The sequence below is a fragment of the Mustelus asterias genome, unplaced genomic scaffold (genome assembly GCF_964213995.1).
Source record: "Mustelus asterias unplaced genomic scaffold, sMusAst1.hap1.1 HAP1_SCAFFOLD_656, whole genome shotgun sequence".
Taxonomy (NCBI): domain Eukaryota; kingdom Metazoa; phylum Chordata; class Chondrichthyes; order Carcharhiniformes; family Triakidae; genus Mustelus; species Mustelus asterias.
In genome coordinates, this window is record NW_027590605.1 from 3021 (window position 1) to 65000 (window position 61980).

The 61980-nt window shown below is 52.9% G+C and overlaps 2 protein-coding genes across 5 annotated transcripts; one reads left to right on the forward strand and one right to left on the reverse strand.

Annotated features, from left to right (window-relative positions):
* Positions 1–4384: 4384 nt before the first annotated feature.
* Positions 4385–23910, reverse strand: fbl (fibrillarin). 2 transcript variants are annotated; one of them, XM_078205300.1, is made up of 9 exons: positions 23591–23910; positions 19949–20110; positions 13307–13441; positions 12751–12845; positions 10440–10610; positions 10152–10284; positions 9106–9218; positions 8172–8317; positions 4385–5439 (listed from the first exon to the last, which is right to left on the reverse strand). In XM_078205300.1, exons 1-9 carry the CDS (start codon positions 23598–23600, stop codon positions 5412–5414), a joined length of 993 nt encoding a protein of 330 aa, XP_078061426.1. In that variant the 5' UTR covers positions 23601–23910; the 3' UTR covers positions 4385–5411. The 2 variants fall into 2 exon arrangements, with proteins under 2 accessions (XP_078061426.1, XP_078061427.1); XM_078205301.1 differs by having other exon boundaries at positions 19967–20110; positions 23591–23724.
* Positions 23911–44006: 20096 nt separating this feature from the next.
* LOC144487232 (complement C1q tumor necrosis factor-related protein 3-like) lies at positions 44007–59437 on the forward strand. Of its 3 annotated transcripts, XR_013496379.1 has the most exons (5): positions 44007–44070; positions 44999–45076; positions 46720–46825; positions 52682–53218; positions 59333–59437. XR_013496379.1 is itself a non-coding variant. In XM_078205305.1 (4 exons), exons 1-4 carry the CDS (start codon positions 44062–44064, stop codon positions 53083–53085), a joined length of 597 nt encoding a protein of 198 aa, XP_078061431.1. In that variant the 5' UTR covers positions 44007–44061; the 3' UTR covers positions 53086–53421. The 3 variants fall into 3 exon arrangements, 2 of the variants coding, with proteins under 2 accessions (XP_078061431.1, XP_078061432.1); XM_078205305.1 differs by lacking the exon at positions 59333–59437 and having other exon boundaries at positions 52682–53421; XM_078205306.1 differs by lacking the exons at positions 44999–45076; positions 59333–59437 and having other exon boundaries at positions 44021–44070; positions 52682–53426.
* The last annotated feature ends 2543 nt before the right edge of the window (positions 59438–61980 follow it).

The following is a 61980-nucleotide window of genomic DNA, read 5'->3' on the forward strand; positions in this document are numbered from 1 at the left end:
TTCTCAGAAGACTAAGGAAATTTGGCGTGTCAGCTACGACTCTCACCAACCTTTACAGATGCACCATAGAAAGCATCCTTTCTAGTTGGAACACAGCTTGGTATGGCTCCTGATCTGCTCAAGACCACAAGGAACTACAAAAGGTCATGAATGTAGCCCAATCCTTCAGGCAAACCAGCCTCCCATCCATTGACTCTGTCTACACTTCCCGCTGCCTCGGAAAAGCAGCCAGCATAATAAAGGACCCCACGCACCCCGGCCATTCTCTCTTCCACCTTCTTCCGTCGGGAAAACGATACAGAAGTCTGAGGTCAGGTACCAACCGACTCAAGAACAGCTTCTTCCCTGCTGCTGTCAGTCTTTTGAATGGACCTACCTTGCATTAAGTTGATCTTTCTCTACACCCTAGCTATGACTGTAACACTACATTCTGCACTCTCTCCTTCTCTATGAACAGTATGTTTTGTCTGCATAGCATTGTCACGTCTATTAGTATACAGTGAGAAGTATTGTTTCTTGCGCTATCCAGATAAAGCATACCGTTCATAGAAAGGAGAGAGTGCAGAATGTAGTGTTACAGTTTGTTTCTTTTTCAGTGTCACAAGTAGGCTTACATTAACACCAATGCAGTTACTGTGAAAATCCCCTACTGCACCTGTTCGGGTACACTGAGAGAAAATTTAGCATAGCCAATGCACCTAAACAGCACCTCTTTCGGACTGGGAGGAAACGGGAAAAAACCCACACACAGATTCTGCACAGACAGGGATCCGGGTGTACAGGTACACAGGTCACTGAAAGTGGCAATGCAGGTGGAGAATGTAGTCAAGAAGGCATATGGCATGCTTGCCTTCATCGGCCGGGGCATTGAGTTTAAAAATTGGCAAGTCATGTTGCAGCTTTATAGAACCTTAGTTAGGCCGCACTTGGAATATAGTGTTCAATTCTGGTTGCCACGCTACCAGAAGGATGTGGAGGCTTTGGAGAGGGTACAGAAAAGATTTACCAGGATGTTGCCTGGTATGGAGGGCATTAGCTATGAGGAGAGGTTGGAGAAACTTGATTTGTTCTCACTGCAACGACAGAGGTTGAGGGGGCGACCTGATAGAAATTTACAAGATTATGAGAGGCATGGACAGAGTGGATAGTCAGAAGCTTTTTCCCAGGGTGGAAGAGTCAATTACTAGGGGGCACAGGTTTAAGGTGCAAGAGGCAAGGTTTAAAGAAGATGTACGAGGCAGATTTTTTACACAGAGAGCAGTGGGTGCCTGGAACTCGCTGTCGGGGGAGGTAGTGGAAGCGGATACGGTAGTGACTTTTAAGGGGCGTTTTGACAAATACATGAATAGGATGGGAACAAAGGGATATGGTCCCTGGAAGGGTAGGGGGTTTTAGTTCAGTCGGGCAGCATGGCCGGTGCAAGCTTGGAGGGCCGAAGGGCCTGTTCCTGTGCTGTAATTTTCTTTGTTATTTGACAGTGACTTAAGCCAGGTCCCTGGCGCTTAGAGTTGGCAGTAGTAACCACAGTGCTGACCACATGTATTGGGATACAGTAAAAAGTATTGTTTCTTGTGTTATACAAAGCATACCTTTCATAGAGAGGGAGTGCAGAATGTAGTGTTACAGTCATAGCTAGGGTGTAGAGAAAGGTCAGCTTAATGCGAGGTAGGTCCATTCAAAAGTCTGACAGCAGCAGGGAAGAAGCTGTTCTTGAGTCGGTTGGTACGTGACCTCAGACTTTTGTATCTTTTTCCTGAAGGAAGAAGGTGGAAGAGAGAATGTCCGGGGTGCGTGGGGTCCTTAATTATGCTGGCTGCTTTTTTGAGGCAGCGGGAAGTGTAGACAGAGTCAATGGAGGGGAGGCTGGTTTGCGTGATGGGTTGGGCTACATTCACGACCTTTTGTAGTTCCTTCCGGTCTTGGGCAGAGCAGGAGCCATACCAAGCTGTGATACAACCAGAAAGAATGCATTCTATGGTGCATCTGTAAAAGTTGGCGAGAGTTGTAGCTGACATGCCAAATTTCCTTAAGTATCCTGAGAAAGTCGAGGCATTGGTGGGCTTTCTGAACTATAGCATTGGCATTGGAGGGACCAGGACACGTTGATGATCTGGGCACCTAAAAACTTGAAGCTCGCGACCATTGTTACTTAGTCCCCATTGATGCAGTCAAAATGTCTATTTTTTAAGTTTAACAAACATCGTTTGAATTTTCCCACACTTGCATCACAACATGGTGGCCGTAAACCATCCCCCTCCCCAGGGAGAGGCCATTGAAATAATAATTTTGCTCATACTTAACATATTCAGACCCCTAATGACCACAACTCAGTCAGATTTGCATTTATGTTTAATTTCAAGTTTTTATTTTAATCTGACAAACTTGGTTTGGATTTTCCCGCCTAACATGGTGACCACAAAGAAACAGCCTCCTGATTCTTTTACGTATGTTTGGTGACCCCGTACTGTTCAATCGGTGAGAGTGTCAGTGCAAAAAATTGAAAATGAGATTTCAGCAGCTTTGAATTCCCCAGGCTTTTCTACAAAGGGTGGCACAGCAGTTAGCACTGCTGCTGTCTCAGCGCCAGGGACCTAGGTTCAATTCCCAGCTTGGGTCACTCACTGTCTGTGTGGAGTCTGCACGTTCTCCCGTGTTGGTTTCCTCCCATAGTTCGAGGTTAGGTGCATTGGCTAAGCTAAATCCTCCCTCTGTACCCGAACAGGCGCCGGAGTGTGGCGACTAGGGGATTTTCACAGTAAATTCATTGCAGTGTTAATGTAAGCCTACTTGTGACACTAATAAATAAACTTTAAACCTCCTTGCATTCTTTTCTACTGTTGTGGGAAAAGTACCACTGGGTCAGGCTTGAAGGTTTCACGAATACGGTTTTATTTTAACGTAGCTTCGTGGAGAAAAGGCACTAACAAGCAGCAAACCTTCTCTCAATGAGACAATAGGAGCGGTCCATCTTTATACCCTTTACACAATAGATGGACCGGACATCTGGCCATTATCACATCGTTGTAATCAAGTAAGTGATTGATCGTTAACACATCGTTATAGACAAATACAGACATGAACATGTTAACATCGCATTGTCTTATGGATACATTTCCTACGTCAGTGGCTATCAATGGTTTTTAGTTTCAGCCTATTCGTATAGTAATTTACAGTAATTGGTTTTCCTGCAGTTATGTATTCCTGATCCCACCTGTAGCTAATCTCATTATCTACCCCTATTGTCCTTATCCTTAAGCCCTGGCTGGCTTCCTGTAGGATTTGATTCCTGCATGTTTAACTTTGAATAGCTGTCTGTCCTTTATGTTTTAATCTCAGGTGGCTGTCTGTACTGAAAGTCAGTGCCCATTTAATGTCTCTTTCCCAGGTGACTGTTTGTGTGCCAGGTAACCATCTGCACCCATCTGTATATTTTTCCCACTTCACTACCAACAACCCCGATCAGCATCTATCTTCACTTTACTAATTGCTCTTTAATCAAATAGTGGTGATGGGAGCGATGCCGGAGCCTTCACTTGCTGGTGTTGTGCCAACACTCTGGCCAAGCTGTGCAACTATCCCATCTCATTTATCAAGATAACATTTCCATTCTCATTTTTGTCTCCAGAAGGTTGAGTAACAAGTGTTGTGGAGCACATGAGGAAGGTTTGACTTTTGCTGGGATCGTAGGATTCATGATGTGGAGATGCCGGTAAACACAGTAAGAAGTCTAACAACACCAGGTTAAAGTCCCAACAGATTTGGTAGCAAAAGCCACTAGCTTTCGGAACGCTGTTCCTTCGTCAGGTGGGTGGGAGTTCTAATCACAAACAGGGCACAAAGACACAAACTCAATTTACATGAATAATGATTGTGAGTCTATTGTCCACAGCAAACTACCCAGCCTTCAGGAGAACAGTGACCACAACACAACCCTGCCACAGCAACCTCTGCAAGACGTGCTGGATCATCCAGTGCCTAATGCTCTCTCCACTCACATTGTCTGTACCTTTAAGACTTGATTAGCTGTAAAGACTCACATTCCAATCATTATTCATGTAAATTGAGTTTGTGTTTGTGCCCTGTTTGTGATCAGCACTCCCACCCATCTGACGAAGGAACAGCGTTCCGAAAGCTAGTAGCTTTTGCTACCAAATAAACATGTTGGACTTTAACCTGGTGTTGTTAGACTTATAGTATTCAGCCAGGGCAAAGCAGTGTCAATTCAGCCAGTCCATGCAAGAGCGTTGGACAATTCCAGTCTCCCACTGTTGAGGGTTGTCAAGAGGAGTCACAAATCCAGACTTGGTCCTCCTCTTGTTCGCTACAACAAAAACGCTCGACAGGAGGCCCCAGAACAGAACAATCACACCACACCTAGTTTGTTCATTTGGTTGATTTTTTTAATAATATAGTAACATATTGAAAATTCATTAGCAACTCAGTACACAACATTGTCCCCTGGGCCAGCTACTATTGGCTAGACGCAGGAAAAAAACTTCAGACCGACTTGCCCAGAGCCTTTCAAATTGGGCGAAACTTAATGGAGGACGCATGGGACCTGATCTGAGGAAGTATAAGGATCAGTGTGCTTATAAAGTACCTCAAACACAAGAGCCTAATCTTATCCTTCAGCGAGATGCACAAAGCGCACAAGAAGCTACGCAACAAAGGACATAACTGATCCCTCCTGGAGTTTAGAAGGACAAGAGGCAATCTCACTTAAACATAAAATTCTCAAGAGGATGTGACAGGGTCGATGATGAGAGGCTGTTCCTTTCGGGGCCAGAGATTCCAGGACTCTGCGGGTAAGGAGTGGCCATTTTGGACTGAGATGAGGAGACACCTCTTTGCTCGAGAGGGTTGTGAATCTTTGGAATTCTCCACCCTAAAGAGGGCTGCAGCTGCTCCACCAGAGGAAATTCCAGTCTGCAAGACCAATGGATTTTTGGCCACTCAAGGGATTGGGAGGGAAAGTGGAGTCGAGATGAAAGATTAACCTTGATTTCATTGGATGGTAGAAGCAGGCTCGAGCGGCCAAATAGCCTCACCCTGTTCCTCCTATTCCTCGTGTTCTCTGAGACCCATAACTCAAACCCTAACCCTAACCCCCCTCCCCCCGAAAACTCCAGGTAAATCTACAGGCTTGTCCTATCCTCTCCCCACCCTGTCCATCCAGAACCCCTGAACAGACAGAAATATGTTACAAAATGGGAAGAGTTTGGGAACTGGAGAGCTTTTGGACAGCAATAGGGAAAGTAAAACCACATGCCCACTTAAAAAACAAGCCAGTAAATAGATGGGAGTTTCAAACTCTCTCAATCCATCTGTTCAGAAAAGTTTTGTACAATCGGGTCCCAGACAGCGTAATGGCAAGATTTCTTTCTCATCCGTCCTTGGGTTCAGATCTGAGGCTAAAATTTCTTCTGCTTAGCTGGTGGCCTGCAAGGAAAGAGACAAATGTCACAGAGTACTGCCCGAATCAGCCTACTGTCACCCAAAACACACACAGCACAGCCTCCTCGGCAAGGTATTATTTAATACACACACCTTCCTCAGCAAGATATTATTCAATATACACTGCCTCCTTGGTAAGATATTATTCAATACATACGCCCTCTGATTAGATGCAGATTCAGAGAAATGGCGGCATGGTAGCATAGTGGTTAGCACTGCTGCTTCACAGCGCCAGGGACCTGGGTTCGATTCCCAGCTTGGGTCACTGCCTGTGTGGCGTCTGCATGTTCTCCCCATGTCTGCGTGGGTTTCCTTTGGGTGCTCCGGTTTCCTCCCACATTCTAAAAGACGTGCTGGTTAGGTGCATTGACCCAAACAGGCGCCGGACTCTGGCGACTAGGGGAATTTCACAGTAACTTCATTGCAATGTTAATGTAAGACTAACTTGTGACTAATAAATAAACTTTTCACTTTAGGTATTGGTTTTAGAACAGGTACGGTGAGAGTGGTTTAATTTCCATAAGCAAATCAGGCATCTTCTCCAAAGACGCCACAGCAGAGATGAACATGGCTATTCCTGTCCTGTACCAAGGGCAAGGCACCAGCCCAGAAGCAGCAGCCAAGTCCGGGGTGGTTCAATTCCAGCGAGTCAATAGTATCTGCCTCCTCTTCCAATTTGTCTCGCTCCTTCGGCACTGAAGGCAGCAATTAGTGTTGGATTTGACAGGACTCATGTGCATCCGCATACCACCTAGATTGCTCGACTGGCACCCTATCCACCATGTTAAACATTGAGCAGCAATACCTGGGAACACCACCACCTACAAGTTCCAAAGAACAAAGAAAATTACAGCACAGGAAAGGTCCTTCGGCCCTCCAAGTCTGCACCAACCATGCTGCCTGACTTAACTAAAACCCCCTACCCTTCCTGGGACCATATCCCTCTATTCCCATCCTATTCATGTATTTGTCAAGACGCCCCTGAAAAGCCACTATCGTATCCGCTTCCACTACCTCCCCCGGCAGCGAGTTCCAGGCACCCACTGCTCTCTGTGTAAAGAATCTGCCTCGTACATCTCCTTTAAACCTTGCCTCTTGCACCTTAAACCTGTGCCCCCTAGTAATTGACTCTTCCTCCCTGGGAAAAAGCTTCTGACTATCCACTCTGTCCATGCCCCTCATAATCTTGTAGACTTCTATCAGGTCTCCCCTCAACCTCTGTTGTTCTGTGAGAACAAATCAAGTTTCTCCAACCTCTCCTCATAACTGATGCCCTCCATACCAGGCAACATCCTGGTAAATCTTTTCTGTACCCTCTCCAAAGCCTCCACATCCTTCTGGTAGTGTGGCGACCAGAATTGAACACTATATTCCAAGTGCGGCGTAACTAAGGTTCTATAAAGCTGCAACATGACTTGCCAATTTTTAAAGTCAATGCCCCAGCCACTGAAGGCAAGCATGCTGTATGCCTTCTTGACTACCTTCTCCACCTGCGTTGCCACTTTCAGTGACCTGTGTCCCCAGATCCCTCTGCCTATCAATACTCTTAAGGGTTCTGCCATTTACTGTATATTTCCTATCAGTATTAGTCCTTCCAGAATGCATTACCTCACATTTGTCCGGATTAAACTCCATCTGCCATCTCTCCGCCCCAGTGTCCAACTGATCTATATCCTGCTGTATCCTCTGATGGTCCTCATCGCTATCCGCAAATCCACCAACCTTTGTGTCATCCGCAAACTTACTAATCAAACCAGTTACATTTTTCTCCAAATCATTTTTATATATATATAATATATATATATATTACAAACAACAAAGGTCCCAGCACTGATCCCTGAGGAACGCCACTTGTCACAGCCCTCCATTCAGAAACGCACCCTTCCACTGCTACCCTCTGTCTTCTTTGACCGAGCCAGTTTTGTATCCACCTTGCCAGCTCACCTCTGATCCTATGCGACTTCACCTTCTGCACCAGTCTGCCATGAGGGACCTTGTCAAAGGCCCGAAGTCCATGTAGACAACATCCACTGCCCTACCATCATCAACCACGTTCGTCACTTTTTCGAAAAACTCAATCAAGTTAGTGAGACACGACCTCCCCTTAAGACACTTCATCTTGACTTGGAAATACATCAGCCGTTCCTTCAGTCGCTGGGTCAAAATCCTGGACACTGGGAGGATGGTCAGTCTGCAGATTTCTCTCCTCCCAGACAAGTGGGGGAGGGGGGGGGGGGGGAAAGCTGTGGGTCATTGAATATATTCAAGGCTGAGTCAGATTTCTGACGCAAGGGAATCGAGGGTAATGAGAGGTAGGAGACAGCTGGCGAAGTGATGTTAAGACCCCCACAACCGGATCAGCCATGATCTTATTGACTGGTGCGGCAGGCTCAAAGGGCTGAGTATCCAACTCCAATGCCCAGGCAGGAAGCTGCTACACCCAACACTCAACACAAACTCAGATTGTAGCGATAGTGCATTGGGTACATCCTCTCAACACAACCCTCTTCACTCCTGAAAGAAAGACCGACCCAGCCCACGTAGTTCTTTAGGGTCTTTCACTACTGTACAGCCATCGTGAGGCATGAATGTACCAAACACAGTCCTGTTTGGCAGGAGATACCAGGATATCTACGCTCCACACCTCTACCCCACCAGGAGCCCAGAGTTGTCAGTCAACAGACATGGGCAGGAATTATTCAATGACAGACACACACCTGTATGTTCCTACAACAACAGCATGATCTCTCTCGTAGGGTTCCAACGTTAACTGTTCCTGGGGTTTCATGTTCTCCTGTTGCATCTTCTTCACCTCCGCTGCAAACACTGCCTCAGGGGCTGCGGTGGAGTCGATACAGTTTGCCTGCAGGATAAATACACAGACATTAGCCCAACCGTGAGGCCAGTGCACTACCCCAGGCTTCCTGGAGACACACTAACAGACAAATCCTCTCTGCAGGCATGATCAGATACCACACCGGGCTAAGCTAGTCTGCTGAAATATCCACACATTGCCCCGACTCAATTTACAAACAGATCTGAGATGGAATGGGAACCTCATCAAATCAGTTCCAAACGTATTACTGTGCTTATATCGACCTGCTTGTGGCTCTACTCACCCATTTAATCCCCCTCCCACATCCCCATCACATTCTTTCCAGAGAGAAGGGTTCAGGTCTCCCTGCAGAGACTGGTATGTAGTCTAGCGTGACTATTCAGTGCTGTCACGAGGGAGTTTAGCAACGGCAGAGGTGCCTATCCTTGGATGAGGCCCCAGATCTGACTGATCCTAAGGAACTGTTGAAAGAGCAGGGAGACTCCCGGGAAGGACAGGACAATCAATTCTCCCTCAGCCAAAACATCCGGGACCACGAAAACCTTTGCGTCGTTTCTTGCAAGGCAACTGTGGAGCTTTCCTACAGAACACTACTGCTAAGAGAAAAGCAATCCACCAGCAAACCACCGTGGAACGTTCCAGAGACACGTGACATTTCAGCAGACACACGACCCAACACAGACCCTTAATGGGATTGAGGGAGGTGGGATGGAGAGAAGGAACGCGTCTCCCTCACACACCTCAGGGAAAGGCACCATCGATCAAACTCAGCAACGTTTACAGACACGGATAAGCTGGGCGCCCGGCCCACTCACCTTAATGGAGATGACAAAGTGACCACCCACTCTGAGAAAATGGTGTGCGTTCAGTGCCACGATCCTGCACTGGTCTGGCTGTGCTACATCGGCAAAGATAACGTCCACCATTCCTGTGGAGAAAACAGGATCAGGGTAACCGGGCAGCACACCTTCAGAAGCACATTCTGCCATTCAATATTAACAGCGACCGATAGGGAGAAACTATTGATCCTCTTCTCACTGTTTCGGGAGTCTAGGACTAGGAGTGAAATTAGAAAACACTCCTACACGCGCACCAGCAGGTGCCCGCGCACAAGTACACACAGGCTGGCAGAAGTTTGGAAATCTCTTGGCTCTATCCGCTATATTCTGAAAATACATTGAGGTCGAGGGCTGGGGTTGGGGCGATGCCAGGGGAATTCTAGCCAGTTGCTGCATCGAGTTAGAGAATTTTAGAGCACAGAAACAGGCCATTGGAGGAGATAGTGGCGCAGTGATTGTGTCCCTGGTCTGGTAATCCAGAGGCCCAGGCTAATGCTCCATGGGCACGGGTTCAAATCCCAACACGGCAGCTGCTGGAATTTAAATTCAATCAATAAAATCTGGAATATAAAGCTAGTCTCAGTGACGGCGACGACAAAAACCATTGTCGATTGTGGTAAAAACCCATCCGGTTCACGACTGTCCTTTAGGGAACCCTGTCTGGCCTACATGTGATTCCAGAGCCACAGCAACGTAGTTGCCCCCACTTGTGAAATGACCGAGTGAGACATTCAGTTCAAGGGCAATTAGAGATGGGCAAAGACCAGACTGCCCACATCCCAGAGGGAGAGATTCTGCTTCATATTCCTGCTCCACTCCAGCCTCCTTTACCCCCTCTTCATCTCCACCCCAATTGCAACATCTTTCTATTCCTTTCTCCATCACGTGTTTATCTAGCGTCCTTAAATACATTGATACTATTCACCTCAAACAATCCCCGTGGCAGCGGGTCCCAGTTTCCCCGCCTCCCACCCCCACAGCCTCATTCCATTCTGACCACCCCCCCCCCTCTCCCAACTTACCCAGGAGCATGCGGTACTTGTGTGGGTGTCTGGCATCTTCAATGATGGGGATGATGTTTGTCCGTTTCTTGGCTACGTTGAGGAGATCACGGCCGGATCGGTGAGAGAACTCAACCGCGTAAACCAAGCCCTCCTGTCGCAGGAGAGAGAGAGAGAGAGATCAGGCTCTGAAAACCCCCAGAAATCAGACCTCAAAACCCTACGCGCACCCTCCCCCAGCCGGACATCCTTGGGATGGGCAGCTCCCGACTTGTGGAAGGTCCAGTGCCAATTCTCCTGCTCACTTACGGGTCCCACAATATCCGACACATGGGAAACGGTGGTGCCAGACGCTGCTCCCAAATACAGCACTTTGGCTCCTGGTTTGATGTGAATCTGGTCGATACCACCAAGGATTGCTGCCGCAAGCTTCGACCGGAATGGGTTCCAAGCTCTGTACTCGATCTTTGTCTCTGCTTCCTGCAAAATTAAAAACAAAACCACCGTCAATTCTACACGGAAAACCACACGCATCCAGCCTGCCGGGGTATCACCCTCCGTGACCTCGGCCTCCCACACTGCTGGGAGCAGCACCCAGCTGGAACATCGAGCTTAGCCACTGGATCCTCCATTGGAACCCGGCACTCGAGATCAGCTTCAGTCTGTGCCACGGACTCCACTGGGAAGCAAGGCAAGGGCCGATGATCTGGGATTACCCACCTTGCTTCCACCCCAGGACATGGCAAGAACCAGGAGAGTTAAGTCCAGTTGGATGATGCATGGCCGACCCTAGTCAAAGAATCCCTACAATGCAGAAGGAGGCCATTCAGCCCATCGAGTCTGCACTGACCACAATCCCACCCAGGCCCTATTCCCATAACCCCTCATATTTACCCTGCTAATCCCCCTGACACTAGGGTTAATTTAGCACAGCCAATCCACCTAACCAGCACGTCTTTCAGATTGTGGGAGGAAACCGGAGCACCCGGAGGAAACCCTCGCAGACACGGGGAGAATGTGCAAACTCCACACAGACAGTGACCCAAGCCGGGAATTGAACCTGGTCCCTAAAGCTGTGAGGCAGCAGTGTTAACCACTGTGCCACCCCCAAGTGTGAGGTTATCCATTTCAGATCAAAAAAGGATAGATCAGGATTCTTTTTTAAGAAATCACAAAGTTAAATTCAGCGGCTGGGCAATGAGATTTGGGGGTTCAGGTGCATTGCTCCTTAAAATGCTACAAAGAGTTGTAGAGGATAGTCAAGGCGGGCACAAGGCCAATGGAATCTGCCTTCATATCGAAAGGGCTGCAGTGTAGGGATGCAGATGTTATGTTGCAGTTGTACAAAACCCGAGTTAGACCCACTCAGAATACTGTGAGCAGGTACGGACACCACACTTTAGGATGTTTCGGCCCTGGGGGGAGTTCACTGCAGGTTTACAAGAACGATACCTGGACTTCAGGGGTTAAGTTATGAGGAGAGATTAGATAAATTAGGCCTTTATTCTCTCGAATTCAGAAGGTTGAAGGGTGATCTGATAAAGTCTACAAAATATCTACAGGGAAGGACAAGGTGGATAACGAGAAACTGTTTCCACTGGTTGAAGGCTCTAGAATCAGGGCCCATGATCGAAAGATCAAGTCCAAGCCATTCAGGAGAGATGCTGGAAACACTTCTACAAACAGAGTGCGGGAGGGTTGGAACTCCCTTCCTCAAACGCCGGTGGATGCTGCTTCAATTGTTAGGCTTAAGTCCGAGATAGAGCGGGGGTCTCAGGGGATTTGGGCCTAGGGCAGGTACATGGAGTTAGGCCACAGATCATCTTATTGAATGGCGGAGCAAGCTCGAGGGGCTGAATGGCCCTACATTACTATAATATGAAATAAAAGATTACAATTCTAAAGGGGGTGCAGGAGCTGTCTCGGTGTATGTGTACATAAATCATAGAAGGTGGCAGGACAGGTGGAGAGAGCAGTTAAATAAAGCAAACAGAATCCGAGACTTTATTAAACAGGGCATAGGGTACAAGAGCAAGGAGATTATGAAAGTCCGTATAAAACACTGTCTCAGCACCATTTCTGGATTCCACGCTTTAGGAAGGATATGAAGATATTGGGAGACAGAGAGAGAGCAGAAAAGTTTCACCAGAACCGTTCCCGGGTGAGGAACTTCAGTTCTGTGAATGGATTGGAGAGGTTGGGAATGTTCTGGGATTTGATTGAGGAGTTCAAAATCACAAGGGGGTGTCCAGGACAGAGTCAAAAGGGAAAAACTCTTCCAGTCGGGAACTGGCGGGGACAGATCAAAGGTGATTGATTGGTGATGGCGGGGGGAGACTCGAGGAGAAATGTTTTCACCTAGCGAGTGGTTAGGACGGGGAACACACTGCCCAAGAGTGTGGGGGAGGCAGATTCAATTCAGCCTTTCCTAAAGGGAACCAGATCAGAATCGGAGTTGCTCTTGCAAAGGGCTAGCATGGAGATGACAGACCAAATGACCTCCTTCACTATAGCTATTCTATGAATGCAGCATTAGCAGTATTTTGCTGTCGGTACAGTATCTCAATAGTCAAACCCCTCAGTATGGGGACGGCAGACAGTACAATAAAGGGAGTCTCACCTCCACGCCAATCCTCTTCTCCCCGTACACAGACTCTCCTGGAACCATGTTCTTTGTCACCAAGGCGTCCTCCTTGCCACGGCATATAAACACCCCTGAACAGAGAACGGAAACGGTCAGCACGCTGATCCCAACGCACCCCAGCACTGCCTCAGAATGTCAGCAAGCAGCCAAAGAGGTACCTTCCTCAACGGCAGCTCTCACCCGTAACGCAGGAAACTCGATCGCCAATCCACGCACAGCAAGATCCCACAAACACCAACACAACTGTCAGCCCACGATCAGGACCATCGCTCCCACTCTGTTGTACACGTCCCACAGATCTATCTTCCGTTTGTTCCTGTCATTACTGAATCCCCCCCCTTTACACCATTACCCCCCCCCACCCGCCCGTGGTGTATCAGTTAAAACCCACACTGGTGGTCCTCGACCTGAAACATTAACCCATTATCTCTCTCTCCACAAGTGCCACCTGACTGGCTGCTATTTCCAGGCCCCCCCCCCCCACCCCACCCATGTAACCACGATCAGAGTTGTGGAGCTCAGCGCCACTCACCTTCGTGTCTGTGCGGCTCCACGGTCACCCTGGCCCCGCCTCGGAATCCTCCTCTTCCTCCACGCCCGCCTCCTCTCCCACCACCCCGACCTCGGAATCCTCCTCCACGGCCTCCGGGGGACCTGAAACTGCCACCTTTAGGCAGCAGGGGAAGCAGATTCAGTCAAGACAGTTCCCTGAACTGCAACAAAACATCCCAAAGCCACTGAAAAAACAACGATTAAAACATTCAGCGGCCATCTTCATAAGGAGATATTAGACACAGGGAACCCAGAAGCTCAAAGATGCTGCTTTTTAAGGACAAGAGAGAGGCGGAGACGGTTAGGGAGTGAATTCCAGAGCATGGGGCCCCCCAGGCAGCTGAAGGCACGGCTGTCAATGGTGGAACGATGGGAATCGGGAAGGGGAGGGACAGAATATAAATAGCAGCAAAGAACATCCAAGAAATTGATCAGGAAGGAAAAATTAATGTATGAAAGAAAGATAACTAGAAAACTAAAAGATGGAAAGTAAGAGTTTCTATTTAAACAAGAAAAGAGTCAACAAAGTGAGAGGTGGTCTTTAGAAAGTGAATCTGGTGAGTTAATCATGGAAAATAAGGAGATAGCTGATGGTATAAACAGGTATTTTAATCGGCCTTCACTATGGATATCATTAACATCTCAGAACTGGCTGTAAATCAGGATGTGGAGATGCCGGTGTTGGACTGGGGTGAACAGAGTAAGAAGTCTCACAACACCAGGTTAAAGTCCAACAGGTTTATTTGGTGTTGTGAGACTTCTTACTGTAAATCAGGAAACAGAGGCAGGGAAGAAGTCAGGAAAATTACAAGCATCAGGGAAGTGGTACTGAGCAGGTTATTGGGTCTAGGGGCTGACAAATCCTTGGATCCTGATTAGTTTTATCCTAGGGTCTTACAATAAGTGGCTAAAGAGATTGTTGATGTGTTGATATTCATTTTCCAAAATTCTCCGGACTCAGGGAAGGTTCCATTAGATTGGAAAGGTAATTCCTTTATCAGAAAGGAAGGGAGAAGAAAGTGGGAAACAACAGGCCAGTTAGTCTAACATCTATCATAGGGAAAATGTTAGAAATTATTATTAAAGATGTTATAGCAGGGCACATAGATCAGCTCAATGCAATCAGGCAGAGTCAACATGGCTTTGTGAAAGGGAAATCACGTTTAACCAACTTATTGGAGATCTCGGGGAAGTAACGTGTGCTGTGGATGAAGGGGAACTGGTGGATGTGCTGTACTTAGATTTCCAGCAAGCACCTGATCAGGCACCACATCGAACGTTATTGTGGAAAATAAATGCTCACGGTTCAGGGGGCAAAGTATCGGTATGGATTGGAGATTGGCTGACTAACAGGAAACAGAGTTGGCATAAATGTTTCTTTTCTGGTTGGCAGGGTTTGATGAGTGGCGCGCCACAGGGATCAGTGCTGGGGTCTCAACCTTTTTACGGTTTATATCAATGACTTGGCTGGAGGGATTGAAGGGCTGGAGGTTAAATTTGCTGATGACACAAAGCTAGGTAGGAAAGTAAATTGTGAAGTGGACATAAGGAGGCTACAAAGGAGATAGTGATAAAGACAGTGAGTGGGCAATTTAGGACAGATGAGGAGAATTTTTGCTGATTGTTGAGAGTCTTCCTCAGAAATCAGGGGAGTTCTTGAATATTTTAAAGGTGGAGGTAGCTAGATAGATTTTTGATGATGAGTAAGGGGATGAAAGATTATCGGGATAAGGTGGGAATGTGGAACCGAGGTCACAACCAGACCTGTCAGGATCTTATTAATTGGCGGAGCAGTCTCGAACAGCCTACCTCTGATTCACACCTTTCCCTCTCTGGGGTCGAGAATTCCAAAGATTCACAACCAGTTTCTCCAGAGACGGAGCCTCATGTGTTTTAGATTCCCGACCAGCGGAAACAATCTGTGTGGCTGCTCTGGTCAGAGTTCTCTCAGTTTCAATTAGATTGCCTCTCAATTCTTTGGAGCTCCAGAGAAAATGAGCTGAGTAAACTGGGTTCGTCATCATAGCATAACCCTCTCATTCCAGGGACCAATCGAGCAAACCTTTGCTGTTACCGCCTCCAATCCCTGTCCTTAAATATGGAAACCAAAACTGCACACAGATCTGACCAAAACCCTGTCCGACTGGAGCAAGCTTCCTTTATTCCTGCACTCCAATCCCCTCGCAATAAAGGTCAATCTGCTATTTGCCTTCCGAATTGTTTGCTGCACCTGCATGCTATCTTTCTGCCTTTCTTGTACAAACACGCACAAGTCTCCTTGAACATCAATACTTACAACTTTCACGTCTCTTAAAATAATTCTGCTTTTTGTATTCTTACCAAAGGTGAATAGCTTCACGTTTCCCCACATTATACCCCAGCTGCCATCTTGTTGCCCATTCACTCAACCCGTCTATATCTTTTTGCAGTCTCTCTGTGTCCTCCCCGCAGCTTACCTTCCCACCTAGCTTTGTATCATCAGCAAACTTAGATACTTAATGAATCAATAGATTGTAAATAGCTGATGCCCCAGCACTGACCCTTGCTGCACGCCACCATTCACTGCCTGCCAACATGAAAAGGTACCTTTTATCCGCACTCTGCTTCCTGTCCATTTACCGATCCTCTATCCATGCTAATACATTAACCCCCCGAACTCCGGGAGTCCTTCAGAAATCACAGAATTGTTGTGCAGAAGGAGCCCATTGGGTCCATCATGTCTGTACTCTCCCTCTCTCCAAACAAGCATCATAACTTAGTGCCATTCCCCTGCACACATTTACTGACCTCCCAATTGAGGCTGCCTCCACCACACTTCCAAGCAGTGTATTCCAGACCCCAACCACTCGCTGGGTGAAAAAGTTCTCTCTCTCATCACATTTGTTTCTTTTGTAAATCTGAGCCCTCCTTCATTCTCGATCCTTTTACGAGTGGGAACCGTTTCTCCCTATCTGACCACCACCCTCATGATTTTGAGCATCTCGATCAAATCTCCTTTCTCCGAGAACAGTCCCAAACTCTCCAATCTCCCCATATAACTGAAACTTCTCATCCCTGGAACCATTCTTGCTTTTGTGTGGTACCGTATTTGGAAATCCAGGTGTGCTACATCTACTGGTTCCCCTTTATCTACCCTGCCAGTCGCATCCTCAAAAGATCTGTCAAACAAGATTTCCCTTTTGTAAACCACGTGGCGTTCTTCTGATCATACTATGTTTTTCTAAGTGCTAAGAATTCCTTAATAATAGACTGTAGCATTTTCCCAACAACTGGTGTTAGGCTAACTGGCCTACAGTTTCCAGTTTTCTCTCTCCTTCCTTTCTTGAGTAACATTTGCCAACTTCCAATCTAGTGGGACCATTTGCAAATCTCAAGAATTTTGGAGAATCACAGCTAACACATTGACCGTCTCATTAGGCCCTGGGGATCTGTTGGATTTTAGTCCCTAAAGTTTCTCCAATACTTTGCTGATATTAGTTTCCTAGCTCTTTTTATCCCCTAGGTTACCATCTATTTCTGGTGTTTTCAACTGTGCAGACACAAAATATTTGTTCCAACGCCTCTGCCATTTCCTCATTCCCCAAGATAATTTTTCCTGTCTCTGATTTGAACAGAACAGCATTTACTTTAGCTACTCTCTTTCTTTTTCTATAATTATAAAAGCTCTTACACACTTGCTTTCATAATTCGGACGAGTTTACTCATATTCTCTTTCTCCCTTTATCAATTTTTGGTGGTCATGTGCTGTTTCCCAAAACACCCCCAATCATCAGACTTGCTGCTGTTTCTGTGCATCATTTAATCTAATACTATCCTTAACTTTGAGTGAACCACAGTGGGTTTTCCCTCCATATTTTTAGTCTATTTACCCAATCAAACTTAGCCAGTGCTCCCTCAAACCGAGGCAACTGGTGGCTTTTAGTTTAAGATTTTTGTTTGCGGAGTATGTCATTTTCAAACCAAACATGGAATTCAATGGTATTATGATCACTATTTCCCAGTGAATCTTTTACTACAATATCACCAATTATAGAGTCATAGAGGTTTACAGCATGGAAACAGGCCCTTCGGCCCAACTTGTCCATGCCATCCAATTTTTAACCACTAAGCTAATCCCAACTGCCCACGTTTGGCCCATATCCCTCTATACCCATCTTACCAATGTAACTGTCTAAACACTTTTTAAAAGACAAAATTGGACCCGCCTCTACTACTGCCTCTGGCAGCTTGTTCCAGACACTCACCACCCTGTGTGTGAAACAATTGCCCCTCTGGACCCTTTTGTATCTCTCCCCTCTCACCTTAAACCGATGCCCTCTAGTTTTAGACTCCCCTACCTTTGGGAAAAGATATTGACTATGTCTGCTTCATTCTACAATATTAGGTCTAAGACAGCTCAATCCCCATCTCATTCCACCAACGCACTGCTCCAGGAAACTGTCACAAAAACCCATCTTCCAGACCACTCATCAATTTGACTGTTCCAGTCTATATGACGTGCAAAGTCCCTCACACATATTACATTTCCTTTGTTCCAGGCTCCAAGAATTCCTTGTGTAATGCTCTGAGTAACGGTATAACTACCATCAGTGGGTGTATAAACTACTCCCACCAGTGTTGTTCTGACACTTGCTGTTCCTAATTCCGGGGATATGGGGAACAGGTGGGGAGGTGGATTTGAGACCAGGGAGCGATCAGTCATGATCTGATTGAATGGCGGAGCCAGCTCGAAGGGCTGAATGTGCCGACTTCTGCTCCCAATTCCCACGTTCCTAATTCCCACCTGCACCGATCTCCCAAGACCAGCTCCTTCCTCAGTGTGCTTCTGTCGCCCTTTACTGTCAGTTCCACCTCTTTCACCATTCTTTCCGAGTACCAACTTAGCTGAACATTTACAGGCCATTCACAAAACCCCAGGTGGAGCATTGTGTCCACAGATCTGGAGAAGGATGTCAGGGCCTCAGACAAAAGTTTATTTATTTAAAAGTTTATTTATCAGTCACAAATAAGGCTTACATTAACACTGCAATGAAGTTAGTGTGAAAATTCCCTAGTCGCCACACTCCAGTGTTCGGGAGAATTTAGCATGGCCAATTCACTGAGGGAGAATTTAGCCTCAGTGGCCAATCCACCTAACCAGCACATCTTTCAGACTGTGGGAGGAAACCAGAGCACCCGGAGGAAACCCACGCAGACACGGGGAGAGCGTGCAAAATCCACACAGACCGGAGAATCAAACCCGGGTCCCTGGCGCTGTGAGGCAGCAGCGCTAACCACTGTGTCACCGTGCCCCCGGGAATCGAACCCGGGTCCCTGGTGCTGTGAGGCAGCAGTGCTAACCACTGTGCCACCGGGAATCGAACCCGGGTCCCTGGCGCTGTGAGGCAGCAGTGCTAACCACTGTGCCACCGGGAATGGAACCCGGGTCCCTGGCGCTGTGAGGCAGCAGCGCTAACCACAGTGTCACCGTGCCCCCGGGAATCGAACCCGGGTCCCTGGTGCTGTGAGGCAGCAGTGCTAACCACTGTGCCACCGGGAATCGAACCCGGGTCCCTGGCGCTGTGAGGCAGCAGCGCTAACCACTGTGTCACCGTGCCCCCGGGAATCGAACCCGGGTCCCTGGCGCTCTGAGGCAGCAGCGCTAACCACAGTGTCACCGTGCCCCCGGGAATCGAACCCGGGTCCCTGGCGCTGTGAGGCAGCAACGCTAACCACTGTGTCACTGTGCCCCCGGGAATCGAACCCAGGTCCCTGGCACTGTGAGGCAGCAACGCTAACCACTGTGTCACTGTGCCCCCGGGAATCGAACCCGGGTCCCTGGCGCTCTGAGGCAGCAGCGCTAACCACTGTGTCACCGTGCCCCCGGGAATCGAACCCGGGTCCCTGGCGCTGTGAGGCAGCAACGCTAACCACTGTGTCACTGTGCCCCCGGGAATCGAACCCGGGTCCCTGGCACTGTGAGGCAGCAACGCTAACCACTGTGTCACTGTGCCCCCGGGAATCGAACCCGGGTCCCTGGCGCTGTGAGGCAGCATGCTAACCACTGTGTCACCCCAATATATGGAGGGAGATTAACTGGAACATTCCCGGGGGTGAGGGGGCTTCAGTTCAGGCGGAGAGACTGGGAGAAGCTGGGATCGTTCCCCTCGGAGCGGAGAGGGTTCGGGGGGAGATTGAATCGAGGCGTTCAGAATCACGACGACGGGGGGGTTTGGATGGAGTGAATGAGGAGAAAGTGTTTCCAGTGACAGGAGGCTCGGTAACCGGAGGGGACACAGGTTGAAGAGAATCGGGAAAAGAACCAGAGGGGGGGGGGAGATGAGGGGAATTTTATTTTGGACACACAGCGAGTTGTTGTGATCTGGAAGGCACTGCCTGAAAGGGCGCTGGAAGCTGATTCAATCACAACTTTCAAAAGGGGCAATTGGGGAAATACTGGAAGGGGGAAAATTTACATGGATATGGGGAGGGGGGAAGCACTGATAATTAGATAGGTCATTTAAGGGGCTAGTACAGACATGATGGGCCGAATGGCCTTGCGCTCTATGACCCAGTGACATGTATCTGGATGCTACACACACAACTGCAGCTGACAATACAGATTTGAGGGGGCAGCACATACCTCGACCGCCCCTGTCACCAAAGCCGCCCCTGTCACCAAAGCCACTCCGTCCTCCGAATCCGCCTCGTCCTCCGAAGCCCCCTCGTCCTCCGCGATCGCCAAAACCACCCCTTCCTCCACGATCGCCGAAACTCCCCCTTCCTCCACCACGCGGAGAAAACCCTGTAAAACAAAGAGAGAAAATGGTGAGTTACCGTCCAAATAACGACTGGCGCCATCCATCTGTGGGGAGGGGAGAGAGAGTGTCCATTTCGACAGCATAACCACAGGACAGGCCAAAATCTTCACAGCTAATGCACAACATCTGTTGTGGAGTTGTTGTCCCTGTTGTACTGTGGCAAACTCAGCAGCCAATTTGTACACAGCAAGCTCCCACAAACAGCAGTGATAACAAATGGAACAAAGAAAATTCCAGCACAGGAAGAGGCCCTTCGGCCCTCCAAGCCTGCACCGACCATGCTGCCCGACTGAACTAAAACCCCCTACACTTCCGGGGACCATATTCCTCCATTCCCATCCGATTCATGTATTTGTCAAGATGCCCCGTAAAACTCACCATCATATCGGCTTCCACTACCTCCCCGGCAGCGAGTTCCAGGCACCCACCATTTCTCCCAAAGAGAGGCAGGGTGTGAGGTTGGAACCGTACAGTAGAGGTTAGTCAACCCCTGCAGCTAATAACACAACAAAGACAACAGAAGCAACTACAAAGAGGAACCCAAATCAATTCAGCTTGGTGCTCAATACCACATAGTCTCCATGCTCACTTCTTATAACCCCAGGACAGACACAGCACGGGGTTAAAGTGAATTGATTTATTATTGTCACACGTACTGGGATACAGTGAAAACTATTGTTTCTTGCACGCGATACAAAGCATACCATTCATAAACTACATAGGGGAAAAGGAAAAAAGACAAACTACAAAGAGCTGTGAATGTAGCCCAACCCATCACGCAAACCAGCCTCCCATCCGTTGACTCTGTCTACACTTCCCGCTGCCTCGGCAAAGCAGCCAGCATAATTAAGGACCCCACGCACCCCGGACATTCTCTCTTCCACCTTCTTCCTTCGGGAAAAAGATACAGAAGTCCGAGGTCACGGACCAACCGACTCAAGAACAGCCATCAGACTTTCGAATGTACCTACCTTATATTCAGTTGATCATTCTCTACACCCTAGCTATGACTGTAACACTACATTCTACGCCCTCTCCTTTCCTTCTCCCCCATGTACTCTATGAATGGTATGCTTTGTATGGCGTGCAAGAAACAATACTTTTCACTGTGTCCCAATATATGTGACAATAATAAATCAATTAGAATAAAGAGAGGATGCAGAATACAGTGTTGCAGTTACAGATAGGGTATAGAGGAAAATCAGTTGTTCTTGAGTCTGTTGGAACATGTTTTCTGACAGAAGGTGGAAGAGAGAATGTCCGGGATGTGTGGGTCCTTTCAGGGAATCCCTGCAGTGCAAAACGAGGCCTTTTGACCCATCGAGTCTGCACCGAGCATAATCCACCCAGGCCCTATCCTCATAACCACACGTATTTACCTTGCTAATCCCGACGCGAGGGTCCATTTAGCACGGCCAATCAACCTAACCCGCACATCTTTGGACCGTGGAAGGAAACCGGAGCACCCGGAGGAAATCCACGCAGACACGGGGAGAATGTGCAAACTCCACCGGGACATGAGGGTTTGAGTTATAAGGAGAGGCTGGATAGACTGGGACTTTTCTCTCTGGAGCGTCGGAGGCTGAGGGGTGATCTTATAGAGGTCTATAAAATAATGAGGGGCACAGACAAGGTAGATAGTCAATATCTTTTCCCAAAGGTTGGGGAGTCTAAAATTAGAGGGCATAGGTTTAAGGGGAGAGATACAAAAGTGTCCAGAGGGGCAATTTTTTCACACAGACGGTGGTGAGTGTCTGGAACGAGCTGCCAGAGGCAGTAGTAGAGGCGGGTACAATTTTATATTTTAAAAAGCATTTAGATAGTTACATGGGTAAGATGGGTACAGAGGGATATGGGTCAAATGCAGGCAATTGGGACTAGCTTAGGGGTTTTAAAAAAGCGGCGTGGACAAGGTGGGCCGAAGGGCCTGTTTCCATGCTGTAAACCTCTGACTGCAGTAAGAAGTCCAGTACTTCTTACTGTGTTTACCCAATCCAACGCCGGCATCTCCACATCTATGACCCCACACAGACAGTGACCCAAGCCGGGAATTGAACCTGGGTCTCTGATGCTGTGAGGCAGCAGTGCTAACCACTATGCCACCTGTCCTTAATTATGCTGGCTGCTTTTCCAAGGCAGCGGGAAGTGTAGACAGAGTCAATGGATGGGAGGCTGGTTTGCGTGATGGTCTGTGCTACATTCACAGCCTTTTGTAGTTTCTTGCGGTCTTGGTCAGAGCAGGAGCCCATACCAAACTGTGATATCCATGATGTGGAGATGCCAGCGTTGGACTGGAGTGGGCACAATGGTGTCGTGAGACTTCAAGCTGTGATACATCAGTAAAGAATGCTTTCCATGCTGCATCTGTACAAATTGGGGAGAATCGGAGTGGGCATGCTGAATTTTCTTAGCCTCCCGAGAAAGTAGAGGCAGTGGTGGGCTTTCTTAACTGTAGCATCAGTGTGGAGGGACCAGGACAGTTTGTTGGTGATGTGGACACCGAGAAACTTGAAGACACAGAGTAAAGCTCCCTCTACACTGTCCCCCATCAAACACTCCCAGGACAGGTACAGCACGGGGTTAGATACAGAGTAAAGCTCCCTCTACACTGTCCCCCATCAAACACTCCCAGGACAGGTCCAGCACGGGGTTAGATACAGAGTAAAGCTCCCTCTACACTGTCCCCCATCAAACACTCCCAGGACAGGTCCAGCACGGGGTTAGATACAGAGTAAAGCTCCCTCTACACTGTCCCCGTCAAACACTCCCAGGACAGGTACAGCACGGGGTTAGATACAGAGTAAAGCTCCCTCTACACTGTCCCCGTCAAACACTCCCAGGACAGGTACAGCACGGGGTTAGATACAGAGTAAAGCTCCCTCTACACTGTCCCCATCAAACACTCCCAGGACAGGTACAGCACGGGGTTAGATACAGAGTAAAGCTCCCTCTACACTGTCCCCATCAAACACTCCCAGGACAGGTACAGCACGGGGTTAGATACAGAGTAAAGCTCCCTCTACACTGTCCCCCATCAAACACTCCCAGGACAGGTACAGCACGGGGTTAGATACAGAGTAAAGCTCCCTCTACACTGTCCCCCATCAAACACTCCCAGGACAGGTACAGCACAGGGTTAGATACAGAGTAAAGCTCCCTCTACACTGTCCCCCATCAAACACTCCCAGGACAGGTACAGCACGGGGTTAGATACAGAGTAAAGCTCCCTCTACACTGTCCCCCATCAAACACTCCCAGGACAGGTACAGCACGGGGTTAGATACAGAGTAAAGCTCCCTCGACACTGTCCCCCATCAAACACTCCCAGGACAGGGACAGCACGGGGTTAGATACAGAGTAAAGCTCCCTCTACACTGTCCCCCATCAAACACTCCCAGGACAGGGACAGCACGGGGTTAGATACCCCGTGCTGGTTGGGGTGATGCTGTGTCTCTCTCTCCTACCTGGCCTCATGTTGCTGCTGATTCTCTCCCAGTCTGCGCTGCTGGATCAGGGGCTCACTCTGCCACACGTGCCTTTAGACTGGGCCCTTGGACTTCCGCCTCTCCCGCTGCCCTGCCGCCCTACAGTCTGGGAGGAGCAACTGCACCCAGCCCACCCACAGCGCCACCGACAGGAGTGGAGGTGGAATGACAGCCTCTCCAACTGCAGCGCCACTGAGAGTGGAGGAGCAGCTTCACCCGGCACGACCACAACGTCACCACAACCTCCCAGCCACACTGCCATCTGGTGGATTGGAGGAGGAACTATACCAGCCTGACCCACAGCGCCACCGACACTAATACAGCGCCATCTTCAGGGCGGCAGCTGAAAGTAGTCTTCTCATCTCTCCCGCCCTCTCGTGGCCTGGAGGAAGATCTGTAGGTTCTCCAGAAAGCGCGGTCCCTGGAGGAAGGACTGCAGGCTCCCCATCCACACCGCCCCCGGTGGCCGGGAAGAGGGACTGCAGGCTGCCCATCCACACCGCCCCCGGTGGCCGGGAAGAGGGACTGCAGGCGCCCATCGACACCGCCCCCGGTGGCCGGAAAGAGGGACTGCAGGCTCCCCATCCACACTGCCCCCGGGTGGCCGGGAGGAGGGACTGCAGGCTCCCCATCCGCACTGCCCCCGGGTGGCCGGGAGGGTGGACTGCAAGCTCTCCATCCACACCGCTCCCGGTGGCCGGGAGAAGGAGTTACAGCTTCCCGATCCACACCGCCCCCGGGTGGCCTGGAGGACGGACTGCAGGCTGCCCATCCACACCGCTCCCGGTGGCCGGGAGGAGGAAGTGCAGCCTCTATCTGAAGCACCCGGAACTGTAGTCGGGGGTTATTGATGTTTCCTCTCGGTGAAAAGGACAACACGGTGACACAGTGGTTAACACTGCTACCTCACAGCGCCAGGGACCCGGGTTCGATTCCCGACTTGGGTCAGTGTCTGTGTGGAGTTTGCACATTCTCCCCGTGTCTGCGTGGGTTTCCTCCCACAGTCCAAAGATGTGCGGGTAAGGTTGATTGGCCAGGTTAAATTGCTCCTGAGATGTGCAGGTTAGAGGGATTAGCAAAATATAGAATCACAGAAACCCTACAGTGCAGAAAGAGGCCATTTGGCCCATCGAGTCTGCACTGACCACAATCCCACCCAGGCCCTACCCCCATATCCCGACACATTTACCCGCTAATCCTTCTAACCTACGCATCTCAGGACACTAAGGGGCAATTTTAGCACGACCAATCAACCTAACCCGCACATCTTTGGACTGTGGGAGGAAACCGGAGCACCCGGAGGAAACCCACGCAGACACGAGGAGAATGTGCAAACTCCACACAGACAGTGACCCGAGCCGGGAATCGAACCCAGGTCCCTGGAGCTGTGAAGCAGCAGCACTAACCACTGTGCTACCGTGCCGCCCATAATACGTAGGGATACGGGGGTAGGGCCTGGGTGGGATTGTTGTCGGTGCAGACACGATGGGCCGAATGGCCACTTTCTGCACTGTACGGATTCTATGGAAAAGCTCACAGCGAACCATCAACTTCAGAACCTCCTCCACCCCCTCCCTATCTCTGTAACCTCCTCCAGCCCCAACACCCCTCCCTATCTCTGTAACCTCCTCCAGCCCCTACACCCCTCCCTATCTCTGTAACCTCCTCCAGCCCCCTACACCCCTCCCTATCTCTGAAACCTCCTACACCCCCTCTCTATCTCTGTAACCTCCTCCAGCCCCTACACCCCCTCCCTATCTCTGTAACCTCCTCCAGCCCCCTACACCCCTCCCTATCTCTGTAACCTCCTCCAGCCCCCTACACCCCTCCCTATCTCTGTTAGCTCCTCCAGCCCCTACACCCCCTCTCTATCTCTGTAACCTCCTCCAGCCCCTACACCGCTCCCTATCTCTGTAACCTCCTCCAGCCCCTACACCCCTCCCTATCTCTGTAACCTCCTCCAGCCCCTACACCCGTCCCTATCTCTGTAGCCTCCTCCAGCCCCTACACCCCTCCCTATCTGTGTAACCTCCTCCAGCCCCTACACCGCTCCCTATCTCTGTAACCTCCTCCAGCCCCTACACCGCTCCCTATCTCTGTAACCTCCTCCAGTCCCTACACCCCTCCCTATCTCTGTAACCTCCTCCAGCCCCTACACCCGTCCCTATCTGTGTAACCTCCTCCAGCCCCTACACCCCTCCCTATCTGTGTAACCTCCTCCAGCCCCTACACCGCTCCTTATCTCTGTAACCTACTCCAGCCCTACACCCCTCCCTATCTGTGTAACCTCCTCCAGCCCCTACACCCCTCCCTATCTGTGTAACCTCCTCCAGCCCCTACACCCCTCCCTATCTCTGTAACCTCCTCCAGCCCTACACCCCTCCCTATCTCTGTAACCTCCTCCAGCCCCTACACCCCTCCCTATCTCTGTAACCTCCTCCAGCCCCTACACCCCTCCCTATCTCTGTAACCTCCTCCAGCCCCTACACCCCTCCCTATCTTTGTAACCTCCTCCAGCCCCTACACCCCTCCCTATCTCTGTAACCTCCTCCAACCCCTACTCCCCTCCGAGATCTCTGCGCTCCTCCAATTCCGGCCTCTCGAGCATCCCCCGATTCCCATCGCCCCGCCATTGGCGGCCGTGCCTTCAGCTGCCGGCGGGGGGGGGGGGGGGGGGGAGAAGGGGGGTCCTAAGCTCTGGTATTTCCTCCCTAAACCTCCCCACATCTCTATCTCCTTTAAGACATTCCTTAACACTGAGATTTTGGTGATTTCTCTCATTACCTGTTTACTTTTGATTTGATTTATTATTGTCACATGTATTAACATACAGTGAAAAGTATTGTTTCTTGCGCGCTATACAAACAAAGCATACTGTTCATAGAGAAGGAAAGGAGAGAGTCCAGAATGTAGTGTTACAGTCATAGCTAGGGTGTAGAGAAAGATCAACTTAATGCGAGGTAGGTCCATTCAAAAGTCTGACAGCAGCAGGGAAGAAGCTGTTCTTGAGTCGGTCGGTACGAGACCTCAGACTTTTGTATCTTTTTCCCAGTGGAAGAGAGAATGTCCGGGGTGCGTGGGATCCTGAATTATGCTGGCTGCTTTTCCGAGGCAGCGGGAAGTGTAGACAGAGTCAATGGATGGGAGGCTGGTTTGCGTGATGGATTGGGCTACATTGGGAATTTGGCCGCCCAGTGATAGGTGTATAAGGAGTATAGTAGGGGGCTGAGAACACAGCCTTGTGGGGCACCGGGGTGGAGGATGATCATGGAGGAGGTGTTGTTGCTACATATCTCGGTATCAAACTTTGTCCAATTTACACTGCTGAGAAAGATCTGGGGACATTTTACTGCTGTTTGTTTTCTCAGGATTTTAACACTTCTAATGAGAAGATGTCTGAAATTCTTCATGAGCAAGAATACTTACAGGAAGAAATGGGGGGGGGGGGGGGGAGAATCTCAGAGTTATAAACTTCTAACAGGACTGGACGGGGGGGGGGGGGGTCCCTCCCTCCGCTCCGTGGGGTGGGGGGGTCCCTCCTCCGCTCCGTGGGGGGTGGGGGGGTCCCTCCTCCGCTCCGTGTGGGGGGCGGGGGTTCCCTCCTCCGCTCCGTGTGGGGGAGGGGGGGTTCCCTCCTCCGCTCCGTGTGGGGGAGGGGGGGTTCCCTCCTCCGCTCCGTGTGGGGGAGGGGGGGTTCCCTCCTCCGCTCCGTGTGGGGGGGCGGGGGGGGGATTCCCTCCTCTGCTCCGTGGGGGGGGGGGGGGGGGGGAGGGGTGGATCCCTCCTCGGCTCCGTGGGGGGGGGGGGGAAGGGGGGGTCCCTCCTCTGCTCCGTGGGGGGGGGGGGGGGGGAGGCGGGGTCCCTCCTCTGCTCCGTAGGGGGGCGGGGGGGGAGGGAGAGGGGGGGTCCCTCCTCGGCTCCATGTTGGGGGGGGGGGGTCCCTCCTCTGGATGACTCAGGATATTGAGGCAAGAAGAAGAAAGAGGAACATGACATGCATAGGCAGCTGGGATCAAGTGGATCCCTTGAAGAGTATCGGGGGTTTAGGAGTAAAGTTAAGAGAGAAATCAGGAGGGCAAAAAGGGGACATGAGATTGTTTTGGCAGATAAGGCAAAGGAGAATCCAAAGAGCTTCTACAAATACATAAAGGGCAAAAGAGTAACAAGGGAGAGAGTAGGGCCTCTTAAGGATCAACAAGGTTCTCTATGTGCGGATCCACAAGAGATGGGTGAGATCCTAAATTAATATTTCTCATCAGTATTTACTGTTGAGAAAAGCATGGATGTTAGGGAACTTGGGGAAATAAATAGTGATGTCTTGAGGAGTGTACATATTACAGAGAAGGAGGTGCTGGAAGTCTTAAAGCGCATCGAGGTAGATAAATCCCCGGGACCTGATGAAGTGGATCCCAGGGCATTGTGGGAGGCTAGGGAGGAAATTGCAGGTCCCCGAGCCGAGATATTTGAATCATCGATAGTCACGGGTGAGGTGCCTGAAGATTGGAGGGTGGCAAATGTTGTGCCTTTGTTTAAAAAGGGCTGCAGGGAAAAGCCTGACAAAGGATCATCTGGACTCGAAACATCAGCTCTTTTCTCTCCTTACAGATGCTGTCAGACCTGCTGAGATTTTCCAGTATTTTCTCATTTGGTTTCAGATTCCAGCATCTGCAGTAATTTGCTTTAATCCCCTAGCCCCAATGTCCCAGTTCACTTTCGCAAGCTCAGCTTTCATACACACATTGTCACCCGAATTTCAGTTTAAAATATTAGTCTTAGACCCACTCTTCTCACTTTCAAAGTAGATGTAACATTCAGTTATATTGTGGTCACTGTTACTGAGGGGTTCAAGTCCATAGCTCCCCGAAAGTGGCCACACAAGTAGATAGGGTGTAAAGGCGGCCTATGGCACGCTTGCCTTTATTGGTCAGGGCGTTGAGTATAAGAATCAGGATGTCATGTTGCAGCTTTGTAAAACTTTGGCGAGGCCGCACTTGTGAAGTTGTATGAACTCAGTAGTGGCATGATGGGAAAATTGGTCAACTCTCTGGTACAATGTAAGAATGCTGACCAAGCTATTTCAGAATGCCTGACCCCTGTACGACCTGGTAAGGCTGATTCTGCATAACTTAAGACATGAATAAGACCAGAGGAGGTCAGGCTATTCCAAAATGCCTGACCTCTGAAAGGCCTGATAAGATTAACTCCTCATAAACTAGGCCAGTATCACCAAGACTAGATAAGGTCAGGGATGAAGGAGTCACCAACCTTTTTCTGTTACATCAAAGGACAAGATAAGGGTATGAATGATGAGACAAAGAGTTCTAGGAGGTCAGCAAGTTATGACATGATTAACGACATTGCTTATGATTCTATTACTGATCGAATTCCTGAATACGCTCTGGTCACGCTACCTGATAATGGTTATGTATAAATACTGAACTGATTCTTTGTGTAAGCACAGACTTGAGGAGGAATTAGCAAGTTGTACCAACTGCTCTCTGAACTCAAGTTTTCAGCCAATACTGCATGCAGTCTTTCGTAAATAAAGCCTCGTTATTTCGTCAAAACAAATTTTGCTGAGTCTTTCTATCACAGTCAAGAAGCAGGAAAGTTTCCACTTCAACACACTTGAGAATTGTGTTCAATTCTGGTCACCACATTACAGGAAGGATGGGGAGGCTTTGGAGAGGGTGGAGGAGAGGTTTACCAGGATGCTGCCTGGATTAGAGGGTCTGGGCGATAAGGAGAGGCTGGACAAACTCGGGTTGTTTTCTCTGGAGCGGCGGAGGCTGAGGGGAGACCGGATAGAAGAATATAAAATTCTGAGGGGTGTAGATAGGGTTGACAATCAGAATCTTTCCCCCAGAGTTGAAAAGTCTAATACTAGGGAGAATGTACTTGAGGTGAGAGGGAAAAGTTCAAAGGAGATGTGAGGGGCAAGTTTTTTACACAGAGTGTGGTTGGTGTCTGGAATGCGCTGCCGGGGTGGTGGTGGAGGCGGATACGATAGGGGTGTTTAGAGAAGGACATGAATATGTAAGAAGAAGGATATGGAGCAAGGGCAGGCAGAAGGGAATAGTTTAATTTGGTATCATGGTCAGTCCAACATTGTGGGCCGAAGGGTCTGTTCCTGTGCTGTAATGGGCCGCAGAGCCTGTTCCTGTGCTGTAATGGGCCGCAGAGCCTGTTCCTGTGCTGTAATGGGCCGCAGAGCCTGTTCCTGTGCTGTAATGGGCCGCAGAGCCTGTTCCTGTGCTGTAATGGGCCGCAGAGCCTGTTCCTGTGCTGTAATGGGCCGCAGAGCCTGTTTCTGTGCTGTAATGGGCCGCAGAGCCTGTTCCTGTGCTGCAATGGCCGCAGAGCCTGTTCTGTGCTGTAATGGGCCGCAGAGCCTGTTCCTGTGCTGTAATGGGCCGCAGAGCCTGTTCCTGTTCTGTAATGGGCCGCAGAGCCTGTTCCTGTGCTGTAATGGGCCGAAGGGCCTGTTCCTGTGCTGTAATGGGCCGCAGAGCCTGTTCCTGTGCTGTATGGGCCGCAGAGCCTGTTCCTGTGCTGTAATGGGCCGCAGAGCCTGTTCCTGTGCTGTAATGGGCCGAAGGGCCTGTTCCTGTGCTGTAATGGGCCGAAGGGCCTGTTCCTGTGCTGTAATGGGCCGAGGGCCTGTTCCTGTGCTGTAATGGGCCGAAGGGCCTGTTCCTGTGCTGTAATGGGCTGAAGGGCCTGTTCCTGTGCTGTAATGGGCCGAAGGGCCTGTTCCTGTGCTGTAATGGGCCGAAGGGCCTGTTCCTGTGCTGTAATGGGCCGAACGGCCTGTTCTTGTGCTGTAATGGGCTGAAGAGCCTGTTCCTGTGCTGTAATGGGCTGAAGAGCCTGTTCCTGTGCTGTAATGGGCCGAAGGGCCTGTTCCTGTGCTGTAATGGGCTGAAGGGCCTGTTCCTGTGCTGTAATGGGCCGAAGAGCCTGTTCCTGTGCTGTAATGGGCCGAAGAGCCTGTTCCTGTGCTGTAATGGGCTGAAGGGCCTGTTCCTGTGCTGTAATGGGCTGAAGAGCCTGTTCCTGTGCTGTAATGGGCCGAAGAGCCTGTTCCTGTGCTGTAATGGACCGAAGGGCCTGTTCCTGTGCTGTAATGGGCCGAAGGGCCTGTCCCTGTGCTGTAATGGGCCGAAGAGCCTGTTCCTGTGCTGTAATGGGCCGAAGGGCCTGTCCCTGTGCTGTAATGGCCGAAGAGCCTGTTCCTGTGCTGTAATGGGCCGAAGGGCCTGTTCCTGTGCTGTAATGGGCCGAAGGGCCTGTTCCTGTGCTGTAATGGGCCGCAGAGCCTGTTCCTGTGCTGTAATGGGCCGAAGGGCGTGTTCCTGTGCTGTAATGGGCCGCAGAGCCTGTTCCTGTGCTGTAATGGGCCGAAGGGCCTGTTCCTGTGCTGTAATGGGCTGAAGGGCCTGTTCCTGTGCTGTAATGGGCTGAAGGGCCTGTTCCTGTGCTGTAATGGGCTGAAGGGCCTGTTCCTGTGCTGTAATGGGCTGAAGGGCCTGTTCCTGTGCTGTAATGGGCTGAAGGGCCTGTTCCTGTGCTGTAATAGGCTGAAGGGCCTGTTCCTGTGCTGTAATGGGCCGCAGAGCCTGTTCCTGTGCTGTAATGGGCCGAAGGGCCTGTTCCTGTGCTGTAATGGGCTGAAGGGCCTGTTCCTGTGCTGTAATGGGCCGCAGAGCCTGTTCCTGTGCTGTAATGGGCTGAAGGGCCTGTTCCTGTGCTGTAATGGGCCGCAGAGCCTGTTCCTGTGCTGTAATGGGCCGCAGAGCCTGTTCGTGTGCTGTAATGGGCCGAAGGGCCTGTCCCTGTGCTGTAATGGGCCGCAGAGCCTGTTCCTGTGCTGTAATGGGCCGCAGAGCCTGTTCCTGTGCTGTACTGGGCTGAAGGGCCTGTTCCTGTGCTGTAATAGGCTGAAGGGCCTGTTCCTGTGCTGTAATGGGCCGCAGAGCCTGTTCCTGTGCTGTAATGGGCCACAGAGCCTGTTCCTGTGCTGTAATGGGCCGCAGAGCCTGTTCCTGTGCTGTAATGGGCCGAAGGGCCTGTCCCTGTGCTGTAATGGGCTGAAGGGCTGTTCCTGTGCTGTAATGGGCTGAAGGGCCTGTTCCTGTGCTGTAATGGGCTGAAGGGCCTGTTCCTGTGCTGTAATGGGCCGCAGAGCCTGTTCCTGTGCTGTAATGGGCCGAAGGGCCTGTTCCTGTGCTGTAATGGGCTGAAGGGCCTGTTCCTGTGCTGTAATGGGCCGCAGAGCCTGTTCCTGTGCTGTAATGGGCTGAAGGGCCTGTTCCTGTGCTGTAATGGGCTGAAGGGCCTGTTCCTGTGCTGTAATGGGGCCGCAGAGCCTGTTCCTGTGCTGTAATGGGCTGAAGGGCCTGTTCCTGTGCTGTAATGGGCTGAAGGGCCTGTTCCTGTGCTGTAATGGGCTGAAGGGCCTGTTCCTGTGCTGTAATGGGCCGAAGGGCCTGTTCCTGTGCTGTAATGGCCGAAGGGCCTGTCCCTGTGCTGTAATGGGCGCAGAGCCTGTTCCTGTGCTGTAATGGGCCGCAGAGCCTGTTCCTGTGCTGTAATGGGCCGAAGGGCCTGTTCCTGTGCTGTAATGGGCTGAAGGGCCTGTTCCTGTGCTGTAATGGGCCGAACGGCCTCTTCCTGTGCTGTAATGGGCCGAAGGGCTGTTCCTGTGCTGTAATGGGCCGAAGGGCCTGTTCCTGTGCTGTAATGGGCCGAACGGCTGTTCCTGTGCTGTAATGGGCCGAAGGGCCTGTTCCTGTGCTGTAATGGGCCGAAGAGCCTGTTCCTGTGCTGTAATGGGCCGCAGAGCCTGTTCCTGTGCTGTAATGGGCCGAAGGGCCTGTCCCTGTGCTGTAATGGGCTGAAGGGCCTGTTCCTGTGCTGTAATGGGCTGAAGGGCCTGTTCCTGTGCTGTAATGGGCCGAAGGGCCTGTTCCTGTGCTGTAATGGGCCGCAGAGCCTGTTCCTGTGCTGTAATGGGCCGAAGGGACTGTTCCTGTGCTGTAATGGGCTGAAGGGCCTGTTCCTGTGCTGTAATGGGCTGAAGGCCTGTTCCTGTGCTGTAATGGCCGCAGAGCCTGTTCCTGTGCTGTAATGGGCCGCAGGGGCCTGTTCCTGTGCTGTAATGGGCCGAACGGCCTGTTCCTGTGCTGTAATGGGCCGCAGAGCCTGTTCCTGTGCTGTAATGGGCCGAAGGGCCTGTTCCTGTGCTGTAATGGGCTGAAGGGCCTGTTCCTGTGCTGTAATGGGCCGCAGAGCCTGTTCCTGTGCTGTAATGGGCTGAAGGGCCTGTTCCTGTGCTGTAATGGGCCGAAGGGCCTGTTCCTGTGCTGTAATGGGCCGCAGAGCCTGTTCCTGTGCTGTAATGGGCCGCAGAGCCTGTTCCTGTGCTGTAATGGGCCGAAGGGCCTGTTCCTGTGCTGTAATGGGCCGCAGAGCCTGTTCCTGTGCTGTAATGGGCCGAACGGCCTGTTCCTGTGCTGTAATGGGCCGAACGGCCTGTTCCTGTGCTGTAATGGGCCGAACGGCCTGTTCTGTGCTGTAATGGGCCGAACGGCCTGTTCCTGTGCTGTAATGGGCCGAACGGCCTGTTCCTGTGCTGTAATGGGCCGAACGGCCTGTTCCTGTGCTGTAATGGGCCGAACGGCCTGTTCCTGTGCTGTAATGGGCCGAACGGCCTGTTCCTGTGCTGTAATGGGCCGAACGGCCTGTTCCTGTGCTGTAATGGGCCGAACGGCCTGTTCCTGTGCTGTAATGGGCCGAGGGGCCTGTCCGTGCTGTTCCAGGTTTTCTGAGATCAGTAATTAATCCTGTCACATTTCACAAATCCAATATAAGCTGCTCTCTGATTGGTTCCAGAACAAGTCAGACGAAGAAACTCTCAAAAATATTCTGTGACGTCCTCCTCCAGGCCCCCCTCCCTCCCTCTCTGCCCCCCTCCCTCTCTGCCCCCCCTCCCTCTCTGCCCCCCCTCCCTCTCTGCCCCCCCTCCCTCTCTGCCCCCCTCCCTCTCTGCCCCCCCTCCCTCTCTGCCCCCCTCCCTCTCTGCCCCCCCCTCCCTCTCTGCCCCCCCCTCCCTCTCTGCCCCCCCTCCATCCCTCTCTGCCCCCCTCCCTCTCTGCCCCCCCCTCCCTCTCTGCCCCCCCTCCCTCTCTGCCCCCCCCTCCCTCTCTCTCTGCCCCCCCTCCCTCTCTCTCTGCCCCCCCCTCCCTCTCTCTCTGCCCCCCTCCCTCTCTGCCCCCCTCCCTCTCTGCCCCCCCTCCCTCTCTGCCCCCCCTCCCTCTCTCTCTGCCCCCCTCCCTCTCTGCCCCCCCTCCCTCTCTGCCCCCCCTCCCTCTCTGCCCCCCCCTCCCTCTCTGCCCCCCCTCCCTCTCTGCCCCCCCTCCCTCTCTGCCCCCCCCTCCATCTCTCTCTGCCCCCCCCTCCCCTCTCTGCCCCCCCCTCCATCTCTCTCTGCCCCCCCCTCCCTCTCTGCCCCCCCTCCCTCTCTGCCCCCCCCTCCATCTCTCTCTGCCCCTCCCTCCCTCTCTGCCCCCCCCCCCTCTCTGCCCCCCCTCCCTCTCTGCCCCCCCTCCATCCCTCTCTGCCCCCCCCTCCCTCTCTGCCCCCCCCTCCCTCTCTGCCCCCCCTCCCTCTCTGCCCCCCCTCCATCTCTCTCTGCCCCCCCCCTCCATCTCTCTCTGCCCCCCCTCCCTCTCTGCCCCCCCCCCTCCCTCTCTGCCCCCCCCTCCCTCTCTGCCCCCCCCTCCATCTCTCTCTGCCCCCCCCTCCCTCTCTGCCCCCCCTCCATCTCTCTCCTGCCCCCCCCCTCCCTCTCTGCCCCCCCTCCCTCTCTGCCCCCCTCCATCCCTCTCTGCCCCCCCCTCCCTCTCTGCCCCCCCCTCCCTCCCTCTCTGCCCCCCCTCCCTCCCTCTCTGCCCCCCCTCCCTCCCTCTCTGCCCCCCCCCTCCCTCCCTGCCCCCCTCCCTCCCTCCCTCTCTGCCCCCCCCTCTCTGCCCCCCCCTCCCTCCCACTCTGCCCCCCCCTCTCTCTCTGCCCCCCTCCCTCTCTCTCTGCCCCCCTCCCTCTCTCTCTGCCCCCCTCCCTCTCTCTCTGCCCCCCTCCCTCTCTCTCTGCCCCCCCTCCCTCTCTCTCTGCCCCCCTCCCCTCTCTCTCTGCCCCCCTCCCTCTCTCTGCCCCCCCCCACCTCTCTGCCCCCCCTCCCTCTCTCTCCGCCCCCCCTCTCTCTCTGCCCCCCCCTCTCTCTCTGCCCCCCTCCCTCTCTCTCTGCCCCCCTCCCTCTCTCTCTGCCCCCCCTCCCTCTTTCTGCCCCCCCTCCCTCTCTGCCCCCTCCCTCTCTCTCTGCCCCCCCCCTCTCTCTCTGCCCCCCCTCTCTCTCTGCCCCCCTCCCTCTCTCTCTGCCCCCCTCCCTCTCTCTCTGCCCCCCTCCCTCTCTCTCTGCCCCTCTCCCTCTTTCTGCCCCCCTCCCCCTCTCTCTCTCTGCCCCCCTCCCTCTCTCTACCCCCCTCTCTCTGCCCCCCTCCCTCTCTCTCTGCCCCCCCCCCCTCTCTCTCTCTCTCTGCCCCCCTCCCTCAGATCACCACACATCCTATCTGCGGTGACAGGTTCAGCTTTGGTACAGAGGCGACTGAGGTTAAAGTTTTCCTCTCAGACAGAACTGGATACTGACACCAGCAGACAGTTGATCTTTGATGAGGTGAAGAGCCAGCACATCAAGGCAGTAATCCCTTGGAACATAGGAACAGGAGTAGGCCATTCGGCCTCTCAAGTCTGTTCTACCCAGTTAGATCATGGTCGATCTTCTAACTCAACATCATTTCTTGATGTTGCTCAGGTCCATGCAGTGCGATCCCGGTTAAATCCAATCTGTGGTGTGTGTTTAACCAGGTCGATTCCACCATCCGTGTAATGATCTACACTTTCACTGCTTTTAAACATCTCTCGATATCTGCAGTATCCGGCCTCTCGGTGGATAATGGTGGGACTTCAATAGTAACCGTCACCCGTTGTGCCTCCGTGGCGGCTGCCTCAGTGTTCATGCATCCCTCAGTCTGTAGTCCTGGAGTGTCCTGGTCAGGGACAAGTCTGTCAAACCGGACAGCTAGCAGGTTTCAGGCAGACCACAGAGCATCTTTCACCGAGCTGATGACCCTCCAGCAGCAGTTGACGATCGTCTCGGTGTGTGTCCCTGGGAACAGCCCGTAGAGTCCCCGTCCCTGGGAACAGCCCATAGACACAGAGTCCCCGTCCCTGGGAACAGCCCATAGACACAGAGTCCCTGTCCCTGGGAACAGCCCGTAGACACAGAGTCCCCATCCCTGGGAACAGCCCATAGACACAGAGTCCCCGTCCCTGGGAACAGCCCGGTAGACACAGAGTCCCCATCCCTGGGAACAGCCCATAGACACAGAGTCCCCGTCCCTGGGAACAGCCCGTAGAGTCCCCGTCCCTGGGAACAGCCCGTAGAGTCCCCGTCCCTGGGAACAGCCCATAGACACAGAGTCCCCGTCCCTGGGAACAGCCCGTAGACACAGAGTCCCCGTCCCTGGGAACAGCCCGTAGACACAGAGTCCCCGTCCCTGGGAACAGCCCATAGACACAGAGTCCCTGTCCCTGGGAACAACCCTTAGACACAGAGTCCCCGTCCCTGGGAACAGCCCGTAGACACAGAGTCCCCGTCCCTGGGAACAGCCCATAGACACAGAGTGCCCGTCCCTGGGAACAGCCCGTAGACACAGAGTCCCCGTCCCTGGGAACAGCCCGTAGACACAGAGTCCCCGTCCCTGGGAACAGCCCATAGACACAGAGTCCCCGTCCCTGGGAACAACCCATAGACACAGAGTCCCCGTCCCTGGGAACAGCCCGTAGACACAGAGTCCCCGTCCCTGGGAACAGCCCGTAGACACAGAGTCCCCGTCCCTGGGAACAGCCCGTAGACACAGAGTCCCCGTCCCTGGGAACAGCCCGTAGACACAGAGTCCCCGTCCCTGGGAACAGCCCGTAGACACAGAGTCCCCGTCCCTGGGAACAGCCCGTAGACACAGAGTCCCCGTCCCTGGGAACAACCCATAGACACAGAGTCCCCGTCCCTGGGAACAACCCATAGACACAGAGTCCCCGTCCCTGGGAACAGCCCATAGACACAGAGTCCCCGTCCCTGGGAACAACCCATAGACACAGAGTCCCCGTCCCTGGGAACAACCCATAGACACAGAGTCCCCATCCCTGGGAACAGCCCCGAGACACAGAGTCCCCGTCCCTGGGAACAACCCATAGACACAGAGTCCCCGTCCCTGGGAACAACCCATAGACACAGAGTCCCCATCCCTGGGAACAGCCCCGAGACACAGAGTCCCTGTCCCTGGGAACAGCCCATAGACACAGAGTCCCCGTCCCTGGGAACAGCCCCGAGACACAGAGCCCCCGTCCCTGGGAACAGCCCCGAGACACAGAGTCCCCGTCCCTGGGAACAGCCCATAGACACAGAGTCCCCGTCCCTGGGAACAGCCCGTAGACACAGAGTCCCCGTCCCTGGGAACAACCCTTAGCCACCAGGGGGGGGCCAGAGGCGAGGGGGCGCCGCGCCACCAGGGGGGGGCCAGAGGCGAGGGGGCGCCGCGCCACCAGGGGGGGCCAGAGGCGAGGGGGCGCCACACCACCAGGGGGGGGGGCCAGAGGCGAGGGGGCGCCGTTACTACTCTCTGAATAAAGAACCTCCCTCTTACATCTGTCCTATATCTCTCACCCCTCAATTTAAATTGGATTTGGTACTGGGTAATGAACCAGGCCAGGTGTTAGATTTGGAGGTAGGGGAGCACCTTGGTGACAGTGACCACAATTCGATTACGTTTACCTTAGCAATGGAAAGGGATAGGTATATACCAAAGAGCAAGAGTTATAGCTGGGGGAAAGGAAATTATGATGCGATTAGGCGAGATTTAGCTGGTATAGGTTGGGGAAGGAAACTGCAGGGGATGGGCACAATTGTAATGTGGAGCTTGTTCAAGGAACAGCTACTACGCGTCCTTGATAAATATGTACCTGTCAGGCAGGGAGGAAGCAGACGTGTGAGGGAATCGTGGTTTACTAAGGAGGTTGAATCTCTTGTGAAGAGGAAGAAGGAGACTTATGTTAAGATGAGACGTGAAGGCTCAGTTAGGGCGCTTGAGAGTTACAAGCTGGCCAGGAAGGACCTAAAGAAAGAGTTAAGAAGAGCCGGAGGGGACATGAGAAGTCTTTGGCAGGTAGGATCAAGGAAAAGACATGGGGCCCGATTTTACCAAAATTTGGGCGCGAAATCGTGGTAAAGTTGGGCGTCGGGCCTAAAACGCGGTCCAGACCCGACCCAAAGAACAAAGAACAATACAGCTCAGGAACAGGCCCTTCGGCCCTCCAAGCCCGTGCCGCTCCCTGGTCCAAACTAGACCATTCTTTTGTATCCCTCCATTCCCACTCCGTTCATATCTAGATAAGTCTTAAACGTTCCCAGTGTGTCCGCCTCCACCACCTTGCCCGGCAGCGCATTCCAGGCCCCCACCACCCTCTGTGTAAAATATGTCCTTCTGATATCTGTGTTAAACCTCCCCCCCTTCACCTTGAACCTATGACCCCTCGTGAACGTCACCACCGACCCGGGGAAAAGCTTCCCACCGTTCACCCTATCTATGCCTTTCATAATTTTATACACCTCTATTAAGTCTCCCCTCATCCTCCGTCTTTCCAGGGAGAACAACCCCAGTTTACCCAATCTCTCCTCATAACTAAGCCCCTCCATACCAGGCAACATCCTGGTAAACCTCCTCTGTACTCTCTCCAAAGCCTCCACGTCTTTCTGGTAGTGTGGCGACCAGAACTGGACGCAGTATTCCAAATGCGGCCGAACCAACGTTCTATACATCTGCAACATCAGACCCCAACTTTTATACTCTATGCCCCATCCTATAAAGGCAAGCATGCCATATGCCTTCTTCACCATCTTCTCCACCTGTGACGTCACCTTCAAGGATCTGTGGACTTGCACACCCAGGTCCCTCTGCGTATCTACACCCTTTATGGTTCTGCCATTTAGCGTATAGCTCCTCCCTACATTATTTCTACCAAAATGCATCACTTCGCATTTATCAGGACTGAACTCCATCTGCCATTTCTTTGCCCAAATTTCCAGCCTATCTATATCCTTCTGTAGCCTCTGACAATGCTCCTCACTATCTGCAAGTCCTGCCAATTTTGTGTCGTCCGCAAACTTACTGATCACCCCAGTTACACCTTCTTCCAGATCGTTTATATAAATCACAAACAGCAGAGGTCCCAATACAGAGCCCTGCAGAACACCACTAGTCATGATGTGGAGATGCCGGCGTTGGATATTTGCTACCAAATAAACCTGTTGGACTTTAACCTGGTGTTGTGAGACTTCACACCACTAGTCACAGGCCTCCAGCCGGAAAAAGACCCTTCCACTACCACCCTCTGTCTTCTGTGACCAAGCCAGTTCTCCACCCATCTAGCCACCTCCCCCTTTATCCCATGAGATCCAACCTTTTTCACCAGCCTACCATGAGGGACTTTGTCAAACGCTTTACTAAAGTCCATATAGACGACATCCACGGCCCTTCCCTCGTCAACCATTCTAGTCATTTCTTCAAAAAACTCCACCAGGTTAGTGAGGCATGACCTCCCTCTCACAAAACCATGCTGACTATCGTTAATGAGTTTATTCCTTTCTAAATGCGCATACATCCTATCTCTAAGAATCTTCTCCAACAACTTCCCCACCACGGACGTCAAGCTCACCGACCTATAATTACCCGGGTTATCCTTCCTACCCTTCTTAAATAATGGGACCACATTAGCTATCCTCCAATCCTCTGGGGCCTCACCTGTGTCCAGTGACCAGACAAAGATTTGCGTCAGAGGCCCAGCGATTTCATCTCTCGTCTCCCTGAGCAGCCTTGGATAGATTCCATCAGGCCCTGGGGATTTGTCAGTCTTTATATTCTCTAACAAACCTAACACTTCCTCCCTTGTAATGGAGATTTTCTCCAACGGTTCAACACTCCCCTCCGAGACACTCCCAGTCAACACATCCCTCTCCTTTGTGAATACCGACGCAAAGTATTCATTTAGGATCTCCTCTACTTCTTTGGGCTCCAAGCATAATTCCCCACTTTTGTCCCTGAGAGGTCCAATTTTTTCCCTTACAACCCTTTTGTTCCTAACGTATGAATAAAATGCCTTGGGATTCTCCTTAATCCTGTCTGCCAAGGACATTTCGTGACCCCTTTTTGCCCTTCTAATTCCCCGTTTGAGTTCTTTCCTACTTTCTTTGTACTCCTCCAGAGCTCCTTCCGTTTTTAGCTGCCTGGACCGAACATACGCCTCTCTTTTCTTTTTGACCAGTCCCTCAATTTCCCTGGTTATCCACGGTTCTCGAATCCTACCCTTCCTATCCTTTTTTACAGGCACATGCCTATCCTGCAGCCCTAACAACTGTTCCTTAAAAGACTCCCACATGCCAGATGTGGATTTACCCTCAAACAGCCTCTCCCAATCAAGAGCTGCCAATTTCTGCCTAATCCCACTAAAGTTAGCCTTCCCCCAATCCAACACCTTACCCTTGGGACACCACTCATCCTTTTCCATCACTATCCTAAAGCTAACAGAATTGTGGTCACTATTTGCCACATGTTCCCCTACCGAAACTTTGAAGACCTGACCGGGCTCATTCCCCAGTACTAGATTCAGTATAGTCCCCTCTCTAGTCGGGCTATTTACATATTGTTCCAAAGAACCCTCCTGTACGCATTTTACAAATTCCTCCCCATTCAGAGTCCCAGCTCTCAGTAATTTCCAGTCTATACCAGGGAAATTGAAGTCTCCCACTACAACAACCCTATTTTTCCTGCACCTATCCAGTATCTCCTGACATATCCGTTCTTCCACTTCCCTTGGCCTGTTGGGGGGCCTGTAGTATACCCCCAACATAGTGACTGCGCCCTTCCTGTTTCTAATCTCCACCCACAGTGACTCGTTACACGACCCCTCTGAATTGTCCTCCCTCTGCACCGCTGTAATATGCTCTCCAACTAATACTGCTACTCCCCCACCTCTTTTGGCCCCTCCTCTGTCTCGCCTAAAACACTTGTACCCCGGAATATTCAGCTGCCAGTCCTGTCCCTCTTTCAACCAAGTCTCTGTCACCGCAACCACATCCAAATTCCTCGTGAGCATTAAGGCCCTAAGTTCGTCTGTTTTACCTGCTACGCTCCTTGCATTGAAGTAGATGCACTTCAGACCTCCAGGCCCAGTGAGGTCATCCTCCCCCAGAGTGCTCTTCTTCTTTGCCAGCCTTGTCCCAGCCCCAAGCTCGTCCCCAGCCTCTACACCTGTAGACCTAATATTTTGATCCCCACCCCCCTGCCATACTAGTTTAAACCCCCCCGAACTGCACGAGCAAAACTCCCAGCCAGGATATTCGTGCCCTTCCAACTTAGTTGTGACCCGTCCTTCTTGTACAGGTGCCATCCTCTCCTGAAAACTTCCCATTGATCTAGGAAAATGAAGCCCTCCCTCCTGGACCAGTCCTTTAGCTAAGCAATCAATTGTACTATCTCCCTATTCTTAGCCTCACTGGCACGAGGCATTGGGAGCAGCCCAGAGATGGCCACCCTGGAGGCCCTACTTTTTAGCCTATTTCCCAACTCCCTGAATTGCTCTCAAGGCCAATCGCGCCTTTACCAATGGCCGATTCGGGCGCGCGTCCTCTGGGACCCCTCTGGGAGGTAGCCCTCCGCCCCCCCTGGGATCGGACTCCTCTCGCCGGCAGACCCCCCCCCCCTGGGATCGGACTCCTCTGGCCGGCAGACCCCCCCTCCCTGGATCGGACCCTTCTGGGAGGCAGCTGCCCCCCCCCCCCCTCCCCCCCGCCCACCTGGGATCGGACCCCTCTGGGAGGCAGCCCCCACCCCCTCCCCCCCGGAATTGGACCCCTCTGGGAGGCAGGCCCCCCCCCGGCAGAGCACACCCCTAACCTACCTCGATCGTGGTCTCCCTCCACCATCCTTCCCGCTCACCTTCAGTCCTTCGACAGCCTGCAGCACGTTCCTGGACACTGACTTCGAGCCACGGCTGGAGTGACCGGGATTCACACCGGTCCGCTGGCGTCTGCTGGAGGAGGGGGGGGGGGGGCCCAGTTGGAACTCTGGTTGGGGGGGGGGCCCACATCGCCCTCTTGAGGGGGGTGGCAGGGGAGGGGGTGTGACTTATTATCCCCTGGGGGGGGCGGAGAGGGGGTGTGACGGATCATCCCTGGGGAGGGGGGAGGGGGTGTGACGGATCATCCCCGGGGGGGGGGTGGGGGTGTGACGGATCATCCCCGGGGGGCGGAAGGGGGTGTGACGGATCATCCCCGGGGGGCGGGAGGGGGTGTGACGGATCATCCCCGGGGGGCGGGAGGGGGTGTGACGGATCATCCCCGGGGGGCGGGAGGGGGTGTGACGGATCATCCCCGGGGGGCGGGAGGGGGTGTGACGGATCATCCCCGGGGGGCGAGAGGGGGTGTGACGGATCATCCCCGGGGGGCGGGAGGGGGTGTGACGGATCATCCCCGGGGGGGGGGGGAAGGGGTGTGACGGATCATCCCCGGGGGGGTGGGGGGCGGAGAGGGGGTGTGACGGATCATCCCCGGGGGGAGGGGGTGTGACAGATCATTCACTGGTTCACTACCGGCCACAGCCATCTCTCCCGCTCACTCGCACCTGCAGGGAAGAGGAATCTGTGGCTGGTAGTGTCCCCGTGATGGTGCCAGGAGGGATCGGCCGCAGACACGCAGCGGAACCCCCCCAACCAGAGGATGGGACGTCACACCCCCTCTCCTCTCCCCCGCCCCCCAGGGAATGGGACGTCACACCTCCACCCCCCCCCCACCCGGGATGATCCGTCACACCCCCTCTCCCCCCCCCCACCCCACCCCCCCCAGGGGATGATCTGTCAAACCCCCACCCCCCCCCCCCAGGGGATAAGTCACACCCCCTCCCCTCCCACCCCCGCTCCCCCCCGCCCCCCCAAGAGGGCGATGTGGGCCCGCCCCCTCTCCTCATCCCCCGCCCCCCCCCAACTGGAGTTCCAACTGGGCCCCCCCCTCCTCCGGCAGACGTCAGCGGACCTGTGTGAATCCCGGTCACTCCAGCCGTGGCTCGAAGTCAGTGTCCAGGAACGTGCTGCAGGCTGTCGAAGGACTGAAGGTGAGCGGGAAGGATGGTGGAGGGAGACCACGATCGAGGTAGGTTAGGGGTGTGCTCTGCCGGGGGGGGGCCTGCCTCCCAGAGGGGTCCGATCCCGGGGGGGGGGGGGGGTCTGCCGGGGTGGTTAGAGGGGGTGTCCGCGAAGGGTGGGCCTCAGCGATTCCCCTGCCGAATAAAAGTACAAGTTGGACTTTTATTTATCAGGTCGGTAAAGGCGCCGACGCAAATTGGGCCAAACACTGGTAAAGGGGGAATTGATGGTAAAGTTGGGCGTGCGCTTCTCGCCGGCCGATTTGGGCGCGCACCGGAACGGCGCCCGAATCGGCCGTTGGTAAAGGCGCGATCCGCTCGGAATCGGGTGCGGATCGCAGCATAGGCCCGATGCCTAACTTTACCGCCATTTCATGCCCAAAAATGGGCGCGAAGTTTTGGTAAAATCGGGCCCATTATTTTTCACTGTATACCAAGACCTGTGACAATAATAAATCAAAGTATTGTGTCCAGTTCTGGTGAAAATATCACAGACAGACAGAGAGAGAGAGAGAGACAGAGAGAGAGAGAGACAGAGAGAGAGAGAGAGAGAGATACAGGGAGCAGGAAAGATTCACGAGAATGGTTCCCGGGATGAGGAACTTTAGTTCTGTGAATGGATTGGAGAGGTTGGGAATGTTCTCCTGGGGAAGAGGTGGAGCGGGAGATTGGATCGAGGAGTTCAACGTCACGAGGAGATCCGGGATGGAATTGAGAAGGAGAAACTCTTCCCATTGGGGGAAGGATCGGGAACCGGGGACACACAGATCCAAGGTGGTTGGTGACAGAAGCAAGGGGGGGACAAGAGAAACTTTCTCACCCAATGAGTGGTTCGGATGGGGAACAGACTGCCCGAGAGTGTGTGGGAGGCAGATTCAATCGAGGGGGAACTGGATTGGAATCTGAAGCGAATGTAATGGAGGGCTACGATGGAAGGTGAGTTGCTCATGCAGAGTGCTAGCACAGAGATGATGGGCTCAATAGCTTCCGACGATTCTATTTCGAGTAGTTCCACTTCACTGGTTTCATTGTGGATGTTGCTCTGATTTCCGCTTCCTGTTTCTCAATGTCCACGCATATCCAGAGAGACAGCCAGGGAGAGAGAGCCGGGAACTCAAATCCATAACCCGAAACGTGGCTGATATGGGGAAGGTATATGTTCATCAAAATCAACTACATTCCTGCGGAATATAATCCTGTGTTTACCTTCTTCCTGGTTAGAATCGTTTTGTTAAAAATAAGATTGTCATGGATTAATTTCAGAATATTCTGATTCATTTGTCGTGAGGCCAATTTCCAGAAAAACCATTCTGAGATCAACGGACCTTTCAGATTTTCAAAACGTTCAAATTTACCACCCCACTGTTTATTTTTTCATGGGACGTGGGCCTCGCTGGCAAGGCCAACATTTGTTGCCCACCCCTAAATGCCCCTTGAGCTGAATGTCTGACTCGGCCATGTCAGAGGGGCAGTTAAGGGTCAACCGCATTACTGTGGAACCACATGTAGGCCAGACCGGGTTAGGACGGCAGATTTCCTTCCCAAAGGGGGTATTAGTGAACCAGATGGGATTTTTACAATAAGGTTTCATGGTAATGTCTAATGCAGAAGGGAAGTATGCAGTAAATGGCGGAACCCTTAGAAGCATTAACATACAGGGGGATCTGGGCATTCAGGTCCACAGTTCCCTGAAAGTGGCAACAAGTGGACAAGGTGATTAAGAAGGCGTATGGCATGCTTGCCTTCAGGGAACAGTTAACCGCTAAACTTTTGTTTAAATCCAAAACCAGGCAGGTTGGTTCTGATTGGCCAAGGCCTTGCCACGGGGAACGAAGCAGGGGATGTCTGATTTCTCTGAGTCTTTGTCTCATTTAAAAAGCTGCAATGTGGAAACCTGTCCTTTCTGTCTGCGTTGTCAGGGGGTTGTCAAAATCGAGGGAGATTGGGATCACCACTGAATGGTGCCCGCGCATCACTGAGGTGTGGAGTTGGACTCTGCAGGAGCCAGCGTCTGATTTGACAGTTTGTGTGAATAACTGCATTAGAATTGCTATTTTTATTATTGTTGTGTTTATATCAGGTGCTCGGGCTGTTTTCCATTCTCTGCCTCTTGAACCCTCACACCGCCACCCCTCAGAATTGTACCGGTCTCGTTGAGGTAAGTGTCTGGTGTCAGCTTGCTTGTTGAGAAGTCGGGACAGTGGTGAGTGGTTAGATTCTCCCAAAGGAAGGCACGGTGACACAGTGGTTAGCGCTGCTGCCTCACAGTACCAGGAACCCGGGTTCAATTCCAGCCTCAGGTCACTGTCTGTCTGTGTGGAGTCTGCACGCTCTCCCCGTGTCTGCGTGGGTTTCCTCCGGGTGCTCCAGTTTCCTCCCACAGTCCAAAGTGTGCAGGTTAGGTGGATTAGGTGGTTAGGTGCAGGTTTGGGGGGCGGTCACTGAATATGTGCGAGACTGAGTTAGAGAGATTTCTGTTCAACAAGGAGGTCGAGAGTTATGGGGGAGGTGGGGGGCGGGGGGAGGGGGGAACAGACAGGAGAGTGAGGTTGAGAGCACAATCAGATCAACCGTGATCTTATTGAATGGTCTCATTGTGATCGTATCTCATTTTTCTTATTTGTAAGTGGAGTCTGGCTGGGTGATTAAAGGCTCCAGACGCAGTAAAGTCAATCTATAATCCCTCAGGAGCCAATCTCACTCCAGCAAGTTTTGCAGTGCTGTGACCTCCTTTTTGCTCCCTTAAAAAATAATAATCCTTATAGTTGACAGACTGTCAGAGGGTCAGTGCTGAGGGAGTGCCGCACTGTCAGAGGGTCAGTACTGAGGGAGTGCCGCACTGTCAGAGGGCCAGTACTGAGGGAGTGCCGCACTGTCAGAAGGTCAGTACTGGGGGAGTGCCGCACTGTCAGAGGGTCAGTACTGAGGGAGTGCCGCACTGTCAGAGGGTCAGTACTGAGGGAGTGCTGCACTGTCAGAGGGTCAGTACTGAGGGAGTGCCACACTGTCAGAGGGTCAGTGCTGAGGGAGTGCCGCACTGTCAGAGGGTCAGTGCTGAGGGAGTGCCGCACTGTCAGAGGGCCAGTGCTGAGGGAGTGCCGCACTGTCAGACGGTCAGTACTGAGGGAGTGCCGCACTGTCAGAGGGTCAGTACTGAGGGAGTGCCGCACTGTCAGAGGGTCAGTACTGAGGGAGTGCCGCACTGTCAGAGTGTCAGTGCTGAGGGAGTGCCGCACTGTCAGAGGGTCAGTACTGAGGGAGTGTCGCACTGTCAGAGGGTCAGTGCTGAGGGTGTGCCGCACTGTCAGAGGGTCAGTGCTGAGGGAGTGCCGCACTGTCAGAGGGTCAGTACTGAGGGAGTGCCGCACTGTCAGAGGGTCAGTACTGAGGGAGTGCCGCACTGACAGAGGGTCAGTGCTGAGGGAGTGCCGCACTGTCAGAGGGTCAGTGCTGAGGGAGTGCCGCACTGTCAGAGGGTCAGTGCTGAGGGAGTGCCGCACTGTCAGAGGGTCGGTACTGAGGGAGTGCCGCACTGTCAGAGGGTCAGTGCTGAGGGAGTGCCGCACTGTCAGAGGGTCAGTGCTGAGGGAGTGCCGCACTGTCAGAGGGTCAGTGCTGAGGGAGTACCGCACTGTCAGGGGGTCAGTACTGAGGGAGTGCCGCACTGTCAGAGGGTCAGTGCTGAGGGAGTGCCGCACTGTCAGAGGGTCAGTGCTGAGGGAGTGCCGCACTGTCAGAGAGATGTCTCCTTCCATCGATGTCCCTTTTACATGCAATATGAGGTTTTTCTAATTGTTTCAGATAAGCTTTCAGGAAATAAAAGGCGCCATCGAGAAAATTAAAGCGTTTGATGCCCTGACCAATCGGATCGCTGCCTTGGAAACAGAAGTGGCCACTCTAAAGAAATGTAAGTGAGAATGTTGCAGACCTGGGCTTTGTAATCTTTTCCTCCCTCTTAGGCCGTCTCTGAGGATCAAAGCTGAATTGGTTTAATTTCTAGCTCAAAGGGTTCTGAGATGGCCCGATATGCCATGGGGACGGCACGGTGGCACAGTGGTTAGCGCTGCTGCCTCACAGCGCCAGGGACCCGGGTTCGATTCCCGGGGGCACGGTGGCACAGTGGTTAGCGCTGCTGCCTCACAGCACCAGGGACCCGGGTTCGATTCCCGGGGGCACGGTGACACAGTGGTTAGCGCTGCTGCCTCACAGCGCCAGGGACCCGGGTTCGATTCCCGGGGGCACGGTGACACAGTGGTTAGCACTGCTGCCTCACAGCGCCAGGGGCCCGGGTTCGATTCCCGGGGGCACGGTGGCACAGTGGTTAGCGCTGCTGCCTCACAGCGCCAGGGACCCGGGTTCGATTCCCGGGGGCACGGTGACACAGTGGTTAGCGCTGCTGCCTCACAGCGCCAGGGACCCGGGTTCGATTCCCGGGGGCACGGTGGCACAGTGGTTAGCGCTGCTGCCTCACAGCACCAGGGACCCGGGTTCGATTCCCGGGGGCACGGTGACACAGTGGTTAGCGCTGCTGCCTCACAGCGCCAGGGACCCGGGTTCGATTCCCGGGGGCACGGTGACACAGTGGTTAGCACTGCTGCCTCACAGCGCCAGGGGCCCGGGTTCGATTCCCGGGGGCACGGTGGCACAGTGGTTAGCGCTGCTGCCTCACAGCGCCAGGGACCCGGGTTCGATTCCCGGGGGCACGGTGACACAGTGGTTAGCGCTGCTGCCTCACAGCGCCAGGGACCCGGGTTCGATTCCCGGGGGCACGGTGGCACAGTGGTTAGCGCTGCTGCCTCACAGCGCCAGGGACCCGGGTTCGATTCCCGGGGGCACGGTGACACAGTGGTTAGTGCTGCTGCCTCACAGCGCCAGGGGCCCGGGTTCGATTCCCGGGGGCACGGTGACACAGTGGTTAGCGCTGCTGCCTCACAGCGCCAGGGACCCGGGTTCGATTCCCGGGGGCACGGTGACACAGTGGTTAGCGCTGCTGCCTCACAGCGCCAGGGACCCGGGTTTAATTCCGGCCTTGGGTCACTGTCTGTGTGGAGTCTGCCCATTCTCCCCGTGCCTGCGTGGGTTTCCTCCGGGTGCTCCGGTTTCCTCCCACAGTTCAAAGATGTGTGGGTTAGGTGCATTGACCCGAACAAGCGCCAGAGTGTGGCGATTAGGGATTTTCGCAGTAACTTCTTTGCAGTGTTAATATAAGCCTTACTTGTGACTAATAAATAAACTTTCCTTACTTTACTTTATCCGTGGACTGGGCCCCGTGTTGGGCCAATGGTGGTCCTTGGGTTGGGTCGATGGGTTGTCCGGTACTTTGGGCCCTCCCTCCAAAGCCTCAACCTCATCTCTGCACGTTCCCCACGAAGCTGCTCCATGTTTGGTGCTGTCCCAATGAGCTTTCTCTGCCAGCCAGAAGACTTTCGCCAGTCAGCACTGATGTTTCACCTCTTCAGGGATGCTTTGGGGATATCCCTAAGGGGTTCCCAGTGCCCTCTCGGGCTTCTCCATCCACAACTGGATTCTGAGTCCAAGGGTTGTTCAAAATTCCGGCGTCAGGCTCACGGACAAAATCTCCCACTCCCACAGGCACCTGGATGGCCTGGGAGAGGCTGCTGATGTTTGACCAGATTTGGAGGGTCTTGTAATGGCTCCACTGGTGCTACTTCGCCAGCGCTTTGTCCGCAGAGGTCATCCATGTCTTTGAAGCTCATGGGATTATGGGAATCACTGCTGCTCAGTAAACCGTAAGCTTGGCTGTTTTAACAAACTAAACAAGGGGCAAACTAGCGAGCAAAAACTGTCTCCAACAAGAGAGGATCTTCCTGTTCGAACTCGAGGTTGTGTGTTTTACACATAAACAAATATGTGGTTTGCATGTGTTGATTCAAACGAAACCGACAGATTTATTGAAAGAGTACTTGCCTGCACGGAGGACAAACTGAAAGTGAGACATCTTGTGCAACAGCCTAATGATACCCCATCAAATCATGTGATCAACTCTTAAAGCAATCTGCAACCACTTAAATATATAACACTCCCCTTGACATTCACTGGCATCGCCATTGCTTAATCCCCCGCGATCATAATCCTAGGGGTTACCATTGACCAGAAACTGAACTGGACCCAGCCATATAAAAATGGTGGCTCCAAGAGCAGGTCAGAGGCTGGGAATCCTGCGGAGATTAACTCACCTCCTGACTCCTCCGCAAAGCCTGTCCACCATCTACAAGGCACAAGTCAGGAGTGTGATGGAATACTCCCCACTCGCCTCGATGGGTGCGGCTCCAACAACACTCGAGAAGCCCGAAACCACCCAGGACAAAGCAGCCCCGCTCGATCGACACGCTAACCACAAACACTCACTCCCTCCACCACCGACGCACAGTAACAGCCGTGTGTACCATCTACAAGATGCACTGCAGCGACTCACCAAGGCTCCTTAGGCAGCACCTTCCAAACCCACCACCTCTACCATCTAGAAGGACAAGGGCAGCAGATACCTGGGAACAGCCCCACCTGGAGGTTCCCCTCCGAGTCACTCACCATCCCGACTTGGAAATATATCGGCCGTTCCTTCACTGTCGCTGGGGTCAAAATCCAGGAACTCCCTCCCTAACAGCACTGTGGGTGGACCTACACCACACGGGACTACAGCGAGTTCAAGATGGCGGCTCACCCACCGCCTTCTCGAGGCGGCAACTCGGGATGGGGCCTGGCCAGCGGCACTCACATTCCAGAAAGGAGTATGAAAGGGTCCAAAAGTAAGGATGTTCTACTCAGACTTTATAAAGACTCAGGAATGTGGTAAAGAGTGAGGAGGATAGTTACAGACTGCAGGAGCTCATACACAGCCTGACAAAATGGAAAAACACAGAACAATTTCACCTCAACACGCAGAGTGTCAGCGGATACACTCTGCTGCGAGGAATCAACAGAGACACGAGCAGCTCAGTGATGCAATTCCAAACCTCACACAAGCACAGCAATTTCAACATCTTTACCCTTATTTCCAAAACCCTCTGTGGCCTCCTTTCCGCTCCGATCTCTGTAACATCCTCCAGCCCCTACACCCCTCCCTATCTCTAACATCCTCCAGCCCCTACACCCCTCCCGATCTCTGTAACATCCTCCAGCCCCTACACCCCTCCCTATCTCTAATATCCTCCAGCCCCTACACCTCTCCCTATCTCTAATATCCTCCAGCCCCTACACCCCTCCCGATCTCTGTAACATCCACCAGCCCCGACACCCCTCCCTATCTCTGTAACCTCCTCCAGCCTCTACACCCCTCCCTATCTCTAACATCCTCCAGCCCCTACACCCCTCCCTATCTCTAACATCCTCCAGCCCCTACACCCCTCCCTATCTCTGTAACCTCCTCCAGCCCCTACACCCCTCCCTATCTCTGTAACCTCCTCCAGCCCCTACACCCCCTCCCTCTCTGTAACTTCCTCCAGACCCTACACAGGTTGACAGGTTGTCCTACACAGGACTTAGACAGGTTGCAAAGTTGGGCCGAGAGGTGGCGGATGGAGTTTAATGCGGAGAAGTGTGAGGTAATTCACTTTGGTAGGAATAACAGATGTGTTGAGTATAGGGCTAACGGGAGGACTTTGAATAGTGTGGAGGAGCAGAGGGATCTAGGTGTATGTGTGCATAGATCCCTGAAAGTTGGGAATCAAGTAGATAAGGTTGTTAAGAAGGCATATGGTGTCTTGGCGTTTATTGGTAGGGGGATTGAATTTAGGAGTCGTAGCGTTATGTTGCAACTGTACACAACTCTGGTGCGGCCGCACTTGGAGTACTGTGTGCAGTTCTGGTCCCCACATTACAGGAAGGATGTGGAGGCTTTGGAGAGGGTGCAGAGGAGGTTTACCAGGATGTTGCCTGGTATGGAGGGGAGATCCTATGAGGAGAGGCTGAGGGATTTGGGATTGTTTTCGCTGGAAAGGCGGCGGCTAAGAGGGGATCTTATTGAAACATATAAGATGATTAGAGGTTTAGATAGGGTGGATAGTGATAGCCTTTTTCCTCTGATGGAGAAATCCAGCACGAGGGAGCATGGCTTTAAATTGAGGGGGGGTAGTTATAGAACCGATGTCAGGGGTAGGTTCTTTACCCAGAGGGTGGTGAGGGATTGGAATGCCCTGCCAGCATCAGTAGTAAATGCGCCTAGTTTGGGGGCGTTTAAGAGATCCGTAGATAGGTTCATGGACGAAAAGAAATTGGTTTAGGTTGGAGGGTCACAGTTTTTTTTTTTAACTGGTCGGTGCAACATCGTGGGCCGAAGGGCCTGTTCTGCGCTGTAATGTTCTATGTTCTATGTTCTATGTTCTACACCCCCTCCCTATCTCTGTAAGCTCATCCAATCCGTACACCCCTCCCTATCTCTGTAACCTCCTCCAGCCCCTACACCCCCTCCCTCTCTGTAACCTCCTCCAGACCCTACACCCCTCCCTATCTCTGTAACCTCCTACACCCCTCCCTATCTCTGTAACCTCCTCCAGCCCCCGACAACCCTCCCTATCTCTGTGACCTCCTCCAGTCCCTAACTCCTCCCTATCTCTGTTACCTTCTCCAGCCTCGACACCTCCTCCCTACCTCTATTACCTTCTCCAGCCCTTACACCCCTCCCTATCTCTGTAACCTCCTCCAGCCCCCTACAACCCTCCCTATCTCTGTGACCTCCTCCAGCCCCTAACTCCTCCCTATCTCTGTAACCTCCTCCAGCCCCTAACTCCTCCCTATCTCTGTGACCTCCTCCAGCCCCTAACTCCTCCCTATCTCTGTAACCTCCTCCAGCCCCCTACAACCCTCCCTATCTCTGTGACCTCCTCCAGCCCCTAACTCCTCCCTATCTCTGTAACCTCCTCCAGCCCCTACATCCCCTCCCTATCTCTGTAACCTCCTCCAACCTCTACACCCCTCCCTATCTCTGTAACCTCCTCCAGCCCCTACATCCCCTCCCTATCTCTGTAACCTCCTCCAGCCCCTAACTCCTCCCTATCTCTGTAACCTCCTCCAGCCCCTAACTCCTCCCTATCTCTGTAACCTCCTCCAGCCCCTACACCCCTCCCTATCTCTGTAACCTCCTCCAGCCCCTACATCCCCTCCCTATCTCTGTAACCTCCTCCAACCTCTACACCCCTCCCTATCTCTGTAACCTCCTCCAGCCCCTAAGTCCTCCCTATCTCTGTAACCTCCTCCAGCCCCTACACCCCTCCCTATCTCTGTAACCTCCTCCAGCCCCTACACCCCTCCCTATCTCTGTAACCTCCTCCAGCCCCTACACTCCTCCCTATCTCTGTAACCTCCTCCAGCCCCTACACCCCTCCCTATCTCTGTTACCTTCTCCAGCCCCTATACCCCTTCCGAGATCTCTGCGCTTCTCCAATTCCGGCCTCTCGAGCATCCCCCGATTCCCATCGCTCCGCCATTGGCGGCCGTGCCTTCAGCTGCCCGGGGGGGGACCCTCAGCTCTGGAATTCCCTCCCTAACCCTCCCCACCTTTCTCGCTGCCCTTTAAGGCGCTCCTTAAAAACGACCTCTTTGACCGTGCTTTTGGTTTCCGGCCTGACATCCCGATACGTGGCTTTGGGCCTGAACTGACACTGCCGCAAAGAGCATAAGGACACTGGGGCAGAATTTGGCCATTCAGCCCATCCGAGTCCGTGCCTCCATGAGATCGTCAATGTCTCGGGATGTTGATGGTGTTACATAAATGCCCGCTTCCTCCTCCTGTAACCTTTCTTTCTAGATGTGCCGAGTGTTATTTTCCACGCGAGAGTGTCCGATGGCAAGAACCCGGTGGCAAAGGAACGCCTCATTTACGATGCAGTTACTCTCAACAAAGGATCAGCTTACAACCCCTCGACTGGAGTGTTCACTGTCCCTGTGTCCGGCACCTATCACTTCACCTATTCGCTGCTCGGGGGCATTGGTGAAAAAGATACAAGCGTGTTCCTGATGAGGAATCAAGAGAAACAGAATTACATACACAGTGTACTTAACGGGGATGAAGCCCAGACGTCATCCATGAGCACAATACTGTCCCTCAACAAAGGAGAACAAGTCTGGATCTGGCTGTTCACTGGGAAGACATGGAGTGGGATGGGAGCCATCAGTTTTCAGGGCATCCTTCTGGAGGTTGGTGAGGCGTGAGCTGGTGGGGGGAGTAGGGGGCAGTTCTGGTCTTCACTGATCGACTCGCTCGCCCCCAGAAGAACATTCTGCGTCTCCCACCAACCAACACCCGCCGCTTGTCAAGTCCAGGGAGAACTTCAGTCCTATCTTTGTGAGTTTTCAATCTTGCCCGAACAGGAAGAAAATTCCCTGGAATATCTCAACTGCCCTCCCCACTGGGAATTCCCTCCTCCCTAACCCAACTCCTGTTCCCCTCGAGACCCCTCCCTCCCACACTCCCATTCCCATCGAGACCCCTCCCTCCCACACTCCCATTCCCATTGGGAATCCCTCCCTCCCACACTCCCATTCCCATTGGAATCCCTCCCTCCCATTCCCATCGGAACCCCTCCCTCCCACACTCCCATTCCCATCGAGAACCCTCTCTCCCGCACTCCCATTCCCATCGGATTCCCTCCCTCCTGCACTCCCATTCCCATCGGATTCCCTCCCTCCCACACTCCCATTCCCATTGGACACCCTCTCTCCCACACTCCCATTCCCATCAGAATCCCTCCCTCCCACACTCCCATTCCATCTGACTCCCTGCCTCCCACACTCCCATTCCCATTGGGAATCCCTCCCTCCCACACTCCCATTCCCATTAGAATCCCTCCTTCCCATTCCCATCGGAACCCCTCCCTCACACACTCCCATTCCCATCGGATTCCCTCCCTCCCACACTCCCATTCCCATCAGAATTCCTCCCTCCCACACTCCCATTCCCATCGGGAACTCTCCCTCCCACACTCCCAGTCCCATTGGAATCCCACACTCCCATTGCCATCGGGAACCCTCTCTCCCACACTCCCATTCCCATCGGAATCCCTCCCTCCCACACTCCCTTTCCCATCACAATCCCTTCCTCCCACACTCCCATTCTCATCGGATTCCCTGCCTCCCACACTCCCATTCCCATCACAATCCCTTCCTCCCACACTCCCCTTCCCATTGGAATCCCTCCCATTCCCATCGGAACCCCTCCCTCACACACTCCCATTCCCATCGGGAACCCTCCCTCCCACACTCCCATTCCCATCGGATTCCCTCCCTCCCACATTCCCATTCCCATTGGACACCCTCCCTCCCACACTCCCATTCCCATCGCAATCCCTTCCTCCCACACTCCCATTCCCATCGGGAACCCTCCCTCCCACACTCTCATTCCTATTGGAATCCCTCCTTCCCACACTCCCATTCCCATCGGAATCTCTCCCTCCCACACTCCCATTCCCATCGGAATCCCTCCCTCCTGCACTCCCATTCCCATCGGGAACTCTCCCTCCCCCACTCCCATTCCCATTGGAATCCCACACTCCCATTCCCATCGGGAACCCTCTCTCCCACACTCCCATTCCCATTGGAATCCCACACTCCCATTCCCATCGGGAACCCTCTCTCCCACACTCCCATTCCCATCAGAATCCCTCCCTCCCACACTCCCATTTCCATCACAATCCCTTCCTCCCACACTCCCATTCCCATCGGATTCCCTTCCTCCCACACTCCCATTGGAATCCCTCCCTCCCACACTCCCATTCCCATCGGAAAGCCTCTCTCCAATACTCCAGCTTCCCTGGTTGGACCCCCCTTCGTCCAGTACCCCCTGTTCTTGTCAGGCCCTTTCTCCATTGCTCCCAGATGTTCACCACCATATTGGAAAAGAGAGCTTGGGAGCAGGAATCGGTCATTCTCCCTTTGAGCCCATTCCACCATTCGATAAGATGGTGACTGATCCGATTGTGGTCTCAGCTCCATTTTTCTCAGTAACCCTCAACTCCCTGGGTCGATCAGAAATCTGTGGAACCCGGCCTTCAGTAAATTTAATGGTCCAGGCTGGAATTCTCCGACCTCACCCGCGGCTGGGAATCTCCGGTCTCACTGCAGTGATCGGAGATTTGGCTGAGCGCCCAATTCTCTGTTCCGGCTGGCAGTGGGGGCGAAGCGTACGAGACCAGAGCCATCCGGCCCCAAATTCCATTTCTCTCTGGGGCTCGAGAGTTGCACAGACCAACACACTGCCAAGAGAAGAAAAAGATTCTCCTCATCCCCATCTTAATCTTAAACTGTGTCCCCTTGTTTGAGTCTCCCCTCCAAGAGGAGAAATGCAGCATTGTTTAAACCAAAATTGGTACTCTCTCCGCACCCACTCCCTTTAATATCCCACTCTGTTCCCACTCTCCCTTATCTCCTCTGTATGTAGGAGTGGCTGGTCAAATCTGAGCTGAACTTGACTACCTTTAGACCATTTTTATGTTGCATTCACCCAAATAACTAACAAGGTTAAGGAAGCCATTTTGAGACAGTCACATGGCTAAAGGAGCCATTTTGTATTTCATATGAACAACTGACACTCATTCAGTTATCAGAATCAGACAGGAACCGCCATAAAACTGATGGTTGTACAATTAGCGACTGGCAATTAATGAAGCAATAATCACATGAATAAAATTGGATTTTTATGAAGAAATTTAAAGTTGAAGTTAATTACTGTAAGTTTGTTTATTGATGTGAGGACGAGCAGTTTCTGGTACATTATTGCAGCAAGGCAGTATTTGCAACTGTATAAATTCCCACAGAGTGTACCAAGACTTCAAAGAGATTGGGCGGGATTTTCCAGCTGCACCCATCCCACAACCGGAAAATCCCACCCGAGGTCAAAGGACATTTCCATGTTCCTCCTCCCCCCCGGCTCACTGCAATACCCGCGGCGGATAGGACGGGCAATATCTTCCCATAGTCTTTGTGACTTGAGGGGTTTTTCCTGTGGACCCGTCCTCACTCTGTCCCTGTCTTCTTCCCTCCACTCTCTCCCTCTATCCATCCCCACACTCTCCCTCTATCCATCCCCACTCTCTCCCTCTATCCATCCCCACTCTCTCCCTCTATCCATCCCCACTCTCTCCCTCTATCCATCCCCACTCTCTCCCTCTATCCATCCCCACTCTCTCCCTCTATCCATCCCCACTCTCTCCCTCTATCCATCCCCACTCTCTCCCTCTATCCATTCCCACTCTCTCCCTCTATCCATCCCCACTCTCTCCCTCTATCCATCCCCACTCTCTCCCTCTATCCATCCCCACTCTCTCCCTCTATCCATCCCCACTCTCTCCCTCCATCCATCCCCACTCTCTCCCTCCATCCATCCCCACTCTCTCCCTCCATCCATCCCCACTCTCTCCCTCCATCCATCCCCACTCTCTCCCTCTATTCATCCCCCCTCTCTCCCTCTATCCATCCGCACTCTCTCCCTCTATCCATCCCCACTCTCTCCCTCTATCCATCCCCACTCTCTCCCTCTATCGATCCCCACTCTCTCCCTCCATCCACCCCCACTCTCTCCCTCTATCCATCCCCACTCTCTCCCTCTATCCATCCCCGTTCTCTTTCTCCCTCTATCCTTCTCCGTGTTCTTTCCCTCTATCCATCCCCACTCTTTCCCTTTATGCATCCCCACGCTCTCTCTATCCATCCCCGCACTCTCTCCCTCTATCCATCCCCACTCTCTCCCTCTATCCATCCCCACTCTCTTCCTCTATCCATCCCCACTCTCTCCCTCTATCCATCCCCACTCTCTCCCTCTATCCATCCCCACTCTCTCCCTCTATCCATCCCCACTCTCTCCCTCTATCCATCCCCACTCTCTCCATCCCCACTCTCTCCCTCTATCCATCCCCACACTCTTCCTCTATCCGTCCCCACTCTCTCCCTCTATCCGTCCCCACTCTCTCCCTCTATCCGTCCCCACTCTCTCCCTCTATCCATCCCCACTCTCTCCCTCTATCCATCCCCACACTCTCCCTCTATCCATCCCCACTCTCTCCCTCTATCCATCCCCACTCTCTCCCTCTATCCATCCCCACTCTCTCCCTCTATCCATCCCCACTCTCTCCCTCTATCCATCCCCACACTCTCCCTCTATCCATCCGCACTCTCTCCCTCTATCCGTCCCCACTCTCTCCCTCTATCCGTCCCCACTCTCTCCCTCTATCCATCCCCACACTCTCCCTCTATCCATCCGCACTTTCTCTCTATCCATCCCCACTCTCTCCCTCTATCCATCCCCACTCTCCCTCTATCCATCCGCACTCTCTCTCTCTATCCGTCCCCACTCTCTCCCTCTATCCGTCCCCACTCTCTCCCTCTATCCGTCCCCACTCTCTCCCTCTATCCATCCCCACTCTCTCTCTCTATCCGTCCCCACTCTCTCCCTCAATCCATCCCCACTCTCTCTCTCTATCCATCCCCACTCTCTCCCTCTATCCATCCCCACTCTCTCCCTCTATCCATCCCCACTCTCTCTCTCTATCCGTCCCCACTCTCTCCCTCTATCCGTCCCCACTCTCTCCCTCTATCCGTCCCCACTCTCTCTCTCTATCCATCCCCACTCTCTCTCTCTATCCATCCCCACTCTCTCCCTCTATCCATCCCCACTCTCTCCCTCTATCCGTCCCCACTCTCTCCCTCAATCCATCCCCACTCTCTCTCTCTATCCATCCCCACTTTCTCCCTCTATCCATCCCCACTCTCTCCCTCTATCCATCCCCACTCTCTCTCTCTATCCGTCCCCACCCTCTCCCTCTATCCGTCCCCACTCTCTCCCTCTATCCGTCCCCACTCTCTCTCTCTATCCATCCCCACAATCTCCCTCTATCCATCCCCACTCTCTCCCTCTATCCGTCCCCACTCTCTCTCTCTATCCATCCCCACTCTCTCCCTCTATCCGTCCCCACTCTCTCTCTCTATCCATCCCCACTCTCTCCCTCTATCCATCCCCACTCTCTCCCTCTATCCATCCCCACTCTCTCCCTCTATCCGTCCCCACTCTCTCCCTCTATCCATCCCCACTCTCTCCCTCTATCCGTCCCCACTCTCTCTCTCTATCCATCCCCACTCTCTCTCTCTATCCATCCCCACAATCTCCCTCTATCCATCCCCACTCTCTCTCTCTATCCATCCCCACTCTCTCTCTCTATCCATCCCCACAATCTCCCTCTATCCATCCCCACTCTCTCCCTCTATCCATCCCCACTCTCTCCCTCTATCCGTCCCCACTCTCTCCCTCTATCCGTCCCCACTCTCTCTCTCTATCCATCCCCACTCTCTCTCTCTATCCATCCCCACACTCTCCCCTGCCATTTATCCCCTAACTAGTCTTCCAACAATTAACTCTCAAACAGCTCTCTCAACTCTCCTTCATTATTCATCTTGATTCTCTTGTCCTTATCTTAGTTTGAGATTGACCTTCCCCAGAATATAAAAAGTCTTTTCTGTTCTCCCCACTGGTCAGATAGAATTTAACAACATTGTGTAATAGAGAGGTGAACTCTGCTGCTGAATGTAGCAGTGGGAGACAGTCATAGTCATCGAGGTTTACAGCATGGAAACAGGCCCTTCGGCCCAACTTGTCCATGCTGCCCATTCTTTTTTAAACTCCGAAGCTAATCCCAATTGCCCGCATTTGGCCCGTATCCCTCTTTACCCTTCTGTTTTTTTTCTTTTTTTATTTAATTCCAAGCTTGAACCACCTGGGAAGCTTTCCCTTGCTTCGCTGACTCGCGCCCCTTCAGGACCTGGTCAGGATGAGATGAGAATCACAGAATCCCTACAGTACAGAAGGAGGCCATTCGGCCTCCCACGTTCAGAGGGAGTGGGGTTGCCAATTCCGAATTGAACACAGGATGTGTAAACCTGAGTGTCACTGAAAAAGAGACATGCAGTCAAAGTTTTTCACTTTGAACCCATCAGGCTGGTTGTGATAGAATAACAAATCTTGGGAAAATTCCACCTAATGTCAGGAAAACTGGGTTGGATTTTCCAACAGTACACCCCCCATGACCCGGCCCCCCCCCCCCCCCCCCCCACCCCCCCGCGGCGTGTTTTGCGGCTGTGGAGATGGTCTGTCATTAGCCGCTGGCAGAATCCTCCTGTCACCTCGGTTTCCTATCGTTTGCACCTTCCACCATCGGCAAACCTGCGGCGGCGGCGGGGGGAGGGGGGGACAGGTGTAAGGGGGTGGATGTCAGGAGGACTGGGATATTCTGCCGCTGGGACTGGCCAGACACATCCCATGCCCGATGTGTTTGAAAACTGGTTTTAAGGTTTCGGGAAAAGGGAGGATGTTAAGGAAGAGCACAGCTCTCCTTAGCCCGGAGCGTGTCCACAGCCGGAAGTGAACGGGAGCTGCTCCTGAGTCTCTCTACCTTCTGAAATTGTGTGTCTGCAGATTGTCCTCGTGTCCACATGAAGATTAGAGCAAGAGTCATCGATGGTTTTGTAGACCAGCGCTTTGAAAGCCATTGTATAACCCGGGCACCATGTCAAGGACTCCAACTTCTAACGTTTCCCCTGGAACCATTCAACTTTAACCTTTTGGCAGAATTAGAGTCAAAGAGTCGTACAACAAAGAACCAGGCCCTTCGGCCCATCATGTCGATGCAGACCACCAAATACCAATCGATACTAACCCCATTTCCCAGCCCCTGGTCCACAGCTTACTGTGCCTTGGTGATTGAAGTGTTCATCCAGATGCTTCTTAACTGTTGCGAGAGTCCCTGCCCCCCACCCCCCTCTCAGGCAGCACCTTCCCCCCACCCCCCTCTCAGGCAGCACCTTCCCCCCACCCCCCTCTCAGGCAGCACCTTCCCCCCACCCCCCTCTCAGGCAGCACCTTCCCCCCACCCCCCTCTCAGGCAGCACCTTCCCCCCACCCCCCTCTCAGGCAGCACCTTCCCCCCACCCCCCTCTCAGGCAGCACCTTCCCCCCACCCCCCTCTCAGGCAGCACCTTCCCCCCACCCCCCTCTCAGGCAGCACCTTCCCCCCACCCCCCTCTCAGGCAGCACCTTCCCCCCACCCCCCTCTCAGGCAGCACCTTCCCCCCACCCCCCTCTCAGGCAGCACCTTCCCCCCACCCCCCTCTCAGGCAGCACCTTCCCCCCCACCCCCCTCTCAGGCAGCACCTTCCCCCCCACCCCCCTCTCAGGCAGCACCTTCCCTCCACCCCCCTCTGGGTGAGGAAACATTTCCTCAGATCCTCTCTAAACCACTTACTCCTCGCCTTAAACCAACAGCCTCTGGTCTTAGACACCTCTGCCATGGGGAAAAGATTCTTACCATCGACCCTCTCTCTGCCTCTGATAATTTTGTATCGCTCGATCACATCCCTCCCGTTCAGCCTCTCCGGCTCCAGGGAAAACAAACCCAGCCAATCCAGCCTCTCCTCATAGCTGAGACACTCCAGCCCAGGCAGCATCCTGGTGAATCTCCTCCGCTCCCTCTCCAGTGCAATCATGTCCTGCTGATAATGTGGCGACCAGAACTGCCCACTGTACTCCAGCTGTGGCCTCACCAATGTTTTATAAAGTAGTACCAAGATCTCCTCTATTATATTTCGTTGCGTGTGTGTGAGTGTGTGAGTGTGTGTGTGTGTGTGTGTGTGTGAGTGTGTGAGTGTGTGTATTTGTGTGTGTGAGTGAGTGTGTTTGTGTGTGTGAGTGTGTGTGTGTGTGTGTGTGTGTGAGTGTGTGTGTGTGCGCGCGCATGCATGCGTGAGTCAGGGTATTGAGAAGAAGTCATACTGTTTGTTAATAAGCTTTGCCTTTGTACTGGACAAGACTGGCCTGAAAATAAACAAATAATTCTGTTGTTTTCTGAAGAAACCTGTGAACTAAATGGCCACCCTGAGACGGGAAGGTGGAGAGGGGGATGATCAGTAAATTGACATTGACAGGAACATTGGTGATGTGGTAAATAGTGAGGAGGACAGCCTTTGATGACAGGATGATATAGACGGGCTAGTCAGACGGGCAGAACGGTGGCAACTGGAATTTAACCCTGAAAAGTGTGAGGGGATGCATTTTGGGAGGACGAACAAGGCCAGGGAATAGACAATGAACGGTAGGATGCTGGGACAGAGGACCAGAGGGACTTTGGGCTGCATGTGGAAAGATCCCTGAAGGCAGCAGGACAGGGGGATAAGGTGGTTCTTAGAATCTTAGAAACCCTACAGCACAGAGAAAGGCCATTCGGCCCATCGAGTCTGCACCGACCACAATCCCACCCAGACCCTACCCCCATATCCCTACATATTTACCCACTAATCCCTCTAACCTACGCATCCCAGGACACTAAGGGCAATTTTAGCATGGCCAATCAACCTAACCCGCACATCTTTGGACTGTGGGAGGAAACCGGAGCACCCGGAGGAAACCCACGCAGACACGAAGAGAATGTGCAAACTCCACACAGACAGTGACCCAAGCCGGGAATCGAACCCAGGTCCCTGGAGCTGTGAAGCAGCAGTGCTAACCACTGTGCTACCGTGCCGCCCGTTAAGAAGGCAATATGGTGACGCTTGTCTTTATTAACCGAGGCAGTGACTATAAGAGCAGGGAGGTTATGATGGAGCTGTATAAAACACTGGTTAGGCCACAGCTAGAGCACTGTGTGCAGTTCTGGTCACCACGCTATAGGAAGGATGTGATTGCACTGGAGGGGGTCCAGAGGAGATTCACCAGGATGCTGCCTGGGATGGAGTGTTTCCGCTACGAAGAGAGGCTGGTTAGACTGGGGTTGTTTTCCTCAGAGCAGAGAAGGCTGAGGGGGGAACCGATCGAGATGTACAAAATGATGAGGGACACAGATAGGGTGGATAGGAAGGACCATTGCCCTTTAGTGGAGGGGTCAGTAACCAGAGGGGTCAGGAACCAGAGGGGTCAGTAACCAGAGGGGTCAGAGTGGAGGGGTCAGTAACCAGAGGGGTCAGAGTGGAGGGGTCAGTAACCAGAGGGGTCAGAGTGGAGGGGTCAGTAACCAGGGGGGTCAGAGTGGAGGGGTCAGTAACCAGAGGGGTCAGAGTGGAGGGGCAGGAGGT

Bases quoted from the DNA above. Each gene is read 5' to 3' on its own strand.
- fbl (XM_078205300.1), bottom strand. The intron at 13,442-19,948 runs GTATGTGCTGCC...TGCTGCCTAAAG, and splicing joins TGGTGACAGGGGCGGTCGAG to GTGGCAGTTTCAGGTCCCCC. The intron at 10,611-12,750 runs GTGAGACTCCCT...TTAATTTTGCAG, and splicing joins AGAAGAGGATTGGCGTGGAG to GAAGCAGAGACAAAGATCGA.
- LOC144487232 (XM_078205305.1), top strand. The intron at 45,077-46,719 runs GTAAGTGTCTGG...TAATTGTTTCAG, and splicing joins ATTGTACCGGTCTCGTTGAG to ATAAGCTTTCAGGAAATAAA. The intron at 46,826-52,681 runs GTAAGTGAGAAT...CTTTCTTTCTAG, and splicing joins AGTGGCCACTCTAAAGAAAT to ATGTGCCGAGTGTTATTTTC.